The following is a 72,089-nucleotide window of genomic DNA, read 5'->3' as shown; positions in this document are numbered from 1 at the left end:
CATGTGTCTATTCCCCTTCGTTATCACTACCTTGCCGTGGTGAAGGGGCTTGTGTATCACAATGAAGCAATGGCCGCCCGCTATATGAGTGTGTCGGGGGGGGGGGGGGGCACACCCAAGCTAATAAGGTCGTTGCTTCATTGTGGACAGACTAAATTCGATTACCTCAGCCCGGCGACCATATGGGCTTGAAAACCGCTATCGTTTGCACTCTCGCATGGTGCGCTCCAGTCCAGCACGGCCATTACTACACAAACAGCTGTTTGCGGTGCGTTACACAGTGAGTTTGGTCTGTCAGTGTGAAGCAGTACTCTAATTACACTACCTGATTGATGTATACACATGCAAGATGTTTTAAAGCACTTTAGGCCTCCAATTTAGCAATAAAATTTGATTTCTGCCCTTAAACCCTGCTGTGCATCAAATCCTGATTTTTCCCCGGGACTTTTGGCGTGTATCCCACTCCGCAATGCCCCCTCCAGGTGTTAGACCCCTTGAAACATCTTTTCCATCGCTTTTGTGGCTAGCATAAATGTTTCTAGTTTTCCTCCCCATTGAAGTGAAGTCTATTGCGGTTCGCGAAAGCTCGCGCGAACTGAACTTTTGCGGAAGTTCGCGTTCGAGGTTCACAAACCTAAAATCGGAGGTTCGAGCCATCTCTACTAGTAAATGAAAAAAATCACAGTCAAAAGTTTCTTCTTTGGTCTATTGTTCTGTGCTGAGTTTGCTGTGATAAGCATGTGTTATCATTCTCTGACCTTTTCTGACACGTAATGAACAGTGGAGGTGTATGCCAGCCAAGATAAAAAGATCTTCTAAAGGTCTGATCAATCAAACATATTTCTGTACTGACCATCCTACTGTTGCCTGGACTGGAGAGCTGGCATCAAACTTACATCAACTTATCTACTGTCTTCTTGTCTACTTCTGTCAGTCTGTATATGAATCCATAATTTGACTTCCTTTGCAGAAGTTATGTGTGTGTTTTCTGCTATATGAGTGTTACATGTGCAGTGCCATATTGCATGCTTATTGTTTCATTTAATAGCATTAACATCATTTATACAGGCAGCAGTACACAATAGATATAGATTTCTTTGGTGAACAACTTTTAATTCAAGTGAATACTTGTGGAATAAATTGAAAATAAACAACAAATCATGTAGAAGCTGCTCTTTACTAAATCACATTTGCTAGCATACTTGCATATCCAAGTAAGCTGTCTTATACTTGCTTATGATGCCTGTCATTAACTTGCTTACAAGATGGAGAGACTGCCACCTACTGAACAAAATGCCTTTTCATGGTGCATCATTATTAGCCATCCATGAGAACAGACAACATAGTGGTGCTTTACACTGTAAACCTGAGAGTTTAGAGTTTGAGGAGCAAGGCAAGGAAAACGACGGATAGTCTTATCATTTCAATAAGGTTCTTAATCCTTTCAATTTAGTTCATGGGTGAATAGGGCATGAAGAAAATCTCTATGGTCATTGCATCCTCACCTGTGCAGTTTATATGTACTGTGAAAAGACAATGGGACTGGTTTATGAAAGCTATCGCCCACAAGCAGCTGTGCTGGTTGTGCTAGAGGACATCCCGTGGCAGTAGGAATGTTTGCGTCTTATGGCTGGTACACACGGGGTACCGCTGTAGCTTGTCGCTAGCACACCAAGGACGTGTGCGTGACAGCTCGGCGACAGCTCGGCAACAGGTCCCTCTGTGCAGCAGCCGAACACACGGCACACAGAGGGACAGAGATGCGGCGGAAGATGTCGCCGAAGGTTCCTCCCACCCGCCGGAAGCTCCGTCCATGGTATATGGGTTGCTGTCGCTAGTCCGCATACACACGCAGTACGCATGGCGGACTAGCGACAGTTGCGGCGAAGTTGCGGCGACAGCTGTTGCTGGCGATTGGCCGCGGCAATCGCCTGGCGACAGCTCTGACTAGTGACGGTTCGTGGCGTGCACATTATACACACGGGGGACCTGTCGCCGCAACACGCACGTGCCACGTGGTTGCGGAGACAGTTGTAACCCGTGTGTATGAGCCAATAGGGAAGAGCACTCTCTACACTGATAGGACTGCGCATAGCGTGCACTCACTAGTATTATCCCGTGCTGCTTGTGCCTGCTAGCTTTCATAAATCAGCCTCCATGTCCTGTAGTGAGTAAGTCATTTGCTGAAAAAACACATCACTACTAATGGAATTACCAGGATGCTGTTATTATAATAGATGCTAGGAATCAGAGAATTTTGATGAACCCTTGCTAGTTACTGAGTTTCATCAACATCTCAGTGACCAAGTACCAAGTGCTATGGTGAGTAAAAGTAATGCCCTTCAAACTGTAAGCTCACTACAGCAGGGCTCTCTCCCATTTGTTTCTTGTAAAATGCTGTATGTTTTGTGAATTGCCAAACAATTGCCGCTGTAACATATATTATCTACCACTTCTATATCAGGCACCGATGTCTGTATTGTCATGTGTACCAATGTCTGCATATTATGTACCCATTGCTTGTTTCTTCCATTGTACAGCGTCTCAGAAGATGATGGCGCTACATAAATCATTATTGACAATTTATTTCACTATAATGGTTGTTGTCTCGTAGGTGTTCCTTATTAGTGACTTGCTACTAGTGAAGGGCAGAGATAGTTCATCTATTCTAAATACATTTTTGAGGAGAATTCAGAGGAAAGCATGTGACTGCTTTGTAAGTTTCGAATTGGCTGGTAGCAATGATGAGACACTTGCGGCTACGCTGCTCCAGTAACCATGTTGGGCGCGTGTATGCGGCTTGCGGACAGAGCCCAGAGCCAGTGGCAGACACGGACAGGTAAAGTATACTGCATCGGGCTCTGGGGGGAAACATTTTACATTGGGGGGACAGTGTTGAGGGTTTTATTCATTTTTTGTCGATCATCCCGAAACCGCATGCCGTTACCGCTGCACATCGGATTAACCACAACGGCCAACATCTTGAAGCATGTCCAATCTATACATGCAACCACTTTTGGCCCAAAATTGGTTGCATCATCGATCAGGCATGCTCTTGGCGGCACTGTTTTTCATCTGATTTCATAATAATTATCGAATTGGATGGTCGATTGGTCGCCAAAGTCTCTAGATGTATGGCCACCTTAACGCTGACAGGGCTCCTGCTGCAAAATATTTTTTCTTGTTTACTCTGAGTTGTTACATTCCTGATTGGTTGTGTATGTGATGATGTAAATATTTTTTAACTGGCTAAAAAGGCAGAAAGAGGGCATTCTCCGACCTTGCATAACACACAATGAATTACTGCAACCATATCACAACCTTTCTGTTAAAGGTGAACTTGCTGATTCACCAGCCTGATCTCACAGCACCTATAAACTGGAATTCACTGCCTTAAGCCTGGTTTTTCTCTGTTATATGAAAAAAATTTAATTGGTAATATTTCATGTATGATATATAACTTAAAATCAGGTAAATACAGGAAATGTTACCGAAAAATAATACATAAATCCACATGCCATGACGTTTGAGCAAGCTGTGTGCTGAACAAGCACTGGGCAATGAATAAAGAACTTGGGATTTATACCTTTTTAACGAGGATTAAAGATGTGAAATCAATGCAATACCTAATGGCCAGTTTGAATATTAGTTTTGAAAAATATAATAAAGTATATATCCCTGGGCTTTAATAGAATCTCCAACTCATTAAAGAGAAAATGGAAAACATATGCTTTGAAAATGGATAAAATTGATATTCTGTGATTTACTAAGTGGCTTGCATGTAGTGTTGGGCGAACAGTGTTCGCCACTGTTCGGGTTCTGCAGAACATCACCCTGTTCGGGTGATGTTCGGGTTCGGCCGAACACCTGATGGTGTTCGGCCAAACTGTTCGGCCATATGGCCGAACTAAGAGCGCATGGCCGAACGTTACCCGAACGTTCGGCTAGCGCTGTGATTGGCCGAACGGGTCACGTGTACTGTTGGGCGTACATCTAGATGTTCGGGTTCGGGCCGAACATGGCCGAACTCCGAACATAATGGAAGTCAATGGGGACCCGAACTTTCGTGCTTTGTAAAGCCTCCTTATATGCTACATACCCCAAATTTACAGGGTATGTGCACCTTGGGAGTGGGTACAAGAGGAAAAAAAAATTAGCAAAAAGAGCTTATAGTTTTTGAGAAAATCGATTTTAAAGTTTCAAAGGGAAAACTGTCTTTTAAATGCGGGAAATGTCTGTTTTCTTTGCACAGGTAACATGCTTTTTGTCGGCATGCAGTCATAAATGTAATACATATAAGAGGTTCCAGGAAAAGGGACCGGTAACGCTAACCCAGCAGCAGCACACGTGATGGAACAGGAGGAGGGTGGCGCAGGAGGAGAAGGCCACGCTTTGAGACACAACAACCCAGGCCTTGCATGAGGACAAGAAGCGTGCGGATAGCAATTTGCATTTTGTCGCCATGCAGTCATAAATGTAATACAGATGAGAGGTTCAATAAACAGGGACCGGAAACGCTAACCCATAACAGATGTTCATTGTTCATGTTACTTGGTTGGGGTCCGGGAGTGTTGCGTAGTCGTTTCCAATCCAGGATTGATTCATTTTAATTTGAGTCAGACGGTCTGCATTTTCTGTGGAGAGGCGGATACGCCGCCGATCTGTGACGATGCCTCCGGCAGCACTGAAACAGCGTTCCGACATAACGCTGGCTGCCGGGCAAGCCAGCACCTCTATTGCGTACATTGCCAGTTTGTGCCAGGTGTCTAGCTTCGATACCCAATAGTTGAAGGGTGCAGATGGATTGTTCAACACAGCTACGCCATCTGACATGTAGTCCTTGACCATCTTCTCCAGGCGATCGGTGTTGGAGGTGGATCTGCACGCTTGCTGTTCTGTGTGCTGCTGCATGGGTGTCAGAAAATTTTCCCACTCCAAGGACACTGCCGATACCATTCCCTTTTGGGCACTAGCTGCGGCTTGTGTTGTTTGCTGCCCTCCTGGTCGTCCTGGGTTTGCGGAAGTCAGTCTGTCGGCGTACAACTGGCTAGAGGAGGGGGAGGATGTCAATCTCCTCTCTAAAGTCTCCACAAGGGCCTGCTGGTATTCTTCCATTTTGACCTGTCTGGCTCTTTCTTCAAGCAGTTTTGGAACATTGTGTTTGTACCGTGGATCCAGAAGGGTATAAACCCAGTAATTGGTGTTGTCCAGAATGCGCACAATGCGTGGGTCGCATTCAATGCAGTCCTAGGCCGAAGAGGTCATAGCCTAGGGTCACAAAACCTGTTTATTTGGGCAATTTCAATGGTGGCGAGTCTGACGTACATAAATCGCAGCAATGGCCGTTAGCAACGTCTGAATCTCACGAAATGTCTCATGCAGGTAGAAGACATATTGTTAGACTTGGGCTCCAAAGATGGGTTCCCTACATCTCTGCAAACCAGAATTACAGGGCTCCAAATTTGGTAAAATCACCCATAGGCTTTCATTGGGCCTCCTATTTACAGTTCCAAAATCTCACATCTTTTCAAAGGGCAATTACTCAGCAGTGGCAAATTTTCTAGCATTGTAGGGACCCTTAGGGGGAACATGACTGGTGAGTTTCGGGCCCCTAGGCCAAAGAGGTCATAGCCTAGGGTCACAAAAACCTGTTTATTTGGGCTATTTCAATGGTAGTGATGGTGACGTACATAAATCGCAGCAATGGCCGTTAGCAAAGTCTGAATCTCACGAAATGTCTCATGCAGGTAGAAGACATATTGTTAGACTTGGATTCCAAAGATGGGGTCCCTACATCTCTGCAAACCAGAGTTACAGGGGTCCAAAATTGGTAAAATCCCCCATAGGATTTCACTGCCTCCCTATTTCACTTTCCAAATTTCTCACATCTTTTCAAAGGGCAATGGCTCAGCAGTGGCAAATTTTCTAGCATTGTAGGGACCCTTAGGGGGAACATGACTGGTGAGTTTCGGGCCCCTAGGCCGAAGAGGTCATAGCCTAGGGTCACAAAAACCTGTTTATTTGGGCTATTTCAATGGTAGTGATGGTGGCGTACATAAATCTCAGCCATGGCCGTTAGCAACGTCTGAATCTCACGAAATGTCTCATGCAGGTAGAAGACATATTGTTAGACTTGGATTCCAAAGATGGGGTCCCTACATCTCTGCAAACCAGAGTTACAGGGGTCCAAATTTGGTAAAATCCCTCATAGGATTTCACTGCCTCCCTATTTCACTTTCCAAATTTCTAACATCTTTTCAAAGGGCAATGGCTCAGCAGTACCAAATTTTCTAGCATTGTAGGGACCCTTAGGGGGAACATGACTGGTGAGTTTCGGTCCCCTAGGCCGAAGAGGTCATAGCCTAGGGTCACAAAAACCTGTTTATTTGGGCTATTTCAATGGTAGTGATGGTGGCGTACATAAATCTCAGCCATGGCCGTTAGCAACGTCTGAATCTCACGAAATGTCTCATGCAGGTAGAAGACATATTGTTAGACTTGGATTCCAAAGATGGGGTCCCTACATCTCTGCAAACCAGAGTTACAGGGGTCCAAAATTGGTAAAATCCCCCATAGGCTTTCATTGGGCCTCCTATTTACCGTTCCAAAATCTCACACCATTTCAAAGGGCAATGGCTCAGCAGTGGCAAAACTCACCAGTCATGATCCCCCTAAGGGTCCCTACAATGCTAGAAAATTTGGTACTGCTGAGCCATTGCCCTTTGAAAAGATGTGAGATTTTGGAAAGTGAAATAGGGAGGCAATGAAATCCTATGGGGGATTTTACCAATTTTGGACCCCTGTAACTCTGGTTTGCAGAGATGTAGGGACCCCATCTTTAGAATCCAAGTCTAACAATATGTCTTCTACCTGCATGAGACATTTCGTGAGATTCAGACGTTGCTAACGGCCATTGCTGCGATTTATGTACGCCACCATCTTTACCATTGAAATAGCCCAAATAAACAGGTTTTTGTGACCCTAGGCTATGACCTCTTCGGCCTAGGGGCCCGAAACTCACCAGTCATGTTCCCCCTAAAGGTCCCTACAATGCTAGAAAATTTGGTACTGCTGAGCCATTGCCCTTTGAAAAGATGTGAGATTTTGGAAAGTGAAATAGGGAGGCAATGAAATCCTATGGGGGATTTTACCAATTTTGGACCCCTGTAACTCTGGTTTGCAGAGATGTAGGGACCCCATGTTTGGAATCCAAGTCTAACAATATGTCTTCTACCTGCATGAGACATTTCGTGAGATTCAGGCTTTGCTAACGGCCATTGCTGCGATTTATGTACGTCACCATCACTACCATTGAAATAGCCCAAATAAACAGGTTTTTGTGACCCTAGGCTATGACCTCTTCGGCCTAGGGGCCCGAAACTCACCAGTCATGTTCCCCCTAAGGGTCCCTACAATGCTAGAAAATTTGGTACTGCTGAGCCATTGCCCTTCGAAAAGATGTGAGATTTTGGAAAGTGAAATAGGGAGGCAATGAAATCCTATGGGGGATTTTACCAATTTTGGACCCCTGTAACTCTGGTTTGCAGAGATGTAGGGACCCCATCTTTGGAATCCAAGTCTAACAATATGTCTTCTACCTGCATGAGACATTTCGTGAGATTCAGACGTTGCAAACGGCCATTGCTGCGATTTATGTACGCCACCATCTTTACCATTGAAATAGCCCAAATAAACAGGTTTTTGTGACCCTAGGCTATGACCTCTTCGGCCTAGGGGCCCGAAACTCACCAGTCATGTTCCCCCTAAGGGTCCCTACAATGCTAGAAAATTTGGTACTGCTGAGCCATTGCCCTTTGAAAAGATGTGAGATTTTGGAAAGTGAAATAGGGAGGCAATGAAACCCTTGGGGGATTTTACCAATTTTGGACCCCTGTAACTCTGGTTTGCAGAGATGTAGGGACCCCATCTTTGGAATCCAAGTCTAACAATATGTCTTCTACCTGCATGAGACATTTCGTGAGATTCAGACTTTGCTAACGGCCATTGCTGCGATTTATGTACGTCACCATCACTACCATTGAAATAGCCCAAATAAACAGGTTTTTGTGACCCTAGGCTATGACCTCTTTGGCCTAGGGGCCCGAAACTCACCAGTCATGTTCCCCCTAAGGGTCCCTACAATGCTAGAAAATTTGCCACTGCTGAGTAATTGCCCTTTGAAAAGATGTGAGATTTTGGAACTGTAAATAGGAGGCCCAATGAAAGCCTATGGGTGATTTTACCAAATTTGGAGCCCTGTAACTCTGGTTTGCAGAGATGTAGGGAACCCATCTTTGGAGCCCAAGTCTAACAATATGTCTTCTACCTGCATGAGACATTTCGTGAGATTCAGACGTTGCTAACGGCCATTGCTGCGATTTATGTACGTCAGACTCGCCACCATTGAAATTGCCCAAATAAACAGGTTTTGTGACCCTAGGCTATGACCTCTTCGGCCTAGGACTGCATTGAATGCGACCCACGCATTGTGCACATTCTGGACAACACCAATTACTGGGTTTATACCCTTCTGGATCCACGGTACAAACACAATGTTCCAAAACTGCTTGAAGAATGAGCCAGACAGGTCAAAATGGAAGAATACCAGCAGGCCCTTGTGGAGACTTTAGAGAGGAGATTGACATTCTCCCCCTCCTCTAGCCAGTTGTACGCCGACAGACTGACTTCCGCAAACCCAGGACGACCAGGAGGGCAGCAAACAACACAAGCCGCAGCTAGTGCCCAAAAGGGAATGGTATCGGCAGTGTCCTTGGAGTGGGAAAATTTTCTGACACCCATGCAGCAGCACACAGAACAGCAAGCGTGCAGATCCACCTCCAACACCGATCGCCTGGAGAAGATGGTCAAGGACTACATGTCAGATGGCGTAGCTGTGTTGAACAATCCATCTGCACCCTTCAACTATTGGGTATCGAAGCTAGACACCTGGCACAAACTGGCAATGTACGCAATAGAGGTGCTGGCTTGCCCGGCAGCCAGCGTTATGTCGGAACGCTGTTTCAGTGCTGCCGGAGGCATCATCACAGATCGGCGGCGTATCTGCCTCTCCACAGAAAATGCAGACCGTCTGACTCAAATTAAAATGAATCAATCCTGGATTGGAAACGACTACGCAACACTCCCGGACCCCAACCAAGTAACATGAACAATGAACATCTGTGATGGGTTAGCGTTTCCGGTCCCTGTTTATTGAACCTCTCATCTGTATTACATTTATGACTGCATGGCGACAAAATGCAAATTGCTATCCGCACGCTTCTTGTCCTCATGCAAGGCCTGGGTTGTTGTGTCTCAAAGCGTGGCCTTCTCCTCCTGCGCCACCCTCCTCCTGTTCCATCACGTGTGCTGCTGCTGGGTTAGCGTTACCGGTCCCTTTTCCTGGAACCTCTTATATGTATTACATTTATGACTGCATGCCGACAAAAAGCATGTTACCTGTGCAAAGAAAACAGACATTTCCCGCATTTAAAAGACAGTTTTCCCTTTGAAACTTTAAAATCTATTTTCTCAAAAACTATAAGCTCTTTTTGCTAATTTTTTTTCCTCTTGTACCCACTCCCAAGGTGCACATACCCTGTAAATTTGGGGTATGTAGCATGTAAGGAGGCTTTACAAAGCACGAAAGTTCGGGTCCCCATTGACTTCCATTATGTTCGGAGTTCGGGTCGAACACCCGAACATCGCGGCCATGTTCGGCCTGTTCGGCCCGAACCCGAACATTTAGATGTTCGCCCAACACTACTTGCATGCAACCCGCCCCCCTTTCCTCAACATCCTCGCATTTCCCTATTGTGGGAGAGATGACGGCAGCACCTTGTGGTATAGATAGGTGCAAAGAAATTGATATCTTTGCCCAAAGCTACCATTCAGATTTCAATAAATACAGCAAGGATTCTCATTGGCTGCTCTGAGCAACTGTTTCACTGGTACTTGGTTTCTTTTCACTGGTACATGAGACACGGGTATTCCCTGGTTGGAATGAGATAGGAACTGTGGGTTCATGCTTATTAACCTGAATCTGTTCCTATGTCGGAACACTGTGCCATCTCTGTCCCCTCTACCTCCTCTGTGCCTGCAGTGTCCCCATCTGTGTCACCTCTGTGCCCTCCTGTGCCTGCAGTGTCCCCCTCTGTGTCACCTCCGTTCCCCTGTGCCTGCAGTGTCCCCATCTGTGTCACCTCTGTTCCCCTTTGCCTGCAGTGTCCCCATCTGTGTCACCTCTGTGCCCTCCTGTGCCTGCAGTGTCCCCTCTCTGTGTCACCTCTGTTCCCCTGTGCCTGAAGTGTCCCCATCTGTGTCACCTCTGTACCTGTAGTGTCCCCCTCTGTGTCACCTCCGTTACCCTGTGCCTGAAGTGTCCCCATCTGTGTCACCTCTGTGCCCTCCTGTGCCTGCAGGGTCCCCTCTGTGTCACCTCTGTTCCCCTGTGCCTGAAGTGTCCCCCTGTGTGCCACCTCTGCATCCACTGTGTCCCTCTCTACCACCTCTGCCACCCTGTCCCCCTTGGCGCCTCTTTCTCTCTTAGTGATAATCATAAGGTGCTAATTTTGCTTACGCAAAATCTCTCCTAATATTTCACAAACACAAATATACATAATTATGGTTTTGAAATAGAATTGATTTCATGTAATCCATGCAAACTTCAAGAAGGTCCCAGGCCCAGCGCTGGATCACAAGTTTGCTTTAAAATGTATAAAATGTGTATGCAGAACTCGAAACTTGCTGTGTAGTATAGTGTGCCACATCAAAATGCCCTTTTAACGAGTTTAAAAAACTTTTTTTCTTTGATTTTTTTTTTTTTAAATCATTTTTTTTTAAAACATCAGGGCCTCTCCTAAACATTTTATTTTACTTGTTCCCACAGAATTCGGCTATTTGTAAGTTGGGGACTAACTTTTTTAGAAAATTAAAGTCAGCCTAGGTTTATTTGAATTAAAACATTTGTAACAGTTGGCATGTGCATAAGACTGCAATTTACAAACTTTTCAGCAAGCCCAATTATGTCCTAATAAGATCCTGGTGAGGGTAGTAATTGTTTAACATTTAATAGTAGACAGTTTTTTTTGTATTTTTTTTTATCTAGCCCAGGCTTGCTGAATCTCATGTCCATGCCCATTAGGTATCATTTGAAATGCCTCATTAAAGGAATCATCAGGTAAAAATACAGAAATCCGATTTACTTACCTGGGGCTGTCTCCAGCCCCCTCGCAGTTGTCTGTCCCATGCTGACAGCTCCGTTCGCATCCGCTGGTCTGGGGTCCCCGCACGGTGCAGAGGACGACCAGGTAATCCTTACTGTGCCTGCGTGAAGCACAATCAAGCCCACTTTGTCCGCGGTGTATTGCGTAGGCACAGAACTACTGCGCCTACGCTGTGGACAACATGGGCTTGATTGACAGCGGCGCTTCATGCAGGCGCAGTAAGGATGACCTCGAGGTCGTCCTCTGCACCGTGTGGAGACTCCGGCCCAGCGGCTGTGAATGGAGCTGTCAGCATGGGACAGACAACTGCGAGGGGCTGGAGAAAGCCCCAGGTAAATAAATCGGATTTCCCTAATTTCCCTGATGACTCCTTTAAATCAGGTCCATTCTGTTACTATGGAAAATGTGGAATAAATGTTAAAGTGATTATGAATTATTGTTGTAAAAAAATACTAACAATGACTATCAAAACAATTGCGTTTGTTTGAGTACTTCTGAACTTATTTATAAAGTGGTTATAGATCACCACTATACAGTATACAGTACTATACCTCACCCTGCATTGCTGCCCATTGCAACAGATCACAAAAATGGTCTATTCTAAAAAATATATATATATATATCTCTGCAATGTGTAGGGATGATCCTTCTGTAGCTACAAGCTCCCTTTTGGCTACACTGTGTCACATGACATTGGAAATATCCTTCTTCCTCACTGAAAGAAATGTCATTCAGGAAAGCTATGTTTGCAGGCATGTGTTTTATGCCACCTTACCAACAGGATCATTTTTAGTGTGAAAATTTTGAGTGTTAAAGGGATACTGAGCAGGTTGTAAAATCATAATTTGTACCTACCTGGAGCTTCCTCCAGCCCACTGTAGTTCCCCCCGTCATCCTGACTCCTCTCCCAGTCCCGCAGGCGGCTCTGTTTATTGTCAACTTCCACCTGAAGTCGCCAGTATGAGTCCCTGCCATGCACGCCCTGCATCATCACGCCGCCCGCTGCGCGTCATCACGCCAGCTGGCATGAGAGTCCTGTGCATGTGCGGTTCTCTAACTCTGAACTGAGCATGTGCAAGACCTTCATGCCGGCTGTCATGATGACGTGTAGCGGCCGACGTGATGATGCGTAATGTGTTTGGCGGGGACTCATACTGGCGACTCCAGACCGAAGTCGCCTATTAATGGAGCCACCAGCAGAGAGGAGCCCTGGAGGACGCTGGGGGACCTTGCGGCCTAGGAAGCCCAACGTAAGTACAAATTGTGATTTTACAAACTGCTCAGTAAAGCCGAATCTGACCAGCTAGCCATTTTGCAATAAAATACTTTTTTTTTTCTATAAGATTTAAAAATTTATATAGTGCTGCATTATGAAAAACATGTCAGCTATAAGAGAGATATCTACATCCCCATTCAGTTGACCCTTTAAATACAAACAACATTGCCTTTTAAAGAAATTTTATCTAAATTAACGGGTTACGCTTAAATATTGCCGTTTTTGTTTTCCTATATAAATTCCTGAAACTTTACCTCCATACGGATGTCCACTGGATTTTCACGATGTCTGATGTTTCCTGGACGTTATCTGTGACCTGAGCATTTTACAACCTTATAATGTGGGTTGTTGGGAGCTGGTAAGCCTTTTCTTGTTTTGATGTTTTGCGGATACCTACCTCTGAGCATTTGATACAGTGCGTTGCAAAAGTATTCGGCCCCTTTGAAGTTTTCCACATTTTGTCACATTACTGCCACAAACATGCATCAATTTTATTGGAATTCCACGTGAAAGACCAATACAAAGTGGTGTACATGTGAGAAATGGAACAAAAATCATACATCATTCCAAACATTTTTTACAAATAAATAACTGCAAAGTAGGGTGTGCGTAATTATTCAGCCCCCTGAGTCAATACTTTGTAGAACCACCTTTTGCTGCAATTACATCTGCCATTCTTTTTGGGTATGTTTCTACCAGCTTTGCACATCTAGAGACTGAAATCCATGCCCATTTTTCTTTGCAAAACAGCTCCAGCTCAATCAGATTAGATGGACAGCGTTTGTGAACAGCAGTTTTCAGATCTTGCCACTGATTCTCGATTGGATTTAGATCTGGACTTTGACTGGGCCATTCTAACACATGGATATGTTTTGCTGTAAACCAATCCATTGTTGCCCTGGCTTTATGTTTAGGGTCGTTGTCCTGCTGGAAGGTGAACCTCCGCCCCAGTCTCAAGTCTTTTGCAGTCTCCAAGAGGTTTTCTTCAAAGTTTGCCCTGTATTTGGCTCCATCCATCTTCCCATCAACTCTGACCAGCTTCTCTGTCCCTGCTGAAGAGATGCACCCCCCGAGCATGATGCTGCCACCACCATATTTGTCAGTGGGGATGGTGTGTTCAGAGTGATGTGCAGTGTTAGTTTTCTGCCACACATAGCGTTTTGCATTTTGGCCAAAAAATTCCATTTTGGTCTCATCTGACCAGAGCACCTTCTTCCACATGGTTGCTGTGTCCCCCACATGGCTTGTGGCAAACTACAAACAGGACTTCTTATGCTTTCAGTTAACAATGCCTTTCTTCTTGCCACTCTTCCATAAAGGCCAACTTTGTACAGTGCATGACCAGGGCCGGCCCTAGACTTTTTGCCGCCTGAGGCCAAATTAGAAAAAATCGCCGCCCCCCCAGCAGTGTGTGGGGAGCGCCGAGCGGGAGGGGTAGCGGGCAGAAAGGGGTATTGGCCTAGCGGTGGGGAAGGGGGTCGGACCCCCCCCCTCGCCTGAGTCCCCCGATCTGCGCTGCTCCTCCAGCGTTAAACCAGCGTGCATATGATCAAGAGGCAACGGGCGGGGGAATCACTCACCTCTTCCGCGTTCTATCGTGCGTTCCACTGACGTCACTTCCTGCAAGGCCGTCCACTTACAATACAGTGGGCGGCTTTGCCGGAAGTGACGTCAGTGGAGCACACGATGGAACGCAGAAGAGGTGAGTGATTCCCCTGCCCGTTGCCCCTTAATGATATGCACGCTCGTTTAACGCTGGAGGAGCAGCGCAGATCGGGGGACCCAGGCGAGGGAGGGAGGGTCCGGCCCTCCTCCCCACCGCTAGGCCCAATACCCCCTTTCTGCCAGCTACCCCTCCAGCTCTGCGGGCGGCCCCCAGCATCCAAGGACAGGCGGGTGCCACCCCCCCTAGATCTGCCATCTGAGGCAAATGTTTCACCCCGCCTCATGAGCGGGCCGGCCCTGTGCATGACTAATAGTTGTCCTATGGACAGAGTCTCCCACCTGAGCTGTAGATCTCTGCAGCTCGTCCAGAGTAGTGTTGGGCGAACACCTAGATGTTCGGGTTCGCGAACGTTCGCCGAACATCGCCGCGATGTTCGGGTGTTCGCGCCGAACTCCGAACATAATGGAAGTCAATGGGGACCCGAACTTTCGTGCTTTGTAAAGCTTCCTTACATGCTACATACCCCAAATTAGCAGGGTATGTGCACCTTGGGAGTGGGTACAAGAGGAAAAAAAATATTTGAAAAAGAGCTTATAGTTTTTGAGAAAATTGATTGTAAAGTTTCAAAGGAAAAACTGTCTTTTAAATGTGGAAAATGTCATGTTTCTTTGCACAGGTAACATGCTTTTTGTCGCCATGCAGTCATAAATGTAATACAGAGAAGAGATTCCAGGTAAAGGGACCGGTAACGCTAACCCAGCAGCAGCAGCACACGTGATGGAACAGGAGCAGGCGCAGGAGGAGAAGGCCATGCTTTTTGAGACACAACAACCCAGGCCTTGCATGAGGACAAGAAGCGTGCGGATAGCATGCTTTTTACCGCCATGCAGTCATAAATGTAATAAAGATAAGAGGTTCAATAAACAGGGACCGGGCGTCAACGCTAACCCAGCAGCAGCAGACATGATGGAACAGGAGGAGGCGCAGGAGGAGAAGGCCACGCTTTCAGGTGCAACTCAGGCCTTGCATGAGGACAAAAAAATGTGTGCGCAAAGCAATGCAATGAGTAGTTTTCAGGACACAATGGGCTATTCGGAGGAGCTATTCCCACCCCCACAATCTTCTACCTGTGAAAGGTCAATGGAACAGCCACAAATGTTGTGCCCGGATTCACAACCTTTTTCTGTGGAAAATGCACCTCGCACTGAAATGCAAGGCGAGGCCGAGGATGAACATGACGTCAACAACTCAACATGACGCAAAATGGGGGCGGAACAGAAAGCTGCTTTCAATGTTTTGAAGGCCTTAATTGCCTCCGGTGGCCAGTTAGATGCATCATTCATCACACCCAAATCCCAGAGCAATGTGTGCAGGAATTTAAATCGCAGGAGGTGTACCGAGATCATCTGGACAAGTGACCAAGTGACAAGTGACCAAGTGAAAAGTGACAAAGTGACCAGTGACAAAGTGACAAAGTGACAAAATGACAAAGTGACAAAATGACAAAGTGACAAGTGACAAGTGACAAAGTGACAAGTGACAAGTGACAAAGTGACAAGTGACAAAGTGACAAAATGACAAAGTGACAAGTGACAAAGTGACAAGTGACAAAATGACAAAGTGACCAGTGACAAAGTGACAACTGAGAGGTTGTTCTGGGGAGCTCCACTGCACTCAGTCGCATATGAGGAGAGGTCTCGTCGGGACTGCTGATCCTCCTCAGCTTGCTCAAAGCCTTGAGGGTTCCTGAAGATCCTCTGCTTGGAGTTCGCCGGGGTTCAGCTTGGTGTCGGGGTCGGCGGCGTCCTCCTCACTCCAACGTGGCAGATCTTCTGTTGAAGGAAAAAAAAAAACATTGTTAAAAGTCCAGTACCGCTTCTGAAGGACTCACCAAGAGATGCAGGAGCGCTTTAATATAGCGCACCATCGCTCGCTGGGTGATGTCCCTCCCTACGCGCTGGAATTCTACGCTGCACATGCTAGCACGCTTTTGCGCAGTGCCGAGGCGCATTCCAGCAGCTAGCTACCAAGCTTCTGTGGATCTGATTGGGCCACCATGTTGGATCTCTGCCAAGTCCTCCAAAATTTTAAGCGATCCACGTTGCGTGACTGAGCAGTGACAACTCTACAGTCAGCATTACAATACCACTGCTGTGTTTACTGAAGAAATCAATGTTGAAGATGGAAACCGCTGGCATGATGCAAGTGGGGGATTCTGAAGATGAAAACGATCAGCGTGATGATACCAACATCAGGCAACCTGCCTCAGGAAACGCTGGTCCCAGCTATGACAAAGAACAGGACGAGGAACAGCTGGAGTTGGAGCAGGAATTGGATGCCCCCACTGCCGAGGGACAGAGCGGTGCACGTTGGACTTCCACAATTTAGCGGGAATGGACAGCAGAAGAGGAAGAAAGTGATGCTGGTGACGAATATGGTGCATCACAACAATCACAACGCTCACAAGAACATGAAGACAGAGCAGTCTAGCAGGACTCTCTGGCACACATGGCTCAATTCATGCTAGACTGCATTGAACGCGGCCCGCGCATTATTCACTATTCATTATTATTCATTATTCTGGAATCTGGACAACACCAATTACTGGGTTTATACCCAGTTTATACAAACACAATGTTAAAAAACTGATTGAAGAAAGTGTCAGACAGGTCAAAAATGGAACAATTCCAGCAGGCCCTTGAGGATGGAGACTTTAGAGAGGAGATTGACATCCTCCTCCTTCTCTAGCCAGTTGTACGCCGACAGACTGACTTCAGCAAACCCAGGAGGACCAGAAGGGCAGCAAAGAACACAAGCTGCTGCTAGTGCCGAAAAGGGAATGGTATTGGCAGTGTCCTTGGAGTGGGAACATTTTCTGACACCCATGCAGCAGCCCACAGAACAGCAATCGGGCAGTTCCACGTCCTCCAACACCAATCGCCTGGAGAAGATGGTCAAGGTCCAGGACTACATGTCAAATGGCGTAGCTGTGTTGAACAATCCATCTGCAGACAGACGGTGAGTGTGACAGGCAGCACAGAAGGACCATGGCAACTCACTCATAGTACCACAGTTTGATAGTGCTGCCCAAAAAATGATATGGATCCGTGGACCCGGGCACTGCGGGCAATACTGGGAAGTGGGAAGTTGGAACGCAGATTTTAGTACCTAAACACACGATACAACATGTTTTCCGGGGTCGGACTCTGAGGCACATACAGATGGTCCCGATCATCATCCTCATCATACAACTCTTCTCCTGAGTCTGACCCACCCACCACCTCTGCCACCCCAACATCCCCAGACACAGACCCCTCATCGTCCTCAACATTAACTTGGGATTCTGGCCTAAGCCAGACCTCCTCCTCCACATCAGGCCCCATCATCTCCTCAATGGCAGCCCTCATTAATCGCTCTGGCGACGGACCGATGGACACAACGTTCTCCTCCGGGGAGGGCTGCTGCTGACCACTGGCTGCTGGGGTGGATGTTATAGCTTGCGTGGGGCGTTGGCTGTTGCTGTTGTTGGGAGTGCTGCTCACAGTGGAGGTCTCTGAGGAACTCATGGTGAGCTCATATAGTGGTTGGCGGTGAGTGGAGTATTACTGATCCCAGCAATATACACACTGACTGGCAGAGTACGCAATGCTACATAGTCTGGATGAGCGGTGTACACAGAGTGGCAGTACACACAATGCTATATAGTCTGGCTGAGCGGTGTACACAGAGTGGCAGTAAACAATACTATATAGTCTGGCTGAGCCGTGTACACAGAGTGGCAGTAAACAATGCTATATAGTCTGGCTGAGCGGTGTACACATAGTGGCAGTACACACAATGCTATATAGTCTGGCTGAGCCGTGTACACAGAGTGGCAGTACACACAATGCTATATAGTCTGGCTGAGCGGTGTACACAGAGTGGCAGTAAACACAATGCTATATATAGCGTGGCTGAGCGAGGTACACAGTGGCAGTACACACAATGCTATATAGTCTGGCTGAGCCGGGTACACAGAGTGGCAGTAAACACAATGCTATATATAGCGTGGCTGAGCGAGGTACACAGTGGCAGTACACACAATGCTATATAGTCTGGCTGAGCCGTGTACACAGAGTGGCAGTAAACACAATGCTATATATAGTGTGGCTGAGCGAGGTACACAGTGGCAGTAAACAATGCTATATATAGTGTGGCTGAGAGAGCGGTGTACTACTGTTCCCAGCAGCGACACACAATGACTGGGGGGGACCCTGGCTAGCGTGACTGGAGAGCGAACTACCCTGCCTGCCTACCCAAAGCTAAACCCACAGAGAAATGGCGGAGATATGACGTGGTTCGGGTATTTATTTACCCGAACCACGTGACCGTTCGGCCAATCAGAGCGCGTTCGGGTCCGAACCACGTGACCCGTTCGGCCAATCACAGCGCTAGCCGAACGTTCGGGGAACGTTCGGCCATGCGCTCTTAGTGCGGCCATGAGGCCGAACGGTTTGGCCGAGCATCATCAGGTGTTCGGCCGAACTCGAACATCACCCGAACAGGGTGATGTTCTGCAGAACCCGTACAGTGGCGAACACTGTTCGCCCAACACTAGTCCAGAGTCACCATGGGCCTCTTGACTGCATTTCTGATCAGCGCTCTCCTTGTTCGGCCTGTGAGTTTAGGTGGACGGGCTTGTCTTGGTAGGTTTACAGTTGTGCCATACTCCTTCCATTTCTGAATGATCGCTTGAACAGTGCTCCGTGGGATGTTCAAGGCTTTGGAAATCTTTTTGTAGCCTAAGCCTGCTTAAAATTTCTCAATAACTTGATCCCTGACCTGTCTTGGACCTGTCTTGTGTGTTCTTTGGACTTCATGGTGTTTTTGCTCCCAACATTCTCTTAGACAACCTCTGAGGCCATCACAGAGCAGCTGTATTTGTTACTGACATTAGATTACACACAGGTGCACTCTATTTAGTCATTAGCACTCATCAGGCAATGTCTATAGGCAACTGACTGCACTCAGATCAAAGAGGGCCAAATAATTATGCACACACCACTATGCAGTTATTTATTTGTAAAAAATGTTTGGAATCATGTATGATTTTCGTTCTACTTCTCATCTGTACACCACTTTGTGTTGGTCTTTCATGTGGAATTCCAATAAAATTGATTAATGTTTGTGGCAGTAATATGACAATAGGTGGAAAACTTCAAGGGGGCCGAATACTTTTGCAACCCACTGTATATTGTGGTGAAGAATTTATCATTCCCTACATACAATGACTTTATAAACCTGCGCTGACCTTTGATGTATGCCTGACTTCTAAACTTTTGGACATTGTTCTTCTCAGCGGTGGTTACATTGTTCCTTGGCGCAGATATATTTGCTATTATATAAAGAAAAAATGTGCTTGCTTGATGCTAATGGCCTGTTCATTTGAAATATCCTACCTAATATTTCCTCTAGGCATCTGCGTCCATTGGTTGCGTCCGTGTCAGCTAAGGGCTGGTTCACATTTGTGCGATTCTTCAGCCCTTTGCTGATCGCCGGCGATCAGCAAAGTGCTGCTACAATGTATCCCTATGGATTTGCGATTTCGATCAATTGCAAATGCGCGGCATGCAGCGTTTTGAGGGTGAAGGCTCTGTGATTCCCGTTCTATTGGACGGGAATCACAAGCGCAAATCATGCTGAATCGTGAGATTTTGCCCGCAAATCATGATCACGGAGCCGAGCGCGATCGCGGGCAAAACGCTGAGTGTGAAATGCACATGCACGCCTGACACAGATGTACCACAGGTGCGTGAGCGCACACGGGATTGTGAGTGCGCCACTGTTTAGTGCCTGTTATGTAACAGGCTACAATGACTAGTATATCATGAAATCCTCCACTGATATATAGCACTACAATACCACTGCCAGTGCATACTCTCCTTTATAGTCACACTTTCGCTGCAGTGCTTTTTTAAAAAAAAAAGTGACAAAAAGATTCTTTCTTAAAAGTTCCAAGATAAAAAGATTTAGGCCAACATATATTTTAAATATTTTAAGTATTGTTTTCATGTAATCATTCATCAATAATGCCTGTCTGTTTAAATATTGGTTTTCACATAGAATTGGTACTGTTATATCCCATAGACAAGATTAGCAGCTCCCAAGAAATTCCTCCAGTGTCTTAACCTTCTTGGCGGTAACCGCGAGCTGAGCTTGGGGCAAGCCGCCGTGGAGGATTTCTCAGGCCCTGCTGGGCCGATTTTCATAATTTTTTTTTTTAGAACACGCAGCAAGCACTTTACTTGCTGCATGTTTGGGTCAATCGCCACCGCTGATGCGCCACTACCCGCCGTGATACAGGGCCCCCCCGCATACCCATTGCGCACCCTGGCCAATCGCCGCCAGGCTGCGCTATAGGGTGGATCGGGACTCCCTGTGACGTCACGACATCGATGCCGTCAATGACGTCACTCAGTTCATCACCATGGCGACTGGGAAGCCCTGAAGGAAATCCCGTTTAGAACGGGTTTCCCGGATGGGCTTGATCACCGGCGGCGATCGGAGGGGTGGGAAAGAGGCCGCAGAGAGGGGGGAATCATGTAGCTAGCACTAGGCTAGCTACATGATAAAGAAATTAGGCTTAAAAAACCTCCCGCCAGGAGGGTTAAAGGAAATCCTTTGAAGCTGCTTTATCCCATCCAGGCCCCAGCTGGAGGCTATGTCAGTTGACCCGAGCTCACTTGTTTATTCCACTTATACAGGTGTATAGATAGAGGTTTGAGCACCAAAGAAAAAATGAACGTTCATTAGTTTAATTTAAGATGTATGGTAGTGTCACTCATCATGAGGTCGTGATCACGAGTAACTCATGATTACGAGCCATTTTTTTTTTTTGCGATCATGAGGTCGTCATCGGCATTAGGGATCGGCACTCGATCATGAATGCCAATCACGAATGCACTCATGATTGCACTCGTTACCCGACTCATGATCACGAGTTACTCGTGATCACTAGTCGGTATTCGTGATTAAAACCCGCAGACTTTAGCGGTTAATAGCAAAGCCCCCTTACCACCCCTCCTCATTGTTTACCAAGGCCAGATTTACCATAAGGCACTGTAGGCACGTGCCTACAGGAACCTGATGATGGAAAGGTTGGCTCACTCCCCTCCCCGAGCGCCTCCCTCCTTCCGTATGCAGAGTCCTGATGAAAGTGTAAATGAGAGGTTACTCACCCTGCTCTCAGCATTCCACTGACAAGATTTCCCTTCAGTCAGGGGCACCTCTAGCTACGTAATACTGAGGTTCCTCTAGCTACCTAATACTTGGGGGCACCTCTAGCTACTTAATATTGAGGATACTTCTGGCTACCTAATACTAAGGGGCACCAGTATTCGCTACCTATGACATGCAAGGGAAGAAAGGGAGAAGTGACAACTGGGCCAGCCAGCACACTTGTGTTGCTGTTTGGCCGGGGTTTGTAGGTTCATGGATGGTGAGGTCTAGGGTGTCAGGACATCTGTGCCTACAGACTCCTGTGAGGTAAATCCGTTCCTGTTGTTTACTGTATACTTGCACAGCTTAGTCACTGAAGTGATGTGCTCTGGTGATAACTTTTCCTATAGATCAAAAGTTTATAAAAACTAGTGGTATAAACATCCTTTAAAGTGTACCTGAGGCGACATGTGACATGATGAGATAAACATGTGTAGGCACAGTGCAAAACATATAAATAATCAGGCTGTTTTACTTGTTTCATTTTGCTGCCTGAAAGAGTTCATTTCTAGGCATGGAAGTGACAGCTTCTGTCTTGTTGGTACCTTGTCAGGAATACAGTGAACCTCACTGATAAGCTTATTACAGCAATAAATGTTTTCTTGGCAGAATACAACTGAGGGCAGGGTTGAGATAAAATAAATGAACTATTGACCTTTTTTCTAATTCTGGGACACTTAATAGGCTGCCACTGAATAGAGACAGTCAGGGTCCTTTCACACTGAGGCAGTGCGATAAATTTACCGCACTACACCGCAGCCTAATGCTAATAAATGGGGGAGTTCACACTCCGCATGTTTCAGTATTCTGCGCCGGAAATGCCCTATCTAATGAGCTTCAATACTTACCTTACCGCGCGGGGTCCTGTGGCGATCTGCGTTGGGCCGGAAGTCATGTAAGTCTATGGCAACATGTGCCCTTTTAAAAAAACCAGCTGCAGTTATCTATGTCGCGAATGCGCAGAAGCGTATTTTAGCAATACGTTTCTGCGCAAGTCACCAGATAGCTGAGCAGGAAGTGAGCGTCACTTCTTGTTCAGCAGGATGCCACATGGGGATTATCGCGTACTAATGGCCTTTTTTTGGTGGATGCTGTGCGGCCACCGCAACACACCACCAATCTACAGGGTGAAGCCGGCCTTTAAACAGTCAACCTACCTTGTAAATGTTTTAATATTAAAAAAAAAAACCTGGGATACTTAAAAAGTCATTTTTAGGAGTAGGAGGATAAATATAATTGTCTGTCTAATCAGTTTATTTTCACCTCAGGTTCACTTTAAAGAGACTCTGTAACATGAAAAAGATCCCCTGGGGGGTACTCACCTCGGGTGGGGGAAGCCTCCGGATCCTAATGAGGCTTACCATGCCGTCCTCTGTCCCACGGGGGTCTCGCTGCAGCCCTCTGAACAGCCGGCGACAGGCCCGACTGTAATTTCAATATTTACCTTTGCTGGCTCCAGCGGGGGCGCTGTGGCTGCTTTCCTCTCTGAACTACACGGAAATTCCCGATCTCAGTCGGGTCCGCTCTACTGCGCAGGCGCCGGAAACTTACGCCTGCGCAGTAGAGTAGACCCGACGGCGATCGGGTATTTCCGTGTAGTTCGGAGCCGACAGCCGTCAGAGCGCCTGCGCAGGAGCCAGGAAGGTAAATATTACGTCACGGCTGCACGGAGGGCTGCAGCGAGACCCCCGTGGGACAGAGGACGGCGTGGGAAGCCTCATTAGGATCCGGAGGCTTCCCCCACCCGAGGTGAGTACCCCCCAGGGGATTTTTTGAGGTTACAGATCCTCTTTAAGCCTGGTTGGACCTAATGATATGCAATTCAGCAGCCATGTGCATTCTAGGAGCCAACAGGAATGATCTAGGAACCAGTTCCATTGATAACAATAAAATAAAGATGTATAAATTAGAAGCTAAGAACCTTGGCTACCTGTTTTCTATAATTTGATCAATATTATTTTAATCATTAAACCTCTGTTGACTTTTTAATAAGCAGCAAATCAATTATTCTATTATATAACCATGAACTGAAAGTAATATTAATAATCAGGAAGTTAATGCTTCCGGCTCTGACGAGGCTAAAAACCTCAAGATTTCTCCGAGTAACATTTTGCTGTTTTTCTGAATCAGTGATGTAACACTTAGTGGAAGCATCATTCAATCTAGAGATGCAAACAGTGCAGAGCTATAAACAGATGTCTGGTAATGAGGTGCTTTGAAGAGCCTCTTTATAATTTGAACCAATTAACACCTTGAACAATGTCATGCAGTCACACCACCTATGTAATTATTTTAATTATCCACATGTGTTCCATATTCTCTATTAATAACTCTAACCAACTATTTCTGTTTGATTTCCTGCAGCTACTTTTATAGATGCTTTTTAACATTGAATTCAATAAATGTAATTGTAATTCTCATTAACATATACAGCTATTTCGTTATTATCATATATTATTATCAGCTTATGTTCGCATAAAGGGAACCTGAACTGAGAGGGATACGGAGAATAAGCAGGCTGCCATATTTAATCACTTTTAAACGATATCAGTTGCCTGGCAGTCCTGCTAATCTCTTTGGCTGTAGTAGAGTCTGAATCACACACCTGAAACGAGCATGCAGCTAATCTAGTCAGACTTTAGAGCAGAGCACCTGATCTGCATGCTTGTTCAGGGTCTATGGCTATAAGCATTTGAGCCAGAGGATCAGCAGGACAGCCAGGCAATATTCATTGTTTATAAGGGCTGGTGCACACCGGAGCGATTCTGGAGCGTTTTTTTTAAAACACTTGCAGGGGGAAAACCGCTTGGCTAATGAAAGTGAATGGGATGGTGCACACAAGAGCGGGTCGTTTTCTCCACAAATGCAAACTCAGGGGCTGCAGCATTTTTTAGATTTCTGAGGGGTTTCTGCTCAATGTTACAGTATAGGAAAGTTGAAAACCGCTCTGAAAAACACTAGATCAGAGCGGTTTTCCAGTTATTCTTGTTACAGAAGCTGTTCAGGAACAGCTTTACTGTAACAATATTTGAAATGCGCTACACTAAAACACTCCCAAAAACGCTAGGCATGTGTAGAAAACATCTCTAAACATGCCCCGAATCGCTCTGAAATCTGCTTCAAAAACCTCTAGCGTTTTGCAGATCTGCTAGAGGTTTTCGGTGTGCACTGCGCCTAAGAAGTAACTATGGTAGCCTCCATATCTTTCTCAGTTCAGGTTCCATTTAACCACTTCCCAACCGCCTATAGGCAGTGGAAAGTGGCCACGCGGGTGTGCCTACGGGTGTATCGCCATCATCTGCCCTTCAAAATGGATCATTTTAATTTGTCCATTTTGCAGGAAGTGGTTAAAGACTAAGCAGGAGGTAATCCAAGTATCAATGCCAGTAGAAGGTTTCAGTGCTCCTGAGCTATACAATTCTTAGTGATCTGTTTACAGTTTATGGTTGTTGATGTCATTGTTTAGGATCCATGTGTGTTGAGTGCTGCTCTCATCCCTGATAGTTCAATGTTTTGTGTTTCTTACCCCTCACTGTTAAAGAAAAAAAAAGTGCCCCTAGGGTGTACTTTCCTAGGGAGGGGGAAGTCTCTGGATCCTATCAAGGCTTCCCCCATCCTCCTCGTCCTCCTCCATTCCACGGAGGTCTTGTTGTGCCCCTCTGAAGCCACAGCCGACCATTTGTCAAGCTGTAGCGTCTGCAATATTACCTTCCCCGGCTCCAGTGCAGGTGCAATAGCGGCTCTCGGCTCTGATTCAGGCGGAAATAGTCGATCCCAGTCAAGTCCGCTCTAACTGCGCAGGCAACTGGGACAATATTTCTCTTTGTTTATAGATTAAAAGACAGAGTATGCTTTCTAAACTGCAAATGTGACAGAATGATGCAATGTTAAGATCTGCATCTGCCGGTGACACTGATATTAACTTTTTGCACAAACTTCCTCGATTCACTTACAGAGGTCCTCACACTATTTTCAAGTACTTTGGCAAATGTTGTGTTTCTTTCTGTTCACCAGCAGAGGGCAAACTTCCTCAAGAACTGCATTTTCTGCAGATTGCTAATGGGAGGAAATACAAGCCACCTGAACTGCCACCTGACTCCTCTGCACAGTATATAAGCCAGCTCCTGCAGACCAAACATTGATAGTTCATTGTTGCAGTTTAGCCTGTGTGCCAGTCCTCCCGGTTTCCTGTAATCCTAGTATTATCTGGTATATTTGAATCCTTTTGCATTGTATTATTTGCTCAGTTCACTTGTGTTTACACCTCAGTTTGCCATTTTCACATTATCACTTATGAATGCCTTTCACATTATAAATAAACCTTTAACTTTTACTTTTGGTTTGGTCCTTAGTATATTCCCCATTACTGAAATTCAACAAAACACAGTACCAGAGAATATTTTTGAGAGAAGCTTTATTTCTGGCCAGGAAAGTAATTGCTCATAGATAGCTGAACTCAAACCCCTACCCTACAACTCAGGATACATTTACTTAAAGTGGCACTGAAGTATAAACTTAAAATAAACTTAGGACCTGTTTCCACTGCATGCAGATTGGATGTAGAATGGATGCAGAAAAACTGACTCTAATGAATGCCTATGGGAAAATCTGCATCAGAAAAATCGCGTTTAGTGGAAACAGGCCCATAGGCTTTCACTGGAGTCAGTTTTTCTGCATTCATTCTGCATCCAATCTGCGTGTAGTGGAAACAGGCCCTCCGGGTATAATGAATTGTATATGTAGTACTGATAATTAATAAAACATAAGTAGCAAAGAAAAGAGTCATATTTTTAATTTCAGTTATATAAATAACTGTTATGTCTCTTGCGCAATGCGTAGTGTAGTGCACAAGAATTGCAGAGTGCAGATTGTCACTAATTATATTATTATAAATCTACTAATGGATTCTAAAATTGTCCTATGATTGGGCAGTCCCATATCATGTGCCAAGTGCCAGAAGTGTGCCTTGTCTCCTCCACAGTAAGCAAAGGGATAATTTTGTTATTATATTGGAGTTTGGAAACTCCAGATGGACAGCAAGTCAGTTCAAGCTGAGCAAGTACCTCAAAATTCTGCTAGAATTGTTGGAAAACATTTTTTTATCCAGTAATGTAAGTGTCTTAATTGTTCTGCCAAATAATTCAACTCTAAGTCCAGCAGGCCCATACCTCCTAAATCTTTTGGATGTTGAAGGATAGTTAATTTTGGTTTAACCTTTGCTTTTTCCCCATGCAATTGATGTTATTGTACAATTTACTTGATTAACCTCTTCACCTCCAAGGGTTTTACCCCTTAAAATCCAGAGCAATTTTCACCTTTCAGCGCTGCATTCATTCATCTTCCAATAAATGTATCAGTATGTATCACACTGAAATGATCTAAACACTGTTTTTTTCGACACCAACTTTCTTTGGCTTTCTTTGGGTGATACTTTTTGCTTTGTTATTTTATTCTAAATGCATTTTAATGGGAATAATAAGAAAAAAAAATGAAAAAAAAATCATTATTTTTCAGTTTTTGGCCATTATAATTTTAAAATGAAACGTTCTACTGTGGATAAAAGCCACACATTGTATTTGCCCATTTGTCCTGGTTATTGGAAGGTTTAAATATTTCCCTAGTACAATGTATGGCACCAATATTTTATTTGGAAATAAAGGTGCATTTTTTCAGTTATGCATTCATCTCTAATTACAAGCCCATAATTTAAAAAGTAACAGTAATATACCCTCTTGACATACATATTTAAAAAGTTCACCTGCGAGGTGAAGAGGGATTTTGCAGGGACGTAGATACTCGACCCGGTGGAGGGCAAGTGGTTAAGAATGACTGGAGTATGAAGAGACACATGTTGGAGAGGAAATAACAGTTTTGTTAGTACTATTATTTTTATCAAGTTGATCCTGCTCAGGAACAGTGTTTTTTCCTATACTTTAAAACAGTGGTCCTCAAACTTTTCATTTGTGGGTTTGGCTAAAAGCAGCAGAGGCAACATGAAAAAAAAAATAGGGTTCCAACATGCCAGTGCTGGTAGTAATTTGTCCCACCTATTCAGGGTTCCCCAAAAACTTTTCCTATTCTTTTTAAAATATTTAACCACCTTTGTATGACATTGGATGGCATATAAGCAGCACCTAAAGTAATAAGTATCACAATTTTAGAAATTTAGAGGGTGTCTTACCTCATAAAAGGTGTCTAAATTAGTGTTCATAATCCCTAATTTATTTGCATGGTTAACCCTAAGTATTCTGTGAGGTAAGTGGTCACTTCCTCGTGGCAAATCACTACGTGGTGGAGCTCAGGGCGCCCTGTTAAAAAGACAACCAATTGCAAGCTGCACACTGTTTATTTCATATTATAAAAGCCCAGATGCACTGTGTTTTAGCAATTAACACCTGCTTCCTGCAAGTTTCAAGCTAGTAATTGAGTTGGGCATAGTTTGATTAAATCTGGGGAGAACAGAGAAAACAATGTGCACATTACACCTGCAAAGCCAAAAGTGTTACATTTAAACACAAAAGATGCCTAATAAAAGCAACTTATCAATATTAACACAGCTGGAGTTTTAGAAAAATGCTCTGTGATACATAATGTTCTCGATAGCAGAAATGTTTTCAGCAATATTCCAAAGCACATTACCAGCTGAAAACAGTTTTCACATATCAGTAGCTACAATTGATATAACTAGTGGGAGACTTAACACATCCTTGAGATCTTGCATAATACCCTCATGAAAAACAATCGGCTGAGTTTTTCAGTAATACTGAATGCAATGCTATTTGCACATATAGAGTAATTAATCAGTTCCAGAATGCTGCATCGTATGTATATTCCTTTAATTATTTCACTTGAAGACCAGCAGTGAGAGAAAACCTCTTACTGCATTCGCTGACGTGAATGCGTACGAGGATACGCGAGGCAAGGGCCATGCCGGCACAGTGGACCACTGACCGATAAGTTGGCAGAAACAAGTAAGTCGAAACCCCAGGTAAGTGAAACTCTTTTTTTTCAGTTAAGGTTCACTTTAACTCTCCTGGCGGTCTATTTAAAACCACCAGGGGGCAGCGCAGCAGTTTTTTTTAATTTATTTTTTTTAAATCATGTAGCAAGCCTAGGGCTCACTACATGACAGCTGCTGTGCAGCGGCATCCCCCCACCCTCTTCGATCGCCTCCGGCGAACAAGCCCGTCCGGAAATTCCGTTCTGAACGGGATTTCCATTAGGGCTTCCCCCGTCGCCATGGCGACTGGCGAGATGACGTCACTGACGTCGTGCTGTTAAAGGGAGTCCCGATCCACCCTCAGCTCTGCCTGGCACTGATTAGCCAGGCAGCGCATGGGGTCTGAGGGGGGGGGGGGGCAGTGTGGCGCGGCGGGTAGTGGCGAATCGGCGGGGAGTGGCGGCGATCGGAGTGCACACGCAGCAAAGTGCTAGCTGCGTGTAGCAAAAAAAAAATTATGCAAATCGGCCCAGCAAGGCCTGAGAAATCCTCCTGCGTGGCTTACCCCGAACTACGCTCGGGGTTACCGCCGGGAGGGTTAAAAGGCATCCGAGGTGAAGATAAACTGATGAGAAATACAATTGTATCTATCCTCCTTCTCCTAAAAATGACTTTTGTAGCTATCCCACAGTTTTATTTAATATTTAAAACTAGTTTCTAAAGTTTTTATGGTTTCATTGTTTCTGCTCAATGACACATTCATTGAAGTATGTCAGAGCTCAAATTTACAAATTATTGACCATATTTATCTCTTTCCTGCTCTCAGAAGCCATTTACTCACAGAAAAGTGTTTTATGGCTTTAATGGCTTATGGCTTTTATGGCTTTTCAGTGAGGGTTATGCTATAGTCTGACCCACCCCTACCCGGACAGAAACTGTCGCTTCCATACCTGATGTTTAACTCTTTCAGGCAGAGAAAGAAAAAAAGGAACACAGCATAGTTATTTGTGTGTTTGGTAGTGATGCTCGGATACCCCTTTTCAAAATCCGGATCCGATTCGGATCCGGATACCCCGATATCCGATCCGGGTCGGATATCCGAGTTCAAAATTTTCTGATCCGAATGCAAATCGGATATCCGACCACAGTATCCGGGCTATCTGGGCAAATTCGGATATCCGGATAGAAAAACCGGAAGTGGCCTTTAAATTGCTTTAAAAAACGTTTTTAGGGTATATGAGGCATGTAGCATCATAATTTTGTAAAGGGGAACACTAATTGATGATGTGGGGACTTAAAATCCCCCCCCCCCCCAAAAAAAAAAAAAAATAGCTGTAAATTAACATCAGGCCTAGGTTCCAGACAGCAGTCGTGCAGCCCACATTGTGTCCAAAGTCCAACCGCACAACTGGGACATGACAGTTTTCACCCCAGACACCTCCAAAAAATTACGCAGCGATTGTGTTTTGGGTTAAATATAGGTGGTATCAGTGGCCTGTGGCACCCTGGCGGTGGGAGCTGCACAGGCAGCAGGAGCAGGGCAACACAGCAGCAGCAGCAGGTGTAACGTGTGCCAGGAGCATGCCGGATGTGGCACGTGCCAAGTGCCAGTCAGACAGCAGAGGAGAAGACACTAGTGCACACTAACTGTCACACTGGCACTGCTCACAGCACAGCAGTTCTGTAGAAAGCTAACACAGTAGTACTACTACTCTAACAACTACTAGCACTGACTGCAGTACTACAGTACTAACTAAACAATAGAAGAATCTAGTTAAACAATAGAACAGGTGTGGCTAGATTACAGAGAGCAGATACAGGACAGGTATAGCAGTAAAGCTGGGCCTGCTAACAACAAAATAGTACAATAATCTATCTAACACAGAAGTAGTACAGTAGAGTAGGACAGGTGAGAGCACAGGTAACTAGAGACTAGAGCACAGAGCAGGGCAGGCTGCCTTGCCTAGGCACAGGGCCTAGCTGCTGGCTGCAGCTGCAGCAGCACCAGTGACAGTCTCCCTCCCTAGTCCCTAATCACACAAACAAAACTGCCTAAAATACAATCTATCTACAATACAAAGTAATACAGGTGAATATCAAGTGTTGGAGTGTAAAAACGCTAGGTGTATTGAACGATAAATGCACTTACACAGACAAAAAGCACTGGAGCAATCTCTCAGTACAGTCAGTCAGTAAGTCGCAAGCAGGACGAGTGAGGCAACATGGCGCCTATTTAAAAAGAACAAAATACATATATCCAGGCACATCGCATCTAGTTAGGATATTAAATAAGTTAAGGAAAGGGAGGTGCTGAAGGGGGTGTGGCTAGAAAACATCAAAAATCTATTAACCCTTCGCACTCTCACATGCAAATGTTCAAACAAATGCATTCACAGATTCACTCATCCAGGCACAACTGTTATCCCTACAGCTAAGTTAAAAGCCGTGGTTTTAGTTCACAGAAGAATGCATTCTTATGCTTAGTCACCTATACTGCGCAGAAGTACCCAGGTAAACATAGGTGTCCTAACTCTGGCCCTGTAACATGCATAGTGCAGACATGCAAACACATTAATTGCATCAAACCTATCAAGGGATTAGGAGCACACATCCTGACGTCCTCTCCTGGGACAGATAGTGCATCTTACCAATCGCACAAGGGAGCTAACGTAATGTATCCATGTGCACCATGCACATACACCAGCATAAGCTGTGTGCATGCTGACAAACACATACAGGGGAGGAGGGAGTGCACCGAATTAGACCCTAGCCACAGGGGTCAGTAACAAGAACAAAATACATATGGATATGCCTGGATGAGTGAATCTGTGAATGCATTTGTTTGAACATTTGCATGTGAGAGTGCGAAGGATTAATAGATGTTCGCTATTTACAAAGGGGGGCTTGGCCAGGCTCCCCCTCTGTGATTGGCTGCAGTCAGAGGGCTGGGAGCCCTCTGCTTTGCTTATGAGGACTCGAGGTGACGTGACGTGACGCTATCCGAGCGGATGACGCTATCCGAGCTCGGATAGCTAGGATATCTCCAGATAGCTGATTGCTATCCGAGTGCGCTCGGATAGCACGGCCCGGATATTCGAGCTCGAATAGTGAAAAAACGGCTAGGATATCCGAATATCTCGGATATCCGAGCTCGGATGAGCCTCACTACTGTTTGGTCATCATGTCACATGTCACCTCAGTTATCCTTTAAGTGCTCCTTTAAAAAAAAAAATCAAAACTGTGCCAAAGTGTTTTTATTGGTGTATCTTTATAAAATGTTAAAGTTCTGTAATATCCTTTAGTTGAGTGTAGCACTGTAATACATGTAATACAGAGTATTCATATTATTCATGTAAGTCATTGGTAAAGATAAAGCATGCTGTGAGTCCCCATTCTTGAAATAAAAGTGGAAGGAAATGAGTGTATAGGTTTAGAAATAGACAAGTCAAACATAGATTTCTGTACAATTTGCCGTGTATTTTTAGTTCAGCTAATGAAATGCTTCTCTAATGTGTGAAGCTGCATAATTCAATTAGTACTTTGAATTCTTTATTGTAAAGCTCAAGTCTGAGTTTAGAGGAATAAAATAAAGTCTAAATGTGATGCACTTAAATGTGCAATTATTCTATTAATGTTTTATGTTAATACACAAATATAATAATATTTTATACATATTTTATACTGCAGTTGCTATGATGAATATCAATTGCATTCATCAATTCTCTAGTCAGAAGGCCACAGTAAAAATGCACCGAGTTTCATTGCAAAACTTTAGTCCATAAGAGGATTTTTGAATTAAAAGAGGATTTATTGCAGGAAGTGGAGGAAAGTGTGATGAATTTTGACAAGGATGGAGGGCTAATTATATTTTCGCAAATATCTACTTTTTTACTATTGATCTGACCATGGCTAGAAGTGCTGTGGTGGCCTTCTCCAGGTGTCCAGCAAACATAGCAAAGAGTCCTTCTCTAATTTGTCTTAAACCATCCAGTTGGCTACAGTAGTTAACTATACTATGGATTATTACTTTATCCTGGTTTACTTGGTGATGCCATTGGTACCCTTGGACATTTGCCAGCACTCTCTGCAGAAGCAAGTGGATAGTAGTGTTGGGCGAACACCTGGATGTTCGGGTTCGGGCCGAACAGGCCGAACATGGGCCAGATGTTCGGCATGTTCGGCCCGAACGCCGAACTCAATGGAAGTCAATGGGACCCCCAAACATGCCTATTTTGGGGGCCCTATGGGGTCGCAGGCATAAGGGGGGAGCATGCCCCGATCGCGGGGGGGTCGGAAATTCCCCCCACCCCCTCCGCTAGCGCTCCCCCCTCTGCCCGCTTCCCCATAAAAAAAGTTTGAGGCAAGTTAAATAGTACTTGGTGGCTGGCCTGGCACTGGCAGTGGAGTGAGGAGAAGGAGGAGTCCGAGTAGCAGAGTGACGCGTTGAGGCCGGGCAGCGGGCGGTTCAGCGGTAGTACCCTTGTGGTACTTCCGCCCTTTCTCTGACCTCACGTCCTCTACGTGATGACGCATACGAGGGTACGCGTGACGCGTACCCTCGTATGCAGAGGACGTGAGGTCAGAGAAAGGGCGGAAGTACCACAAGGGTACTACCGCTGAACCGCCCGCTGCCTGGCCTCAACGCGTCACTCTGCTACTCGGACTCCTCCTCCTCCTCACTCCACTGCCAGTGCCAGCCACCAAGTACTATTTAACTTGCCTTAAACTTTTGTATGGGGAAGCGGGCAGAGGGGGGAGCGCTAGCGGAGGGGGTGGGGGGAATTTCCGCCCCCCCCCCGCGATCCGGGCATGCTCCCCCCTTATGCCTGCGACCCCATAGGGGGGCCGTATTGCGGCATGTTCGGGCGAACAGGGCCCTGTTCGGCCGAACAGGGGCCCTGTTCGGCCCTGTTCGGCGGCCATTCAGTAGTTCGGGACGAACCCGAACTTAAAAGGCCGAACACCATCAGGTGTTCGGCCGAACTCGAACATCACCCGAACAGGGTGATGTTCTGCAGAACCCGAACAGTGGCGAACACTGTTCGCCCAACACTAATGGATAGCAGTTTCCTTCTGGAGTGCTTGATGTTATGAGTCAGGTGGGAAGCTTCCCCACTGATGCTCTAGAAGATGTTATTGGTAAAGGTGTTCAGGATGCTTATGGTCTTGGACAAGATGGCGTGTTGGGGCAAATCTGTTTCAGCACCGTTTACACTTAGAAAGGTTAGATCTTCTTCCTGCTCTTCTTCTACCACTTGCTGTCTTCCTTTTGCCTCTTGCTCACCGCTTTCTCAGATCCCTTCATGGGCCCCTGGGGTGGACTTGGCCAGTGCACTCATATTACTGCACAGATTCAACCTCTTCTCTCCCTCAGTGGAGAAAATGTCAACATTAATAGTATGGGGTATGCTACAGAAGATAGGACCTAATCAATTTTGGACCTCATGTCACAAAACCTTTTTCAGTTTCTTTTGGGTAAAACTGTCAGCAGAACTGAACTCTATCTGCAACATCCTTGTATGTCTCCTACCTGATTTCTGATAGGCTCTACTCCAGTCTATCATGATCCATACTGCACAACTCATCCATCTGTTGCCTTGCTTCTGTAATCCTACTCTTCTCTATCAGCCCTTTCACTGTCTACTATCACATAAAAGATACAGTTCAAAATTGTAAAGCTTCGTACACACGTCGGACTGTAACAAGCTACCAGTCATCAGACCCGTCCGTAAGGCGGTCGTTCTGATGACAGTTTGCTGGTGTATACAGTCTGTCGTCAGGCTGATAAGGCTGTTTTTGACCGATCCGCCGAGTGATGAGTCACTACTGCTATGATCAAGCAGAAGGTAGCATAAAAAGATTGCCAACAACTCTCTAATCAGTTACCAACTACTACACTATAACAACTTTCTTTACTTTAAAAGTTAAATTCCCCTTTTTCTAAAATTTGTTACAGACATGTATTAATCTTGCAAAAATGTTTTTGTAATTTATTATTATTTAAAAAAAATACACCAGTTATTACTATAAGTCTAGCTTCCATTATTGTTCTAGTATGAAATCTGTAGTTGGTGTTGCACTAGTTGTCAGTACAGACTACCCAGATAAATTCTCTTTCCTGAATTAGTGATTAGCTAAAAAAGGCTTCAAAATTGTTGATCATTTTCCACAGCTGTACAAACTGAGTGACTAGCAGAATTTCTGACATGTTCAGTCTTAACAAAGTCTGTTCTGGTCAGTGTGGAGCACCTGACCATTTAAATTTAATTGTACAAAGTAAGCAATTTAAAATGTGGCATTATATTTAGCAATTTGTAGAGCTGAACTGAGGGGATTTTCTCAACAAAGGTGGAATTTTACTTAAGCTTAATTGTCCTCACAGGAGCCTGTTAGTTATATGCCAAAGGAATAGGTGTTCAGGTTTGTCAGATTTACTTGAATCAGCAGGTAACTACAATTAGGGTTGAGCGCCAACATTACAAAAGGTAAATTAACTGTGAAAATGACAAAATCACCCTAATGTTTGAGAGAACGGCAGAGTAATTTATGTATTCATCTGCTTAGAATTTTATGATCATCAGGCTGAAAACATTCCCGTTTAGCCATTTGCAAAGGGCTTTCATTGCGGTCACAACTCGAGTCCTAGCAACCTAATTATCCAAACACCAATACACCCACCCCAGCTTCTGCTAACCCTGCTCTTTATTCTTCTAACTCTATCTTTATATAATACATTATTGGTTTCACTTAGTCCATTTTGCTTAGCCAGAACCATACATTTGATTTGAGCAGCATCAATAAAACAAATTGTCCTTAATCATAGGAAAATATTGATCACTCAACTTGGATACAAGAAACACATTTAAAGGATAATTATCGATAAAAAATAAATATGTGTACACATATTACTTATAAGAAGTACATTTATCCTTTCTTCTAACACAGTATCACTTTTCTCCTATGTTGCTGTTGCTTAAATTCTTCAGTCAAAATATGACAGATCTGACAAGTTTTGTACTAGTTTGTTTACTCATGCTGTTTTCTCATTTCTAAGTAATTCCTTTTTTCTTTACAAAAGCACTCAGTGGAAAGGATGTATACATGATAGATGCTAGTTGGCCTTCCTACTCATATGTACACTATTTTGGCAGTTGGACTGGGCAACTGCCATTCAGTAAGTGATTTTGAAGATAAAGAAAACCCTGACAAATCACTTTGAGGAGATGGACTAGTCCAAAACTGTAATGAATAGCGGAGATACCACCACAGAGGCAGGTGGCATGGCGGCTATCTCCGCGTATCAGCCGGCGGCCTCTGCCGCGCAGTTACATGCTGCTGCTCTGCCTGGTCCTTCTATTGCACATAGATTGAGGGCTACGCGTGCGCGCGCCAGGCGACAGGACCTTTATGCAAATAGAAGAGGAGTCAGCTGATCTGCCAAGTCAGCTGACTCCAACGGTACTTTGGATTGGCTGAGTGATGGGGGCGGTGCTGCGGGGCATCTCTGTATATATAGTACTAGTCTGTCAGTTGCCCCGTGTCTGCTGTTGCGAATGCGTGTTAGCGCTCAGACCCTAGTCAGATCCCAAAGTGTGCTAGAACCAGCTGGAGCTGGGGATCCACACTTAGCCAGATTCTGTTGATAGCTTAAAGTACTAATTGCATTGTATTATCTGTTATGACCTTCTGCTTCCTTTGACTATTCTCCTGCTTGTTGATTCTGTACCTCTGCCCATCTGATTCCTGTTACCGACTCTGCCTGAACATGACACTGAATCAGCCTTCTGTCTTTGTACTTTATCTGTCCGTACGTTGCCTACTCTGCTTGTCTGACCTCCCTGTCCTCCCCGGTGGGTCTAGCCACTGGTGAGAGATCTCTAGTAGCTTTCACCTACTCCTCATGTGAAGCTAGCTGCAGTATAGTCTTAATCACCTGCTCCTCAGGTGATCAGCCTTTGCAGCACTGTGTGTAACACCTGCTCCTCAGGTGTCCACTAGCTGCAGTATAGTCTTAATCACCTGCTCCTCAGGTGTCCACTAGCTGCAGTATAGTCTTAATCACTTGCTCCTCAGGTGATCAGCCTTTGCAGCACTGTCCGTAACACCTGGTCCTCAGGTGTCTACTAGTTGCAGTATAGTCCTAATCGCCTGCTCCTCAGGTGATCATCCTTTGCAGCACAGTCAGTGGTTCCTGCTCCTCAGGTGTCCACTGGCTGCAGTATAGTCTTAATCACCTGCTCCTCAGGTGATCATCCTTGCAGAACAGTCAGTGGTCCCTGCTCCTCAGGTGTCCACTGGCTGCAGTACAGTCTGAATCACCTGCTCTTCAGGTGATCATTGGCTGCAGTACTGTCTGAGTCACCCGCTCCTCGGGAGATCTCCTCTTACTCATTACTGTTGCACCAAACACTATCTCACATTGTTTGTCCTGTGTCTGGCTATACTAGCATTATTGGTGATTCTGCAGATCACCACATAATCAGGTATAGCATCTGTATTATTGGTGATACTGCAGATCACCAATATTCAGAAAATCTGTTTTGCTGACACCAATCGTTACAAAAACCTGTTAGATTTTTGCAAGCTATTCTAAGTGAGTGAGTGACCGCGACATGGGAAATATAAATCACTTTTTGTGCATTTTACTGTGGAAAAAAAATGTACTGTATGCATATACATACAAAAGCATTTTAAATGTAAACATTATCACGATAGTGGTTCTTTAACTAATATGAAATATGGATGAGAGGCAAAAGTTTGGCGTTCTGCTATCCAGAGCCTATTTTGCATAATGCTAATCCAGAATATGGAAAGGAATTTTCCACAAAAGTCAGAATTTAATTCCATTTTTTTTCATTGAGGTGTAAGGCTTTGAATAAATTGCAACCCCCTAGAAATGCTGCCATTACCCATTTTGCTTTCAGGGCCAACGTCTCTTGGAGAACCATGCCGCCTTCTTTTTAAACAAGCCTTATCGTTTCAAGAATTAATTTTTTTTTTTTTTTTCAATTTAGTGGGATAACACATTTTTAAACCTGGTGCAAGGGTTGAGTTTTATACTCCTTGGCATCCTCATGTTTCAATCTAGAATACTATAATCCCGGCAGTGTTAAATACTATTCCCCCTCCGAAGCATAGCAACTAGGAGGAAGAAGTAATTTGAGGTCCGCAATCCCTGGGACCCCGAAATTACCCATACGCGGGCTATAGCATTAATGCTGTAGCGGCACCCAACTCAGGCACTACGCAGCTGGTGCATGGTGCTAAAACCACCTACTTAGTCCTAAAGGTATCTAAATTATACCATTTGTAGTAGATAAGGAAAATGATTCATATCTCCAAGAGAACAACAATTTCTTTGGTGTACTACTACTACCTTTCACCATTTCCCAATCTATCAGAATGTTGGACCAGGAAGTAGAGAAGGTAAATTTAAAACATGAGTTGGACTATGAAATCAATTCTCCCAGGTTGACAAATTATATGTCTTGCTAGCTTTTAAGAATAGGGTCATAACGCCTTGTTTTCCAACAAAACACAAAACATCGAGACTTAACATATCTAGTATGATTTTATGGCGAACAATTAATGCTTCACAAAGCCTTTTCTGGGTTTATACTATTGTGTCAGGATGCATGTTACACTCATATTTGCAAGACAGTTAAAGAAACAGAAGGTTCCTCTTGGATTCTGGAGAAGCAGGTAGCAATTCTACATGTGATAAAGACCCAAGCAAATGAGAATTGCTGTTAGGCTGAGTGGCTGAGATGGAGAAAGTCCAGAGACCAGTTGACCCTTCCACTAGGGATGAGGTGTTACCCAGATGCGGAATCTAAGTGACCACGGGTCTTCGCCAGTAACGACCCGAGGGGGTCGCCCTGGATTTCGCAGCCTAGTGCCCACCAGGTCGCAAACTGGGATAGCCTCACTAGTGGTTGAGAGAACTGATACCACACTGTGGAGATGATGAGGTAGTCCGGTAAACAGAGTAATCAGGCCGAGGTCGAGGCAGGCAGCAGACAGAGTAATCCGGGGTACAGGCCGAGGTCGAGGCAGGCAGCAGACAGAGTAATCCGGGGTACAGGCCGAGGTCGAGGCAGGCAGCAGACAGAGTAATCCGGGGTACAGGCCGAGGTCGAGGCAGGCAGCAGACAGAGTAATCCGGGGTACAGGCCGAGGTCGAGGCAGGCAGCAGACAGAGTAATCCGGGACAAGCAGGGTCAAGCCAAGGGAGTGGAGATCAAGAGGAGTCAAACAAGCCGGGTCGTCAACAGGAAACAGGATCAAGAGCAAGTACTTCCAGAGAAGGCGTTCACACTAGCTGTAAGAACAAACAGCACTGGACGTTGGCTGGGGGAGGTCTTTTATACCCGAAATTGGCGCCAGAATTTCCGCGCCTGCGCATACGCGTTCGGATGCGTCCATTTTGACGCATGCGCGCTCGCGCTCCCATGCGTCATTTCCGGCGCACGCGTGTGACCTTACACGCGGTCTGCATCGCGTCCCGCGCATGCGTGCGCGACACACAACGCAACCGCGCACGACCTCACGCACACCCCCAGCCATAGGCAACAACCCATAGCCGGAAGTGCGCGCGCGTGCGGGTACCGAAGGACACCGGGACAACAGAGCAACGTGAGTATTACATTGCCCCCCCCTTAGAGGCAGTCTCCGAATGCCTACAGGAGACGGTTTTTCAGGATGAGCCTTGTGGAACGCCTTCACTAATCTTGGTGCATTGATGTTACAAGCTGGTTCCCAAGAATTTTCTTCTAGCCCAAAGCCAAGCCATTTAATCAAGTATTGTATAGATCTTCCTTTTTTCCTAGAGTCAAGGATCTTTTCTACCTCAAATTCCTCTCTCCCATCCACAAGGATTGGTTCAGGAAAATTGACACTCCTACCAGGAACAGAATCTGAGACCACCTTCTTGAGGCATGACACATGGAATACTGGATGTACTCGTAACGTATCAGGTAACGAAAGTTTAAATGCCACCTCATTGATCTTCCTCAAGATAGAGAATGGACCGATATACTTAGGACCTAGTTTTCTGGAGGGGCAGCGGAGTTTCAGATTGGTTGTGGATAACCATACTTGGTCCCCAGGCTCCAGTCTTGGACATTCCTTCCTTTTTTTATCGGCAAAGTGTTTAGCCCTTTCCTGCGCCTGTTGAAGGTTCTTCTGAAGTGCTTTAAAGTTTTCAGAGAGCCAAACTATTCTTTCTTGAACCTTAGGTACCGTTGACTCCGTAGTAACTAGAGGAAAAACTGTTGGATGAAAACCAAAATTTGCCAGGAAAGGTGATTGCTTAGTGGCTGAGTGTTGAGCGTTGTTATAGGCAAATTCAGCTAAAGGTAATAGTGAGGACCAATCGTCTTGTGTAGATGAAGTAAAACAGCGAAGGTACTGCTCGAGTGTCTGATTTGTCCTCTCGGTCTGTCCATTTGATTGCGGGTGATAACCAGAAGACATGGAGGACTGGATTCCCAACTGCCTGCATAATTCCTGCCAAAACTTGGAGGTGAACTGTACCCCTCTATCAGACACCACGTCGGAGGGCAGGCCATGTAATCTTACAATCTCTCTGATAAAGACTTCAGCTGTAGTGACTGCGGAAGGAACTTTTTTGAGTGCGATGAAATGAGACATCTTTGTCAGGCGATCCACCACCACAAGGATGACAGTATTGCCAGCAGAAGGGGGTAACTCCACAATAAAGTCCATTGCAATCATCTCCCAGGGACGGTTTGGAATAGGCAATGGAGAAAGTAACCCCCAAGGTTTAGATCGCAGGGCCTTTGATCTAGCACAAGTAGGACATGCAGATACATAGTTAAAGCAATCAGCTTTGATTTCTGGCCACCAAAAGCTCCTCCGCAGCATTTCCAGAGTTTTAGCGCACCCAAAGTGTCCGGCCAGCTTGTGATCATGGAACATTTGTAAAACTTCCAGTCTCAGATCTTGTGGGACGAAAATCCTGTCTTCATGCACAAATATTCCTTCTTGATAGTGACACTCTTGAGTCTGATCAGATTGGAGAGAACTTGAAGCCTGTTTGATCCGGGAAAGGAGGTCTGACTGGATAAGCAAGAAATTCTTATGTGCCAGGATAGTATTGGGAATTGGCACTGTTTCTTCTTCAAAGAACATGCGAGATAAGGCGTCGGCCTTGCTATTCTTAGAACCAGGGCGATAAGTAATATGGAACTCGAACCGGGAGAAGAACAGTGCCCACCGGGCTTGTCGAGGGCGGAGTCTCTTGGCAGTACGTAGGTATTCTAAGTTTTTATGATCTGTGTAGACCAAGATCGGATGCAAGGCTCCTTCCAGAAGATACCTCCACTCTTCCAGGGCCAGCTTAATTGCTAGAAGTTCTTTGTCCCCTATATCATAATTCTTCTCAGCTGGACTTAACTTCCTGGAAAAGAACGCAATCGGGTGAAGCAAGGCTTTGGGGCCAAACCGCTGAGAAAGTACTGCTCCAGCAGCGGTTTCAGACGCGTCCACTTCTAGGATATAGGGTTGGGTATGATCGGCATGTTTCAAGACAGGAGCGGAGATAAAGAGTCTCTTGAGTCTTTCAAAAGCAATTTGAGCTTCCTGTGTCCAGGAAAAGGTACAATGAGCTTTAGTTAGCCGGGTGATGGGTCCCACAATGGCAGAGAAGTTCTTGATGAATCTGCGATAAAAATTAGCGAATCCGATGAATCGCTGAACCCCTTTCTTATCTGAGGGGGCTGGCCATTCCAAGATGGCAGACACTTTCTGAGGATCCATAGAGACTCCTTCCGAAGAGATGAAGAGACCTAGAAATTGAATATTTGCCTTTTCAAACTCACATTTCTCAGCTTTGGCAAAGAGTCCATGCACCCGTAGTCTGTTGAGGACCTTTCGGACATGCTTCCTATGTTCTTCAAGACAGGAGGAGAAGATCAAGATGTCGTCCAAGTACACAATCATGAAAGAATCAATGAAATCTCTGAAAATGTCGTTGACCAGATGTTGAAAGGTGGCAGGGGCATTGCACAGCCCAAATGGCATGACGGTATATTCAAAATGGCCGAATCTGGAGCGAAAGGCCGTCTTCCATTCATCTCCCTCCCGTATTCTTACTAAATTATAGGCACCACGGAGATCCAGTTTAGTAAACACCTTGGCTGAACGGAACTGTTGGAACAGATCAGGGATAAGCGGCAGAGGATAACGGTTCTTGATTGTGATTTTATTAAGGTCTCTATAATCTATGCAGGGACGGAGAGATCCATCCTTTTTCTCCACAAAGAAGATGCCTGCGCCTGCGGGAGAAGTTGACGGACGGATAAAGCCCTTCTGTAGATTATCGTTGATATAGTTCTTGAGTACCTCAGTTTCAGGATCAGACAAAGGGTAGATACGACCAAATGGAATCTCAGCTCCAGGAAGAAGTTCAATAGGGCAATCATAGATGCGGTGTGGCGGAAGCGAGTCTGCCGCCTTTTCATCAAACACATCCAGGAAGTCTAGATATACAGTAGGAATCAGGTCTTTTTTGATGTGTTTAAGGGATAAGAGATGACCAATGTTAGGTAGACAGAAGCGTTGACAGTATTTGGAGGTAAACTGCACCACACCTGAAGTCCAGTCTATCTCGGGGTTGTGAGCCCGCAACCAGGGTATGCCAAGGATGATGGGGAATAATGGAGATGGAAGTAAATCAAAGGTCAAGTACTCTTGATGTTCGGAAGAAGTTGAGATCAGCAGAGGTAAGGTTTCTTGTGTGATAGGTCCGGAGCAGATGGAGGACCCGTCAGCAAGTTGTATAGGAAGGGCCTGACTCTTGTTCCGGATGGGGAGATTAAGTAGGTGGGCTAACTCAGAGTCAATAAAGCAAGAACAGGCCCCGGAGTCCAGGATGGCTTTAATTCTTGTCACTCCTCTTGGGCCCTGTAAAGATAAAAACAAGGGGACATGAGAGGAAATCCCAACGGCTTTCTTAGAGAAGGATCTAGTAGATTCAGATTCCTTACTTGATGGCCTCACCGGGCAGGCGTTGAGGAAGTGACCTGAAGCTCCACAATATAAGCACAGATTGGAGATACGGCGGCGCTGCCGTTCTTCAGATGACAGTGAAGGTCTGGCTAACCCGATTTGCATCGGCTCTGGTTCCTCAGGATCTGGGGACTCAGAGGACACATTATGAGTTGGAGGGAGAGACGGTACGCCAGAGGATGTACCCCAGGAAGGACGGACGATTCCCATCTTCTCTTGTCGTCTTTCTCTGAAACGTCTGTCAATGGGTATGACCAGTTTAATTAAGTCTTTAAGCGTAGCCGGCATTCCTACTCGAGCCACTTCGTCCTTCAATTGACTACTGAGTCCTAGTCTGAATTGACTTTTAAGAGCAGCGTCATCCCACTGCGTATCCCCACACCATCGCCGAAAGTCAGTGACGTATTCTTCCACCGGCCTTCTACCTTGCTGAAGAGCGCGCAAGGCAGCCTCAGCAGATTCTGCCCGACCAGGGTCGTCATACAATTCGGCCAAAGCCGTAAAGAAACTGGTAACAGTGTTAACGGCAGGATCCTGATTTTCCCGTAACTGCAAGGCCCAGGCCAGAGGTTCCCCCTGGAGCAGGGATATGATGGTGCCAACCTTAATCGTCTCAGAAGAATAGGTGCGGGGTTGAAGAGAGAAAAAGAGGAGGCAGGCACCTTTAAACACTCTAAATTGTTGGCGGTCTCCTGAGAATCTTGCTGGCAAAGGGATCTTAGGTTCCCGTTCCGGAACAGGCAGGGTTACAACCGGTGCAGGTGCAGGAGTTGCGGCTAAGTCCCTCACCTGGGTCTGGAGCTGAAAACAGTCCTGCTGAATCCCTTGAACTGAAATGCTTAGTTCAGCAATTTGCCGACAGAGTTGGTCCATCGTGGAGTCATCTCCAGTGGTATTCATTGTTTAGGCTGTTTGTATCTGTTAGGCTGAGTGGCTGAGATGGAGAAAGTCCAGAGACCAGTTGACCCTTCCACTAGGGATGAGGTGTTACCCAGATGCGGAATCTAAGTGACCACGGGTCTTCGCCAGTAACGACCCGAGGGGGTCGCCCTGGATTTCGCAGCCTAGTGCCCACCAGGTCGCAAACTGGGATAGCCTCACTAGTGGTTGAGAGAACTGATACCACACTGTGGAGATGATGAGGTAGTCCGGTAAACAGAGTAATCAGGCCGAGGTCGAGGCAGGCAGCAGACAGAGTAATCCGGGGTACAGGCCGAGGTCGAGGCAGGCAGCAGACAGAGTAATCCGGGGTACAGGCCGAGGTCGAGGCAGGCAGCAGACAGAGTAATCCGGGGTACAGGCCGAGGTCGAGGCAGGCAGCAGACAGAGTAATCCGGGGTACAGGCCGAGGTCGAGGCAGGCAGCAGACAGAGTAATCCGGGACAAGCAGGGTCAAGCCAAGGGAGTGGAGATCAAGAGGAGTCAAACAAGCCGGGTCGTCAACAGGAAACAGGATCAAGAGCAAGTACTTCCAGAGAAGGCGTTCACACTAGCTGTAAGAACAAACAGCACTGGACGTTGGCTGGGGGAGGTCTTTTATACCCGAAATTGGCGCCAGAATTTCCGCGCCTGCGCATACGCGTTCGGATGCGTCCATTTTGACGCATGCGCGCTCGCGCTCCCATGCGTCATTTCCGGCGCACGCGTGTGACCTTACACGCGGTCTGCATCGCGTCCCGCGCATGCGTGCGCGACACACAACGCAACCGCGCACGACCTCACGCACACCCCCAGCCATAGGCAACAACCCATAGCCGGAAGTGCGCGCGCGTGCGGGTACCGAAGGACACCGGGACAACAGAGCAACGTGAGTATTACAATTGCAATGTGTTCCTTGAGGAACATGGATGATACTACTGCTTAGCACAAAGACAACTTAGCAAGGGAGGAGTGATTGCCCATGTCCTCTTATATTGGTGTTAAACTGACAGGTAATGGAACTATCTGCTGTTGACGTTTTTTTAGGGGGTGGACTTGCCCTTGTAATCTGCACACTGAAAACACCAGATACCTTTGTTCTGCAAGTGTCTGGCCTAATTGTTTTGTTGGCAGAAGAGTAAGGGCAGGGCTGGATTTGTACTCTTTACCGCCCAAGGCCACTGTCACCAGCCGCCCCCCCCCCCCCCTTCAGTATAGGTAGCGAGATGACTTCTCCCCCTTTCCCTCTAGTATATGTAGCGAGATGACCCCTCCCGCTCTTTCCCTCCAGTATAGGTAGCCAGATGACTCCCTTAATCCATCCTTTTCCCACCCCTCGTTTCAGTATAGGTAGCCAGCTCACCTTCACACCGCAGCAGCCATCAGTGTCACTCATTTCTCCACTCATTTCCAGTGCAGAATTTTCCTCTTCCTTTCCATCTCCAATGCTGCCCATGTCCATAGCCGCTGGCCACAATGCAAACGTACACAGAGAGCAAAGTAGCTGCTGCACAGGCAGCTAGCAGCAGAGTACCGTTGTCAGACGCTCACCTGATCTCTCTGCATGGCAGCATTTGCAAGCCAGCAAATGCTGCACCAGTATAGCCTGCTGCTTTGGTGCCCTTGCTTCTGTGGTGCCCTAGGCCATGGCCTAGGCGGCCTTGGCCTAAATCCGGCCCTGAGTAAGGGAATATGATATATCATAGAAATGTTGATTTTGAGTTATTTACACATATTAATTGGTGTTGACATTAGAATGTTTGATGGTCTGCTGAGTAAAATGCTTGTTTTTTCTCTGAGTAGAGCAGAGGAATCACTTTTCTGACTGAGAAAACAGACTGTACTGATCGGCAGATCTCCCAGAATGGGCTCTAAAACATAACTGTTTCTGTCAGCTCAATGTCAGCCATATCTCTTTTCTTACAAAAGGAGAACATTTGCTCTGTGCTGTTACAGTCAATAGCATCCTGTATTAAAGAGATTAGTGTTTCCAAGTCCATTAATGTTTTGTGTCCCACAGTTTGTGTTTGGGGTGGCTGCCAGACTTGTAAGGGGACCTGTTAGTTTCACAATAGCAAAGCAAATCAGAGCGCAATAAGCATATTCTGATTGGGATATGTGCACACTGTTGTATCTGATTACAGATATTGCAAGACATAAGAGATAATGGACATGTACAGATAAATGAAACTGACTAATTTGGCTTAAATGCTATAGGATACCTGAATGACGTAATACATGAAAGTGCCATCAGCCTATTAACATTGCCATCACTTTAACTATTGTCTATTGTGCAGTAAGTTAGAATTTTTCTTACAGCATATGGGAAAGCCATTGAGATGATTCAAATATGTTCAGCTATCAAGGGGAACACATGGAACACCAAAAAATGCACGTGCAGTTGGTCAAAGTAGTTGTGTGTAACTGAACCATTGCTTTAACCATTGCTTTGACCACTTAACCACTTCACCACTGAGGGGTTTTACCCCCTGACCACCAGAGCAATTTTCACCTTTCAGCGCTCCTTCCATTCATTTGTCTATAACTTTATCATTACTTATCACAATGAAATGAACTATATCTTGTTTTTTTCCGCCACTAATTAGGCTTTCTTTAGGTGGGACATTATGCCAAGAATTATTTTATTCTAAATGTGTTTTAATGGGAAAATAGGAAAAATGTGGGAAAAAATTAATTATTTTTCAGTTTTCGGCCATTATAGTTTTTAAATAATGCATGCTACTGTAAGTAACACCCATGAAATTTATTTGCCCTTTTGTCCCGGTTATAAAACCGTTTAAATGATGTCCCTATCACAATGTTTGGCGCCAATATTTTATTTGGAAATAAAGGTGCATTTTTTTTCAGTTTTGCGTCCATCCCTAATTACAAGCCCATAGTTTATAAAGTGTTGTACCCTCCTGACATAAATATTTAAAAAGTTCAGTCCCTAAGGTAATTATTTATGTATTTTTTTTAATTGTAAATTTTTAATTTTTTTTTTAATTAAAAAAAAAAAAAATGGGGAGTGTGGGAGGTAATGAGTTAATTGTTTGTGTATAACTAATTCATTTGTATGTGTAAAATGTTTAGGGTGTAGTTTTACTATTTGGCCACAAGATGGCACCAGTAACTTTTTGTTTCTTGCGACCTCCTTCCGGACGCTTGGAGGAAGTAGTAGGAGGCTGGGTACATTTTTTTTCACAATGATCGAGCTGCTTAGCGGAAAAGCAGCGGATCATTGCGGGGCTTAGATCAACAAACAGGAATGGATTTTCCCATTCATTGATCTCCGGGCGAGCGGCCGGCGGCGTGTTTACCCGCGGGAATGCACGCTAGAGCGAGCGGGAGCGTGGGCAGCGGCGGGAGCGCGGAAAGTACAGATTTCTCCATCCCTGGGGGTTAAAGGGTGGAAAAAGGGACGGAGAAATTTGTACGGGCAGGGGTAAAGTCTATTCCTTTTCACAAACAGAGCTTCAGGGGGCGCTGTATGACTGATATTGTGGTGAAACCCCTCCCACAAGAAACAAGAAAAGTACGTACTCTTGGTAGTTTCCTGTCTGTGAACCTTGCTGGATTGTGGGAAATAGCTGTTTACAGCTGTTTCCAACTGCCAAAAACCATGCAGCAGCTACATCACCTGCCAACAGCAAAAATGTTCACTGGAGTTCCTTTTTAAGGACTGCAGCCTTAAAGTGAACCGAGCACCTTTTTAGCACTCAGGACATTTCTATAGCACATGAAAAATGCATGCCAACAATCTGTTTCATTATTAAAATAAAATTGTATTTTACCTTGTATTTTACAATCAAAGGAGTTTTAATAGGCTGTTTCAGCAGCCTGACCGTCCGCAGAAATCTCAGGAGGCTAATTGTTTTATTGAGTCAATTACCCAGAAGAAAACAATCTCTTTTAAACAACAAAGGGGGTGGGTAATTAGGACTGTTTGAAACAGACAATGTTTTTAAAGAAACAGTCCTAATTACCCACCCCCTTTGTTGTTGAAAAGAGATTGTTTTCTTCTGGGTAATTAGCTCAATAAAACAATTAGCCTCCTGAGATTTCTGCGGATGGTCAGGCTGCTGAAACAGGCTATTAAAACTCCTTTGATTTTTAAATACAAGGTAAAATACAAGTTTATTTTAATAATGAAACAGATTGTTTGCATGCATTTTTCATGTGCTATAGAAATTTCCTGAGTGCTAAAAAGGTGCTCGGTTCACTTTAAAACCCCTTAAAGTGAACCGAGCACCTTTTTTTCACTCGACATTTCTATAGCACATGAAAAATGTATGCCGACTATCTGTTTCATTATTAAAATAAACTTTAATTTTACCTTGTATTTTACATTCAAAGTTGTTAAATTGGCCTGTTTGAGCAGGCCTGCCGACCGTCCCCAGCTGCAGAGAGTTCAGGAGCCTCTAATTGTTTTATTGCGCTAATTACCAAGAGGTAAACAAAGCCTTTCATCAACAAAGGGGGTGAATAATTAGGAGTGTCTTTTCAAAGCCAGGGTGTGTGTCAATGTGTCAAGATAGCATCTCTGACTTCTGTAAATAAGGAATGTGAGAAGGGGAGGGGGGAACATGGCAGCTTCTATGTCAGGAGGGATTCAAGTGAAAGAGAATGTGGTCAGTTCACTTTAAGAACCAGACACTTTTTTTCCATTCAAACCAATGCAGCTTTAACGGTTTATTGCTCGGTCATACAACCTACTATCTAAATGAATTTTACCTCCTTTTCTTGTCACTAATACAGCTTTCTTTTGGTGCTATTTGATTGCTGCTGTGATTTTTAGTTTTTATTATACTCATCAAAAAAGACATGACTTTTGTAAAAAAAATGATTTTTTTTTTAACTTTCTGTGCTGACATTTTTTTCAAATAAAGTAAAATTTCTATATACATTTTTGTCTAAATGTATTGTGCTACATGTCTTTGATCAATAAATAGACACTTATCATATTTTTTTTTTGTTTGGGTAAAAGTTATAGCGTTTACAAACTATGGTGCAAAAAGTGAATTTCCCCAGTTTGAAGCATCTCTGACTTTTCTGAGCACCTGCCATGTTTCATGAGGTGCTAGAATTCCAGGATAGTATAAATACCCCCCAAATGACCCTATTTTAGAAAGAAGACATCCCAACGTATTCACTAAGAGGCATGGTGAATTCATAGAAGATTTTATTTTTTGTCACAAGTTAGCGGAAAATGACACTTTGTGACAAAAAAAATAAAAAATAAAAAAAGTTTCCATTTCTGCTAACTTGTGACAAAAAAAATCTGCCACGGACTCATCATGCCCCTCTCTGAATACTTTGGGGTGTCAACTTTCCAAAATGGGGTCATTTGTGGGGTGTAAAGTGTAGAGAAACCGAGAGCCCAATATAGTGTAGTATGTTAAGCATAAATGAAGTAAAGGTTATCGTGAGAAAATTATACTCACAAACGTGGGTTACCACAGAGGCAACCACTGTATAGGCAGGTGAGGAGATTAGACCTGTCCTCACTCAGGGATAAGAAGTCGCTCTCTGTAGATGCGAAAGGGGGTAGATCACCCCTCCACCAGGGGTGGACACGATATAGCAGTAGGAGAACAGAGGCGCCAGCAGGATAAAAGTGGATAAAAACTTTTGCTGGGAGGAAGTGGTGGACTTACCTCCATAAAGCAGACACGAAAGACTGTCTGCTTTATGGAGACTGTTTTGGGGTACTAATTAATAAATGTGACTACTATTCAGACAGTCTTTCGTGTCTGCTTTATGGAGGTAAGTCCACCACTTCCTCCCAGCAAATTTTAAAGTTTTTATCCACTTTTATCCTGCTGGCGCCTCTGTTCTCCTACTGCCATTTGTGGGGTGTGTTTACTGTCCTGGCATTTTGGGGGGTGTTAAATTGTAAGCACCCCTGTAAAGCCTAAAGGTGCTCATAGGACTTTGGGACCCTTAGCACATCTAGGCTGCAAAAAAGTGTCACACATGTGGTATCACTGTACTCAGGAAAAACAGTATAATGTGTTTTGGGGTGTATTTTTACACATACCCATGCTGGGTGGGAGAAATATCTCTGTAAATGACAATTTTTTATTTTTTTACACCCAGTTGTTCATTTACAGAGATATTTCTCCCACCCAGCATAGGTATGTGTAAACATACACCCCAAAACACATTGTAATACTTCTCCTGAGTATGGCAATACCACATGTGTGACACTTTTTTGCAGCCTAGGTGCACTAAGGGGCCCAAAGTTCTATGAGTACCTTTAGGATTTCACAGGTCATTTTGAGGCATTTGATTTCCAGACTACTCCTCACGGTTTAGGGCCCCTAAAATTCCAGGGCAGTTAAGAAACCCCACAAGTGACCCCATTTTAGAAAGACAACACCCCAAGGTATTCTCTTAGCAGTATGGTGAGTTCATAGAAGATTTTATTTTTTGTCACAAGTTAGCGGAAATTGATTTTTATTGTTTTTTTTTTTCACAAAGTGTCATTTTCCCCTAACTTGTGACAAAAAATAAAATCTTCTATGAACTCATCATACACCTAATGGAATACCTTGGGGTGTCTTCTTTCTAAAATGGGGTCACTTGGTGGGGTTCCTATCCTGCCCTGGCATTTTAGGGGCCCAAAACCATGAGGAGTAGTCTGGAAACCAAATGTCTCAAAATGACTGTTCAGGGGTATAAGCATCTGCAAATTTTGATGACAGGTGGTCTATGAGGGGCTGAATTTTGTGGAACCGGTCAGCAGGGTGGCCTCTTAGATGACAGGTTGTATTGGCACTGATGTGCAGGAAGCGCAGGATGTTCTCAAATCGTGACCTGGACATGGCAGCAGAGAACATGGGCATGTGATGTATTGGGTGCGTAGACCAATAAGACCACATTACATTCTTTTTGACTAGACCCATGTTAAGGAGAAAGCCCAAAAAAATGTTGTTTGGAAACTTGGAGTGGTTTCCACCGAAAAGGCTGGGCATGTTAGCTTCTCGGATTGGCGGTCGCGTATTTTGTGGCATAACGGTTGATCTCAGCCACAATTAAGTCGTAGAGATCCATGGTGCAGAACAGATGAAAAAAGCCTAGGGCAGAACCAGGGGATTGCCAATTGGGATTTGCCAGCACCTCTGGGAGACTATGGGTAGTACGGGCCCGTTTTGCTGGTGGCTGTGACGCACGTGCCATCAAGCTAGTTTCTACTACCATGCTGGTGCTCGCCACTTCACCAGGGTCTACGGTAGTACTGGTGCTAGGTCCAGGAGATGCTACGCTGCTGGTGCATGCCTCACCAAGAAAACTCGGATCAGCGCTAGCACCACTCTGCTGCCCTTGAGTCTGATCCTGCGGTCCAGTGATATGGGGTGTAATATGCCTGGCTCTGTGGGGGGTGATCAGGAGCCCCCAGGAGGCAGTTTAGGACCTAATCTAAAATATAGCATTAAAAGATAGTGACAGGGGGTGATTGATGGGTGATTAGGGGGGTAATTGGGTGTAAACGGTGGCCTGAGGGGGTGATCTGGGGGGGGGTCTGAGGGGTTCTTTGGGCGATCAGGGGGACAGGATCAGTGTGTGTGTGCTTTTACATACACAGCTACCTCCTCCCCTGGTGTTTGCTCGATCACTGGGACCACCAGGGGAGGAGGCAGCCAGTATAATACACTTTGTTAGCTTAACACAGTGTATTATACTATTAGTAACGGGGAGATCGGATGTTTACAACCCGCCGGCGCTGCCAATTGGCCGGCGGGTTGACGTCGCGGGTGGGCAGAGCCTAATGCCGGCGTATGCGCGCGCATCAATGCGCGTGATCCCCGGCTAATTAGCCCCCCAGGTGCCGCCGCCGATCGGCATTATGCGGCCATGGGGGAGCCACCTTGCAGACGCCCATAGGTTGTGGGCGGTCGGCAAGTGGTTAAAAACTTTATTTTAAAGGGAACCAAAGATGAATAATGAAAAAGATATTATACGTACCTGGGGCTTCCTCTAGCCCCATCCGCCTGGATCACTCCCACGCTGCCAGCCTTCGCTGCCCGCAGCTACGAGAACCAGGTACCGTCACTGACGTCTTAGGAGCAAGCCAACGCAGGAGAAGTGCGCCCTCTATGTATCTCTCCAGTGGCAAATAGCGCACTTCTATTACGCTAGACTGGGTCCGACTGACGGAACTGCGGGGACCCGGTTCCCGTAGCTGCGGGCAGCAGAGGAGGGCGCCGTGGGAGCGATCCAGGCGGCTGGTGCTGGAGGAAGCCCCAGGTATGTATAAAATCTTTTTCATTATTCATCACTGGTTCACTTTAAACCTAAACTCAGAAACTATGTGATGGCCCCCAGACTCTTCCTTGTGATCCCTCTTCTGCTCCGGTGGTGGGAAACCCAATAACGTTTTCCAAAGGGTAGATGTTAAAAGAAAACAAATAAATAGCACAGGTGTTCTTATTTGTGAAGAGTTCACTGGACTGAGGAAGTTTTTTTACATTTCAAAGGGGGTACAACTGTGTGACATCATGTCAGATTGAGCCTACAAAATCATATATAAGTCTGTATGTGATTCAAAACTTCTTATTGTACGGTTCTGATCCAGTTCTGTATAATGCCTGAAGAATAACCTTAACTTTTTGAAAGCTTGCAATAAACCATATACAGTTAGTCATGAAAGGTATCACCGGAATCAACGTTTGTTGGTTTAATGTCTGCACTTGTGTTCTTCTTCCTGAGCTTTGTGGTCACATGGCGTCTGAAGGGCACCCTCCCTCTCCTGCACTTACTGCACAGGTGGAGTGCTGCATCTCAGGTTTATGCCTTATGGAAAAGGAGCGGTTTTAGATAGCAATGAGCTCTACCTTGAAACATAGCCCTATGGAAGATTGTAAAGTATAAAATGGCAGGCTTTCAGATGCTGCAGAACTTTTCCTGGAAGTCTGATCTGACGAGTGATATGTAGTTACATAGTTTGGTTAAAAAATGGCATTTATCTATCATGTTCCACCAGAAAAAAACAAATAACAATAACAAAATTAAATAAAGAAAAACTTATACAACAATGTCCTATCTTGGTCTAGGGTAAATTAGACCTAAAAGGGGAAAAATTCCTTCCCAAATACACATACATTTTTAGATGTCCTGGAATTCAGGGATGAGCAGAAACTACACCAGTGCGAATTTACGCATCGTAGCTCGCATCTACGCATCGTAGTTCGTAAGTGACGTTTCAAAACTACGCTTACGAATTTACGCGTAGCATATGCCCACTATGCGTAGCATATCCCCACTGTGCGTAGTTAACATGTGTATTGCATAGTGAACTACGAATACATTACTCGCGTTTAATTTTCAGCATACGAATGTTTGCTTACAAATTTACGCATTGGAAAGGGGAATGCACGCATAGATCAGTTCCTGGCATAAGCATTTAAAGAGGAATTTATGCGTAAAATTGTCTGCATGCGGGCACAAGCATCCGCATACACTGCAGTTTACACTAAGCGTCATTGCGTTTTTTGTTTTCGAAGCAGTAGTTTGGCGAAGTGTAATTGCGTTAAACTACGCGTAGTTCCAGCGTAGCAAAGTTGTCTGACTACGACCATCCCCACTGGAATTGATCTTAACCAGGGATGGTCGTAGTCAGCCAACTTCGCTATGCTGGAATTACGCGTAGTTGTACGCAATTACGCTTCACAAACTACCGTTTTGAAATCAAAACATTCAATACGTTTGCATTTTGTAGACTATGCGTTAAAATACGGAAGCTTCGTGTAGTGTGAAGCGTAGTGTATGCGGGCGCTTATGCCCTTATGCAGAAACATCCGCTAAATATGCGCATGCGTGAACTAATATATGCGTACATTCCATCTTCCAATGCGCAATTGTATACTCATAGAAGGGCAAAAATATTTCTGCGCATGCGCAATGATCCTTATAGTCGCGGTTACCGCACTCGTAGTTGACTTTGCAATACATACGTCAACTATGCGTAGCGGGCGAAGCTTCGAATAGCAGTACTACGACTACGCGTAAATACATACGTGTAGTTTTTAAACTTCGTCTATGAACTACGATGCGTAGTTGCGGACTACGACACGTAGATTCGCACTGGCTTAGTTTACAAGCAACCCTGATCTTAACATTATAATGTTTATAAAAATGGAACTTCCTTAATGCCATACTTGCTCCCTTTTCCTGAGTATTTAATTTGTAATCTGGTGCTCTGGTTCCATTAGCATTTCATGGAAATATTCTGATCCCTGCACATTTCTGGAAGCGTGTGATGTGATACATGTGGCTCACATGGTAAACATAACATATTTACATTGTGGTATTATTGTATTCAATGGATTCCACACTACATAGAATCAGAGCTCCGCCACAGCTATTTAGCTCAGGCACCTATGGTGCTCACAATTTTTTGGGGGCGTCTCCACTGTCCAAATTTCCAGCTATATCTATTTTTAACATGGGCCCCTATGGCTGGACATAACATTCATTGGCCACGATTGTGCCTAAATTTCCCGATTCCATGCAATACAGTAGTGCTGGGCCACCCTTATCTAATTTGAATCCTGGGGTTAATGAAATTAATAGAGAATCAGATTCAGGTACTAATGCATTGTTGAATTAAATATTATTTAGCTGTGGCCCAGCGTTTCAACGCACAATTTCCTATCAAAATCTTCTTTTGTTTTCCTGTTTGATAGACTAACCTTGACAAAATGCTGAAGCTTGATATTGTATTTCATAGTATATATTGTTTCCATTCAAGGGAAACTTTTAATGCTGCTGTCATGAAGTGCTACACTTCACAACTGCATGTCACCTCTGTAGATAGTGAGGTCACTTTTAAATGGATTCTTAGCTATCATCACGGGCCATGATTGCTAGTGAGCTATTGTTCAACTAGCTCAACTGTGACAATATTTTTTCATGTCAGGGTTTCAAAAGGCCACATGAGAGTGGTTGTAAACTCCTGACTGCTGACAGCTTATGATGAGCACATGCACAATTCTGTTAATGATGAACATAGTCATCACTGGACACTCTTCCCCCAATTATCTGCTTTCATTCAGTGTTATGCTCTTCTGGTATCTCTCCAACATAAACTCTACCTCTAGAGTGGCAGATTCTATAAAAGTAAATGCTATACTCCAATGTAGAAAATGAAGTGGAAGTATCCTACATTTTCTGTTCTCTCAGGAGAGCAATCAACAGCAAAAGCCATTGTTCCTGTTTTATATAGAAGATCTTCACAAAGCTTGTCTGCTTTTAGCATTGTGTCAATCAAAATGTTTACAATGATTGTCTTAACTGTTTTCTAGTTTATAATGGACAATTAGTCCTGTGTCACAATTCGCTCTGCTGGACTTGTTTCCCTGGACTGCTTTGTTTCCTATGCAGCTTGCATGGTTCAGTGCAGGGAAAAGAGTCCTTTCTGTCAGTTTGAAAGGCTGACTAATTTTCATCCACTTGTCATGCAAATTGCTTACCTGCTTCCTTTGAAGGTTTCTAGTATAAATGTCATTTCCTCCCAGAATTCCTTGCTCGACAGTTTTCTGATTAGGGAAACTTACCTTGGAGCCTCAGCCTTTTTGTATTCTGTGCGAATATTCTAGTGTAGTTATATTTGGGGAGTGCGTTCTGCACTTCTTATAGTACAGTCAGGTTCTGTTTTATTTGTACTGTTTATTCCTGTCTGTATTGTCTTGTCCTTGTGATTGTACTGTCACCGGCGGTGGTTGACAGTGAATCGTTTGGTCTCGCTCCTAGATCGCATTCGCCCTAGCGGTAGAGGCGGTGGATCTCCCTTGTCTGACTAATGGAGTATAACCTTAGCTGCGGTTGATATTGGTTACTCTTTCAGTCTATCTTGTCTAGCACAAACGCTTGCTGTTGTCTGGTGTGAGGCAACCGATTAGCAAGCGTTTGCGTTATTTGTCTGTCGTAATTTTCTGTGTTCATTTGTTAGTTAGGGTTGGTACGTTTTGCCACTGTTGCGCTTAACGTGCGGTGGCTGTACTGTAAACGTGCTTGTCTCTGTTGCGCATATCGTGCGGGACCGCGTTTAGCGAGTTCTTTGTTATTTTCCTTGGCGTTCAGATTGTGGTTATTTGCTGTGTCTTCCTTATTCAGTTCACGCTCTGTCTTTGCTCAATCTTGTGTCGCTGATAGCAATCGCCTCTCTTGCGATTAGCTTTCTCATTCTGGCCTGCTATGATGTGATATGTCTACTGTCGCGGGGTGGCAACTAGATTGGTAGCCATTCATATTGTCTGTCCTTGTTTTTGCTTTCTTCTGACTTGTTGTTTTTGTGACTGTGGGGACTTCCATCTGTTTCAGCGCACATGGTGTGCGCTGGCTGGAAATCGCCCGCAGATCATTACATTAGTCGGGCAATTTCAATCTGGCATCTGTGGAAATACAGGGGACTTGCTCCTCTGTACTCCGCAGTTCCATCTGCTGGTTGGAATTCTCCTCTGTTGTTCTATCTTGCTTAATCGTGCAATTCTTATCTCGCATCTGTGGCTGTGCAGAGGGTTTATTCCTCTGCACTCCACAGCTCCATCTGCCAGTTGTAATTCTCCTCTGCAAAGTTATACTGGGTGCTTTGTTTCTGTGACTGTGGTGATTCCCTGCTGGAAATCGCCCGCTGATTATTACATTTCCTTCTGCTTCAGCGCACATGGTGTGCGCTGGCTGGAAATCGCCCGCAGATCATTACATCCTGGTCTTGTTTGCTAAATATAACTTAAACATGGCTTCAGATTTGTTTTTAATTAGAGCTAAATGTGGAAGTTCTGTGGTTATTTCAAGTGCTTGTAGGACAAATGAGCTTGTAGTGCTAATGATTGTGAATCCACCATTAGTTCCTTTTAAAGCCCATGTTAACTCAAACATACTTAATTTAGGTAATGCTAACTTATAAATGTATTAAGGCTAGTGCTGATTAATTCAAGACTGCATTACCATACACTTTCTCACAGTGGTGCAGTAAGCAGGTTGGATGAAGCCTCTTCTTCACCACTTTGGAGGGGGAAAGGAAAGTCTGTGTCAGCATTTTCCCCCAGGCCTAACATGCTTTGTGGGTGCTGCCAACTTTTTCTGAGGCCATTTTCGGGAGGGGGCACTAGCATAGTTTTCTTTTCTTCTTCCACAGTGGATATACAGGTAATTTCTGTATATAAGCACACATTAACCACTCTGCCCTTAAGCCCACCCACTTTTGGCCTGAAAAATATATGTATATTAACTCTTTTTTTCTCTGCTATACAGTGCAATGCAGTTAAGGGGGAGGGGGTGGATCTCCTCCTGTAGTAAACCAGAGAGACTTTGAATAGGGTTTCTAGGCTCACTATGGAGTCCCCTGTAGGCTCTGTCACTTCCAATTCAAAAATATTTTTGATTTTTGTTTTACATCATTAGAATAGTTCAGAGACTACTTAGTGAGGTATCTTTCTGAACTAATTATGAGGTTGTGTGATTAGAACAAACACAGTAGTCCCACCCTTATTTTGGAAAAGGTTATAATAAAGACATTCAGTTCCTTTTATACACGTATAACCCTAGAGTTAGACTCAAGCCATGAAACACAGCTAAGACCCACTTTTCACACCTTGCTTATATGTGTGCTCTCCACCAACTATTGTACTGCAATGCAGTAGAACATGTATTTGAATGAATTTAGATGCAACCTACCCACTAGGTAGTGCAAGGACTGGACATGCAGGCACATTCCCCTATTTATTTCAATAGAGCCTGTACCAGTTCCTTATGTTCAGAGTCCACACAACACAAAAGTCCAAAGTTTCTGCATATTGTGGCTACAGAATGCAACAACATAATCCCAACATTTGTATAGCACTTTTCTCCTGTTGGACTCAAAGCTAGGGATGCTCATCGAATTCCGTGGAATTCATTTTTCTGCGATTCTGATCGGAAATTGGCAATTCCGTTCTGTAGCATTGGAATGGAATTGCTATAGCGTTCCGACGGAATTCCGTAATTGCTATGCGTAATTCCGTCGGAATGCAGATTTTTTTAAGCCAATCACAAGGAAGACCCTAGACAGAAGCTTTAAGTGAAAACAACAAGATTTCTGCATGAAAATCGGAATTTCAGCACCAATTAGAGGCTTAACAAAAACCAACCAACTGGATTTCTGCATGAAAATCGGAATTATTTCAGCACTAATTAGAGTCTTAACAAAAATCAAACAATACTACGTTAGCAACCAGCTCCCTAGCTACCTCAGCTATCCCACCTATCTTGTATAGGTCCCATGGCCTACGCAACAACTCCTGCTGCAAAAAAAAAAAGACATGTGGAACAGCCACTAGGTCCCATGGCCTACGATCTTTCAAAAACGAGGTTTCAATTGAGATTACTGAAATTTTACCATTGGAATGCGGCAAAATTCTGACAGAATGTAACGGTTATGGAATTTCGCTCTGTATGTAATAGCTCTTTTATTGCTCAAATAGCATGACAAACATGTTTACAGCGACAGCAGCGCTGTTTCGATCCTCTGATCTTTTTCAAGCTGTGTAAAGTAATGTCACACTTAATTAACAGAACACTTGCCCTTAAATACCCCCCAGAGTTCACCTTCACCAATCAGAGTCAGGTACCAGGAACCTATCAGGACACAGAAGCAGCAAAGCGGACCACAGTGAAAACCACAGGCTCCAATATTCAAAATACACATCCCATAATAATACCTGCTGGGTCCTTCACCTGTCCAAATCACATAAGCGGACGTGCTGGGGAACTGCTACTAATTATGCAAATAATATGCGCAACTGCGCATACCACCTCACATGGACATCTCACCGTGTTTATGCTCGTAAGTCCCACATCAGCCTTCTCCTCCCATGGCAGCGCCGATGCGACGTATCGTCACGTGGCTCATGACGTCAGGGGGCGTCTCCAGCGCCGATCTCCCCGTAATCAGCGTCATCACTAACGCTGTCGTCACAAGACCCTGTCACGTGACTCTCGCCGTCACGTGACTCTCGCCGTCACGTGACTCTCGCCGTCACGTGACTCTCGCCGTCACGTGACTCTCGCCGTCACGTGACTCTCGCCGTCACGTGACTCTCGCCGTCACGTGACTCTCGCCGTCAGGGGGCGTATACAATGCGCCTCCCTCAGCTGCCAGGGGGCGTGTGCCACACACTCTCCATAGCAACCGAAGGAATACAATTCCGCAAGTGCAGCGGAGATCACTTATCCTGTCCCCCACATGTAGATCAGCAATATTCTCCATCTAGACAGCGCTATATTGCGCAATCTGACAGACAGCACAAATACAGACCCATATAATGTGTAAACATTCCAAGTAGAATGGGGGCACTGCGCTCTTCTCCTCACTATCAAGCTAACAAAAGCTCAGACAGTAAAGGGGAGTGTATACTATACCCCTGACAGCCACACGCCGTGTCCCTAGTAACAGGGTCATTATTCAAAAAAACGGTCATTATTTTAAAAAAAACTCACGCAGCCACCATAGGAGGAAAACACCAATGTCAACTCACCAGCCAACACCTATACCCCATGTACTCCTGAAGACCAAATTGAGCTGCCTCTATGTCCCCAGGTCACAGATATCCCAACACCTGAAAGAATGAAAAAGTGAAAACCAATTAAAATCAAACATTAGCAATATAACACAATAATACACTTAGAGATCCCTCATCACTCAGAGAAAAATTGCCAATAATAATTACCTCCCTCATATCTATAAACATGGCAACAAATTATACTCTCTATTCAAACCACCCCTCCCCAAGGTTCCCAATCTGTGAATCCACTCCGCCTCCCTCATGAGTAACATCCTCTGTCGATCTCCCCTCCTAGGGTTCAAAGGAACATGATCTATTACTTGTACCCTTAATTGGGCCACAGAGTGACCACATTGTTTAAAATGGCAGGAGACCGCTTGATCCTCATCCCCCTTTCTAATAGCACTCTTATGTGATGAAATTCGATCCCGAAGGGGTTGTGTCGTCTGCCCTACATACCCCAGACCACAGGGGCACTTGAGAAAATAGACAACAAAAGAAGACTCGCAGGTAAAATAACCGTTAATGTAAAATTTCTTTCCACTAGAGGGATGAGTAAAGCAGTCCCCTTTACTTACTGACCCACACATGTGGCAATGTAAACACGGATAAGTGCCCTTCCTCGTGTAAACCTCTTTAGGCTGTTCAAAGGTACTCATAACCTTATCCCTGATGGTAGGTGGTCGTCTATAAGATAACAGAGGTGGATACCTAAACTCCTCAATATGTGGGAAGGCTTCCTGTAATATTCCCCAATGCTTCTTAATAGCCTTCCCAATACGATCACTCCAACTGCTAAATGTAGTCACCAAAGGGATTCTAGAACCCATCGGGCCCCTACATCTAGGCTGTCTTGGCCTCATGAACACCTCCCTTGGATAACCCCTCCTCTCAAATTTATCCTGCATCTGTCTAACCCTCTCTATTCGTTTTTGGGGATCCGCTACTAATCTTTCAACTCGAGCTATCTGACCAGCAGGTATATTATCCTTAATATGTCTAGGATGGAAGCTATCATACTCAAGTAAGGAGTTACGATCAGTCGGTTTGGTGTACAGATCCGTGAGTAAACGGTCACCAGACCTGTACACCAACGTATCTAGAAAGGACACCTCATCCGTAGCCACATGTGAGGTCAGGGAAATACATGGACATTTGCCCTTCAACTCCATGATAAAATCGATCAGGGTCGAATGCGGCCCCGCCCACACGCAAAACACATCATCTATATATCTCCACCAACATTTTGCATGCTGGCGGAATAGGGCACTATTATAAACAAATGCTTCCTCAAATTGGCCCATGAAGAGGTTTGCGTAGGACGGGGCCACATTCGACCCCATCGCTGTCCCTCTGCACTGTACATAAAATTGACCTTCAAACAGGAAGTAATTTTCATGAAGGATGACCTGCAAAAGTGAAACCACAAAGGCCCTCTGAGAGCTAGATAAATCCGAATGTGTCATCAAATACCATTCTACCGCCTCTACACCCCCATCATGTGGGATGGAGGTGTAGAGGCTCTCTACATCAAGCGTCACCAACAAACAATCTGGAGAAACTGTCAGGTCACTTAATTTTTCAATGAACATGTTCGTGTCCCTTATATAGGAATCAATGGACTGGACTATTGGTTGTAATAACCTATCAATGAATTGAGCTAGGGGGACAAACACCGAGTCCACCCCTGAGACAATAGGCCTTCCCGGGGGGGCCGTCAAACTCTTATGGATCTTTGGAAGGGTATATATTATAGGAGTCCTGGGATTAGCTTTAATCAGGAATTTAGCACACTCCTGATCAATGAGTTCTTTATCTACTGCATTATCAACCAGTGTTCTTATCATCTTCTGTATTTTAAATAAAGGATCCATCTCCATCTTTTTGTATACCAATCCTTGAGAAAGCTGCTGTAATATTTCTTGTCGGTAATATCCCGCATCCAGCACCACGACTGCTCCCCCTTTATCAGCTGGTCGTACTACAATAGATTTATTTGCATGTAATGCCTGAAGTGCCTTACGTTCTTCAACTGACAGGTTTGGAGTCATGTGAAAGTCCTTCTTATTATACTCCACTTCTAGATCATGCATCTCCATATTCACTTTAGAAATGAACATATCGATGACCGGATGACTGGGGGGGTTAAACATACTTTTGTTCCGCAATCCCAAGGGTCTTAATACAAGTTCCTGCTCCTCCTTAGCTTCCTTCGAGATAGGCCAGGGGGGCATGGAGGCAAAGTATTGCTTGAGTTTGATGTTTCTAAAGAAACGGCATAGGTCCACATCAATCTTAAAGAAGTCTGGTCCAGCAGTTGGACAAAAGCCAAGACCATGATTCAGGACACGTGTTTCATCCTCAGTAAGTTTGTAGGACGATAAATTGACCACTAATTGTTGTTGCGTTGTGATTTGTGCCGCAAATTCATTTTGTTCCCTTTCACGTTGTCTAGTTTGCTTCTGCTTTTTTTGCTTATATCTTTTTCCTCCTCTCCTTCTGGGCCTTTTGTTGGGTTTGGGGAGGGATCCCTCGATGACGGTAAAAAATCAGATGAGGATGTATCATCACCAGCAGGTCGTCGGGGTCCCTTCCCTCGTTTGGGAATTGGATTACGTCCCCTCTTTTTGATGCTAAACCCCTCTTTCTGCCAAACATACACATAACCGTCAGTATAGTCGGATAGATCTCGATGGTACTTCGACCTCTTGGTATCTTCCACATTACTCCTATATTTCTCCATTTTCTCCTTCAAAGTATCCGTGTAATCCTGGGCTGCTGATGGAGAAAGCAGACCCCTCAGTTGTTTATCGAATCCATCAATCTTATCCTTTATCCTAGGGATCTCCTTCTGTATACGGTCTATCATGTGCAACATTGCATCAAAGGACGCTCGATTCCATATGCGTTCCCAAACGCCACAGAAATCCTTTTCTCGAGAAAACATCATAGGCGCTACTTGCGCTCTCAATGATCTTGGGATCTTTTTTTGCTGATGATATTCCGCTAATGTTGCGGCATGCAACTCATAGTTAATCAGCGTTTTGCTCCAGATCTCCAGATCTCTTTTAATTAGTTTCTCATCAGGTTTCTGTAGGAAGGAACCACTTTTGCCGGCCGCTGATAGAATCCGATTGGTATCTTCCTCTGAGAACGAATAGATCTCACTTGTGCTTCCTTGTTCCACCTCCATGTTGCTATCTGCCCCTAGTGCAGTGCAATGCAATCGAAATCAGTGTGAAGCAAGCACCCAAGGAGGGGATTGGTAGATGTGCTCAGGCTTGCAGCGTCTCTGCACTTCAGACGTTCCAACAACTCCTCCACAGTCAAGCCAGCACCATCTGTATGTAATAGCTCTTTTATTGCTCAAATAGCATGACAAACATGTTTACAGCGACAGCAGCGCTGTTTCGATCCTCTGATCTTTTTCAAGCTGTGTAAAGTAATGTCACACTTAATTAACAGAACACTTGCCCTTAAATACCCCCCAGAGTTCACCTTCACCAATCAGAGTCAGGTACCAGGAACCTATCAGGACACAGAAGCAGCAAAGCGGACCACAGTGAAAACCACAGGCTCCAATATTCAAAATACACATCCCATAATAATACCTGCTGGGTCCTTCACCTGTCCAAATCACATAAGCGGACGTGCTGGGGAACTGCTACTAATTATGCAAATAATATGCGCAACTGCGCATACCACCTCACATGGACATCTCACCGTGTTTATGCTCGTAAGTCCCACATCAGCCTTCTCCTCCCATGGCAGCGCCGATGCGACGTATCGTCACGTGGCTCATGACGTCAGGGGGCGTCTCCAGCGCCGATCTCCCCGTAATCAGCGTCATCACTAACGCTGTCGTCACAAGACCCTGTCACGTGACTCTCGCCGTCACGTGACTCTCGCCGTCACGTGACTCTCGCCGTCAGGGGGCGTATACAATGCGCCTCCCTCAGCTGCCAGGGGGCGTGTGCCACACACTCTCCATAGCAACCGAAGGAATACAATTCCGCAAGTGCAGCGGAGATCACTTATCCTGTCCCCCACATGTAGATCAGCAATATTCTCCATCTAGACAGCGCTATATTGCGCAATCTGACAGACAGCACAAATACAGACCCATATAATGTGTAAACATTCCAAGTAGAATGGGGGCACTGCGCTCTTCTCCTCACTATCAAGCTAACAAAAGCTCAGACAGTAAAGGGGAGTGTATACTATACCCCTGACAACCACACGCCGTGTCCCTAGTAACAGGGTCATTATTCAAAAAAACGGTCATTATTTTAAAAAAACCTCACGCAGCCACCATAGGAGGAAAACACCAATGTCAACTCACCAGCCAACACCTATACCCCATGTACTCCTGAAGACCAAATTGAGCTGCCTCTATGTCCCCAGGTCACAGATATCCCAACACCTGAAAGAATGAAAAAGTGAAAACCAATTAAAATCAAACATTAGCAATATAACACAATAATACACTTAGAGATCCCTCATCACTCAGAGAAAAATTGCCAATAATAATTACCTCCCTCATATCTATAAACATGGCAACAAATTATACTCTCTATTCAAACCACCCCTCCCCAAGGTTCCCAATCTGTGAATCCACTCCGCCTCCCTCATGAGTAACATCCTCTGTCGATCTCCCCTCCTAGGGTTCAAAGGAACATGATCTATTACTTGTACCCTTAATTGGGCCACAGAGTGACCACATTGTTTAAAATGGCAGGAGACCGCTTGATCCTCATCCCCCTTTCTAATAGCACTCTTATGTGATGAAATTCGATCCCGAAGGGGTTGTGTCGTCTGCCCTACATACCCCAGACCACAGGGGCACTTGAGAAAATAGACAACAAAAGAAGACTCGCAGGTAAAATAACCGTTAATGTAAAATTTCTTTCCACTAGAGGGATGAGTAAAGCAGTCCCCTTTACTTACTGACCCACACATGTGGCAATGTAAACACGGATAAGTGCCCTTCCTCGTGTAAACCTCTTTAGGCTGTTCAAAGGTACTCATAACCTTATCCCTGATGGTAGGTGGTCGTCTATAAGATAACAGAGGTGGATACCTAAACTCCTCAATATGTGGGAAGGCTTCCTGTAATATTCCCCAATGCTTCTTAATAGCCTTCCCAATACGATCACTCCAACTGCTAAATGTAGTCACCAAAGGGATTCTAGAACCCATCGGGCCCCTACATCTAGGCTGTCTTGGCCTCATGAACACCTCCCTTGGATAACCCCTCCTCTCAAATTTATCCTGCATCTGTCTAACCCTCTCTATTCGTTTTTGGGGATCCGCTACTAATCTTTCAACTCGAGCTATCTGACCAGCAGGTATATTATCCTTAATATGTCTAGGATGGAAGCTATCATACTCAAGTAAGGAGTTACGATCAGTCGGTTTGGTGTACAGATCCGTGAGTAAACGGTCACCAGACCTGTACACCAACGTATCTAGAAAGGACACCTCATCCGTAGCCACATGTGAGGTCAGGGAAATACATGGACATTTGCCCTTCAACTCCATGATAAAATCGATCAGGGTCGAATGCGGCCCCGCCCACACGCAAAACACATCATCTATATATCTCCACCAACACTCCCCTTTACTGTCTGAGCTTTTGTTAGCTTGATAGTGAGGAGAAGAGCGCAGTGCCCCCATTCTACTTGGAATGTTTACACATTATATGGGTCTGTATTTGTGCTGTCTGTCAGATTGCGCAATATAGCGCTGTCTAGATGGAGAATATTGCTGATCTACATGTGGGGGACAGGATAAGTGATCTCCGCTGCACTTGCGGAATTGTATTCCTTCGGTTGCTATGGAGAGTGTGTGGCACACGCCCCCTGGCAGCTGAGGGAGGCGCATTGTATACGCCCCCTGACGGCGAGAGTCACGTGACGGCGAGAGTCACGTGACAGGGTCTTGTGACGACAGCGTTAGTGATGACGCTGATTACGGGGAGATCGGCGCTGGAGACGCCCCCTGATGTCATGAGCCACGTGACGATACGTCGCATCGGCGCTGCCATGGGAGGAGAAGGCTGATGTGGGACTTACGAGCATAAACACGGTGAGATGTCCATGTGAGGTGGTATGCGCAGTTGCGCATATTATTTGCATAATTAGTAGCAGTTCCCCAGCACGTCCGCTTATGTGATTTGGACAGGTGAAGGACCCAGCAGGTATTATTATGGGATGTGTATTTTGAATATTGGAGCCTGTGGTTTTCACTGTGGTCCGCTTTGCTGCTTCTGTGTCCTGATAGGTTCCTGGTACCTGACTCTGATTGGTGAAGGTGAACTCTGGGGGGTATTTAAGGGCAAGTGTTCTGTTAATTAAGTGTGACATTACTTTACACAGCTTGAAAAAGATCAGAGGATCGAAACAGCGCTGCTGTCGCTGTAAACATGTTTGTCATGCTATTTGAGCAATAAAAGAGCTATTACATACAGATGGTGCTGGCTTGACTGTGGAGGAGTTGTTGGAACGTCTGAAGTGCAGAGACGCTGCAAGCCTGAGCACATCTACCAATCCCCTCCTTGGGTGCTTGCTTCACACTGATTTCGATTGCATTGCACTGCACTAGGGGCAGATAGCAACATGGAGGTGGAACAAGGAAGCACAAGTGAGATCTATTCGTTCTCAGAGGAAGATACCAATCGGATTCTATCAGCGGCCGGCAAAAGTGGTTCCTTCCTACAGAAACCTGATGAGAAACTAATTAAAAGAGATCTGGAGATCTGGAGCAAAACGCTGATTAACTATGAGTTGCATGCCGCAACATTAGCGGAATATCATCAGCAAAAAAAGATCCCAAGATCATTGAGAGCGCAAGTAGCGCCTATGATGTTTTCTCGAGAAAAGGATTTCTGTGGCGTTTGGGAACGCATATGGAATCGAGCGTCCTTTGATGCAATGTTGCACATGATAGACCGTATACAGAAGGAGATCCCTAGGATAAAGGATAAGATTGATGGATTCGATAAACAACTGAGGGGTCTGCTTTCTCCATCAGCAGCCCAGGATTACACGGATACTTTGAAGGAGAAAATGGAGAAATATAGGAGTAATGTGGAAGATACCAAGAGGTCGAAGTACCATCGAGATCTATCCGACTATACTGACGGTTATGTGTATGTTTGGCAGAAAGAGGGGTTTAGCATCAAAAAGAGGGGACGTAATCCAATTCCCAAACGAGGGAAGGGACCCCGACGACCTGCTGGTGATGATACATCCTCATCTGATTTTTTACCGTCATCGAGGGATCCCTCCCCAAACCCAACAAAAGGCCCAGAAGGAGAGGAGGAAAAAGATATAAGCAAAAAAAGCAGAAGCAAACTAGACAACGTGAAAGGGAACAAAATGAATTTGCGGCACAAATCACAACGCAACAACAATTAGTGGTCAATTTATCGTCCTACAAACTTACTGAGGATGAAACACGTGTCCTGAATCATGGTCTTGGCTTTTGTCCAACTGCTGGACCAGACTTCTTTAAGATTGATGTGGACCTATGCCGTTTCTTTAGAAACATCAAACTCAAGCAATACTTTGCCTCCATGCCCCCCTGGCCTATCTCGAAGGAAGCTAAGGAGGAGCAGGAACTTGCATTAAGACCCTTGGGATTGCGGAACAAAAGTATGTTTAACCCCCCCAGTCATCCGGTCATCGATATGTTCATTTCTAAAGTGAATATGGAGATGCATGATCTAGAAGTGGAGTATAATAAGAAGGACTTTCACATGACTCCAAACCTGTCAGTTGAAGAACGTAAGGCACTTCAGGCATTACATGCAAATAAATCTATTGTAGTACGACCAGCTGATAAAGGGGGAGCAGTCGTGGTGCTGGATGCGGGATATTACCGACAAGAAATATTACAGCAGCTTTCTCAAGGATTGGTATACAAAAAGATGGAGATGGATCCTTTATTTAAAATACAGAAGATGATAAGAACACTGGTTGATAATGCAGTAGATAAAGAACTCATTGATCAGGAGTGTGCTAAATTCCTGATTAAAGCTAATCCCAGGACTCCTATAATATATACCCTTCCAAAGATCCATAAGAGTTTGACGGCCCCCCCGGGAAGGCCTATTGTCTCAGGGGTGGACTCGGGGTTTGTCCCCCTAGCTCAATTCCTTGATAGGTTATTACAACCAATAGTCCAGTCCATTGATTCCTATATAAGGGACACGAACATGTTCATTGAAAAATTAAGTGACCTGACAGTTTCTCCAGATTGTTTGTTGGTGACGCTTGATGTAGAGAGCCTCTACACCTCCATCCCACATGATGGGGGTGTAGAGGCGGTAGAATGGTATTTGATGACACATTCGGATTTATCTAGCTCTCAGAGGGCCTTTGTGGTTTCACTTTTGCAGGTCATCCTTCATGAAAATTACTTCCTGTTTGAAGGTCAATTTTATGTACAGTGCAGAGGGACAGCGATGGGGTCGAATGTGGCCCCGTCCTACGCAAACCTCTTCATGGGCCAATTTGAGGAAGCATTTGTTTATAATAGTGCCCTATTCCGCCAGCATGCAAAATGTTGGTGGAGATATATAGATGATGTGTTTTGCGTGTGGGCGGGGCCGCATTCGACCCTGATCGATTTTATCATGGAGTTGAAGGGCAAATGTCCATGTATTTCCCTGACCTCACATGTGGCTACGGATGAGGTGTCCTTTCTAGATACGTTGGTGTACAGGTCTGGTGACCGTTTACTCACGGATCTGTACACCAAACCGACTGATCGTAACTCCTTACTTGAGTATGATAGCTTCCATCCTAGACATATTAAGGATAATATACCTGCTGGTCAGATAGCTCGAGTTGAAAGATTAGTAGCGGATCCCCAAAAACGAATAGAGAGGGTTAGACAGATGCAGGATAAATTTGAGAGGAGGGGTTATCCAAGGGAGGTGTTCATGAGGCCAAGACAGCCTAGATGTAGGGGCCCGATGGGTTCTAGAATCCCTTTGGTGACTACATTTAGCAGTTGGAGTGATCGTATTGGGAAGGCTATTAAGAAGCATTGGGGAATATTACAGGAAGCCTTCCCACATATTGAGGAGTTTAGGTATCCACCTCTGTTATCTTATAGACGACCACCTACCATCAGGGATAAGGTTATGAGTACCTTTGAACAGCCTAAAGAGGTTTACACGAGGAAGGGCACTTATCCGTGTTTACATCGCCACATGTGTGGGTCAGTAAGTAAAGGGGACTGCTTTACTCATCCCTCTAGTGGAAAGAAATTTTACATTAACGGTTATTTTACCTGCGAGTCTTCTTTTGTTGTCTATTTTCTCAAGTGCCCCTGTGGTCTGGGGTATGTAGGGCAGACGACACAACCCCTTCGGGATCGAATTTCATCACATAAGAGTGCTATTAGAAAGGGGGATGAGGATCAAGCGGTCTCCTGCCATTTTAAACAATGTGGTCACTCTGTGGCCCAATTAAGGGTACAAGTAATAGATCATGTTCCTTTGAACCCTAGGAGGGGAGATCGACAGAGGATGTTACTCATGAGGGAGGCGGAGTGGATTCACAGATTGGGAACCTTGGGGAGGGGTGGTTTGAATAGAGAGTATAATTTGTTGCCATGTTTATAGATATGAGGGAGGTAATTATTATTGGCAATTTTTCTCTGAGTGATGAGGGATCTCTAAGTGTATTATTGTGTTATATTGCTAATGTTTGATTTTAATTGGTTTTCACTTTTTCATTCTTTCAGGTGTTGGGATATCTGTGACCTGGGGACATAGAGGCAGCTCAATTTGGTCTTCAGGAGTACATGGGGTATAGGTGTTGGCTGGTGAGTTGACATTGGTGTTTTCCTCCTATGGTGGCTGCGTGAGGTTTTTTTAATATAATGACCGTTTTTTTGAATAATGACCCTGTTACTAGGGACACGGCGTGTGGTTGTCAGGGGTATAGTATACACTCCCCTTTACTGTCTGAGCTTTTGTTAGCTTGATAGTGAGGAGAAGAGCGCAGTGCCCCCATTCTACTTGGAATGTTTACACATTATATGGGTCTGTATTTGTGCTGTCTGTCAGATTGCGCAATATAGCGCTGTCTAGATGGAGAATATTGCTGATCTACATGTGGGGGACAGGATAAGTGATCTCCGCTGCACTTGCGGAATTGTATTCCTTCGGTTGCTATGGAGAGTGTGTGGCACACGCCCCCTGGCAGCTGAGGGAGGCGCATTGTATACGCCCCCTGACGGCGAGAGTCACGTGACGGCGAGAGTCACGTGACAGGGTCTTGTGACGACAGCGTTAGTGATGACGCTGATTACGGGGAGATCGGCGCTGGAGACGCCCCCTGACGTCATGAGCCACGTGACGATACGTCGCATCGGCGCTGCCATGGGAGGAGAAGGCTGATGTGGGACTTACGAGCATAAACACGGTGAGATGTCCATGTGAGGTGGTATGCGCAGTTGCGCATATTATTTGCATAATTAGTAGCAGTTCCCCAGCACGTCCGCTTATGTGATTTGGACAGGTGAAGGACCCAGCAGGTATTATTATGGGATGTGTATTTTGAATATTGGAGCCTGTGGTTTTCACTGTGGTCCGCTTTGCTGCTTCTGTGTCCTGATAGGTTCCTGGTACCTGACTCTGATTGGTGAAGGTGAACTCTGGGGGGTATTTAAGGGCAAGTGTTCTGTTAATTAAGTGTGACATTACTTTACACAGCTTGAAAAAGATCAGAGGATCGAAACAGCGCTGCTGTCGCTGTAAACATGTTTGTCATGCTATTTGAGCAATAAAAGAGCTATTACATACAGATGGTGCTGGCTTGACTGTGGAGGAGTTGTTGGAACGTCTGAAGTGCAGAGACGCTGCAAGCCTGAGCACATCTACCAATCCCCTCCTTGGGTGCTTGCTTCACACTGATTTCGATGGAATTTCGCTCTGACGGAATTCTGAATTTCCGCGGAATCGGAATTTGCTGTTTCTGATCATCCCTACTCAAAGCGCTCAAAAGCTGTAGCCACTAAAGGCACACACAAGGGGCCACCCTGCAGTGTTAGGAAGTCTTTCCCAAGGACTTCTTACTAAATAGGTACTGACCCTAGCGAGGACTCAAACCCTGATCTCTCATGTCAAACGCAGAGCCCTTAACCAGCAAACTATCCATCTAGTCTGGATGTGTATCGAGCTGAAAGACAGGACATTTAAAATTTTTGGTTTAGTAAATTAATTCCAGTATTTTAGATAGAACTGCCTAAAATCAGAGTAGGATCATCTAGAAGGCTACATAGGCTGGTGCCTACTGTCCGTTGGATGTCCGGGGTCTGGACGCCACTTTCTTTGATTCCCCTCCCTCACTCTTTTCTTAACAAAAACAATCTTAAGGCAAGCAGAGGGTTTTTAAGAAGGAACAAGCCTAGGGCCCCATTTCACCTTAATCCATCTCTGAAGGAAATTCAGAAGTCTGAGCTAATCATCAAACTTTTCTTGACAGAATCTTGAACATAGCAAATTCATTTTCCCATCTGTATTAGTAATATACACCATGCAGTACGGAATGACAGGTATCTACACATAATGTGCAAAGAGAGACTTGTAAAGTGATAATAATTAACTTCTATCAGTCTACCGTAATTAAAATTATACCCTTTCCCATAAAATCCTTCAAATTCAAAAACTAACATCTTGCATGTGATTCATTAGCAAAAGTTCTGCCACTTGTCAGTACAAATCAAATATATATTTTAGGAAAACAAATGTAATCCCAGACTGCATCTGCCTTATGTGTTTTACCATATAACATCGAGTTCCATTATAAGTGTTCAAAATGATTAGGTTTGAAAAGTATCTTGTCTTGATCATTTCAAATTGCTCATTTCAAACTGAGATTTATGAACAATTCAAAAACGAAATAACATAAAATGCAAAAAGAGAAAAGTATATATTTTGCACTGTTCTTATTTAAATAATAGTGAAAATGTCACCTAACAGCTAAAAACCTGTGAGATTACCTGTGGGTCATGAAAGGTACGATCACCTATACATATACTGTGTATTTGTCCTATGATTTGTTTAGATGATCAGTTATTTCAGGATACCTAGTGCTGTTCATTTTGATGACATTGAGAGATACTGTATTCGTATAATCTCTGTAGCCAGCATTACAACAGAAGACTGACTGAATGTTGTGTGAAGCAGTGAAATAATTAGCAAAAGGAAGGAGGTCCCGCAATGGCTGGGTGAAAAAAGTCTCCATTTATTTGTCACACCAGTGAATACACAAAAATTAAAAAGCTCACGCGTATTGGAGCTCAAGGCTCCTTAATCATAGCTGATAAGCTATGATTAAGGAGCCTTGAGCTCCGAAACGCATGAGCTTTTTCATTTTTGTGTATTCACTGATGTGACAAATAAATGGAGACTTTTTTCATCCAGCCATTGATGTAGCGGGACCTCCTTCCTTTTGCTGCATGTTTGGGTCCCTTGGATCCCTTGCTCCCTTTGGTTCGCAATAGGTGGCTGTAGTGAGTTCATTCCTTTTCCACAGTGAAATAATTGACTATCTACAATAGGGGCCTTTGGGCTGGTTAATATCAGTACGAGATCACAGTGGCAACAGGGTATCCACTTACCAAATTTCAGCAATGATCACCTGGAGCAAATATTTCTTTTTTATTTAAAGCGCATAAGCATTACCAAAGCAGGCAAATGATGAAAGGCACACCTAACGAACCTGTGTATCAAATTTTTAAAAGCAGAAGGTGTTTTGTATATTGACTATTGACTATTGTATAATGCACAAAAGTCATAGAGAAAGTTTAGAAAGCTATAAAATACCATGAGAAAATCTGAAAGAAATCACTAATGCTGTGGAACGTTAAAACAAACTTCTAAGTAGCCTGTCAAAGGTCAATAAATCGGGTATGTGTTATCACAGGACAGCATCAGCTGGGCACTGAGATAAGCCGCTGGCAAAATATCAGCTTACCCAGCTCCTATTCTAACCTTAACCCTCCTATTAAGGTTCCTAACCTCAACCCCTTTATTTAATGCCTAACCCTAACTCCCCTTTGAAGGTGCCTAACCTTAACCCCTTCCACCTAATGTCTAGCCTTAAGCCCCCTAAAAGTGCCTAACACTAATTCAATTTGGGTGTCAAAATTATAGATAGTTGTAGCCGATCTTCTATGACTATTCAATTCTATGAAGTAGCCGATTGTCTACTAC

This window comes from Hyperolius riggenbachi, chromosome 1 (assembly GCF_040937935.1).
Source record: "Hyperolius riggenbachi isolate aHypRig1 chromosome 1, aHypRig1.pri, whole genome shotgun sequence".
Classification (NCBI taxonomy): Eukaryota; Metazoa; Chordata; class Amphibia; order Anura; family Hyperoliidae; genus Hyperolius; species Hyperolius riggenbachi.
The sequence above is the reverse complement of the archived record's forward strand: the minus strand, read 5'-3'. Positions refer to the sequence as shown.